This window comes from Castanea sativa, chromosome 12 (genome assembly GCF_040712315.1).
Source record: "Castanea sativa cultivar Marrone di Chiusa Pesio chromosome 12, ASM4071231v1".
NCBI lineage: Eukaryota > Viridiplantae > Streptophyta > Magnoliopsida > Fagales > Fagaceae > Castanea > Castanea sativa.
In genome coordinates, this window is record NC_134024.1 from 35214953 (window position 1) to 35272025 (window position 57073).

General features: G+C 36.5%; 3 protein-coding genes across 11 annotated transcripts in view; 2 read left to right on the forward strand and 1 right to left on the reverse strand.

Annotated features, from left to right (window-relative positions):
* Positions 1-24085: 24085 nt before the first annotated feature.
* On the forward strand, positions 24086-29348 carry LOC142619022 (pentatricopeptide repeat-containing protein At1g03100, mitochondrial). 2 transcript variants are annotated; one of them, XM_075792095.1, is made up of 3 exons: positions 24086-24219; positions 26113-26537; positions 26751-29348. In XM_075792095.1, the coding sequence occupies exon 3, from the start codon at positions 26805-26807 to the stop codon at positions 29157-29159; it is 2355 nt and encodes a 784-aa protein (XP_075648210.1). In that variant the 5' UTR covers positions 24086-24219; positions 26113-26537; positions 26751-26804; the 3' UTR covers positions 29160-29348. The 2 variants fall into 2 exon arrangements, with proteins under 2 accessions (XP_075648210.1, XP_075648211.1); XM_075792096.1 differs by having other exon boundaries at positions 26179-26537.
* A 12438-nt stretch (positions 29349-41786) lies between these two features.
* Positions 41787-44711, reverse strand: LOC142620585 (uncharacterized). Its single transcript, XM_075793941.1, has 3 exons — positions 44279-44711; positions 42538-43360; positions 41787-42420 (listed from the first exon to the last, which is right to left on the reverse strand). The coding sequence occupies exons 1-3, from the start codon at positions 44709-44711 to the stop codon at positions 41787-41789; spliced, it is 1890 nt and encodes a 629-aa protein (XP_075650056.1).
* A 5850-nt stretch (positions 44712-50561) lies between these two features.
* The window catches only part of LOC142619950 (mitochondrial ATP-independent inner membrane protease subunit 2-like), a 7004-nt gene continuing 492 nt past the window's right edge, over positions 50562-57073 (forward strand). For 2 of the 8 annotated variants that reach the window (XM_075793351.1, XM_075793353.1), the window contains exons 1-5: positions 50563-50719; positions 51388-51560; positions 54326-54509; positions 56654-56763; positions 56855-56970. In XM_075793351.1, coding sequence (XP_075649466.1) covers positions 50648-50719; positions 51388-51560; positions 54326-54509; positions 56654-56763; positions 56855-56936 — 621 coding nt within the window. In that variant the 5' untranslated portion in view covers positions 50563-50647 and the 3' untranslated portion in view covers positions 56937-56970. Of the gene's footprint in view, positions 50720-51387; positions 51561-54325; positions 54510-56653; positions 56764-56854 lie in introns of all 8 variants that reach the window. The other 6 variants (XM_075793350.1, XM_075793352.1, XM_075793349.1 and 3 more) reach the window with 5 other exon arrangements.

Consider the following 57073-nt stretch of genomic DNA (forward strand, 5'->3'; position numbering starts at 1 on the left):
AAATTAACAAGTTAAACTTTATGTTTTCAAAAAAAATGTTATTGTTGTAACTTGTAACCTTGAGAAACTAGTCTATCACTATATCACAAGTTAATAGCCTATTTCTCATTGCAGGCCAACAAAAGTATAACAACATTAAACCTAACTAGTTTATAGCATAATCCACCTTGAGAAGCTTAAATATAACCTAATTTTGTGTTGAATTGTAAGTATGCCCTCTAAACTTAGAAGGAACCCAAACACCTGCATTTTTTTAGGCTAAACAAATTCAGGTAAGCCAACTTGGATATTGACCAAAGAATAAGTCTTGTGCCACATAAAGTGGCACAACAAATGCCATAACTCACCCATGTGGCGAGTTGTGGTTGGTGGGTCCATGTGGGGACACCCTTCCACCAAGCACAACTCGCCACATGGGCAAGTTGTGGCATTTGTTGTGTCACTTTATGTGGCACTATAAGGACTCTTGACCAAATCATTTCGATGTGACATGTGGCTAATGCCACTACTCTTGAATGTACAAAACTTATTCATTATACTGTTATACATAGACTGACAAGTGCTCTTAACATTTTAAACTTTGGCATTCGTGAAGTGGCGAGATCATAGACCACTCTCAAACAATACTTGGGGAAAAGATCACCGCCTTTATGCTAGTTATAATCTAGAGAAAAACTTTGTTCCCCATTCCAATGAAGTGCTTAATGAATAGTAATAGTTATCTATATAGTTTAAACTTTAAACAATTTCTTCCATCCCAAAAAACAAAGTTAAAAGGAATTTTGTTAGTCCAAATGCTCTTACCTACCCCCTTTATATTTAACATCATTGTTAACTACAGTAGGACAATGTAGACATCCCATTTTGCGGCATTTAAATAATCATTTTTTAAAATAAAATTGGAAAAAAATGGATCATGTTACATATTTTGAAAAGTTCAAAATTGACCTAAGGCTAAAATATTACTATGTACTAGACTGTCAATCAATTGCCAACAGATGGTAGAATCAATATAGGTGGTTCTCTAGTAGATTCAAATGCGCAATAAGCTCAACCAAAGTATCGGTAATCTTACTATCTATAAGGCCCACTTGAGTCAAGAAGTTGTGGATGTACTTGGATTGAGTTAGATATGAGCCATCAAATGAAAATATAATTTCAAGGTCCAAAAAGTAGCTAAGATTTTCAAGATTTCATCTCAATTGTTGGCTGAGAAAATCATTGAGTTATTGAACGTTGCTAAGGTTATCACAAGTAATGATCATATCATCAACATAGAGAATAAGCAAAATGGTGCCTATATTGACACAATGAATGAAGGGGGTAGATTCATAGGAACTAGTAAAATAATCAAACTAAGAAACCATAGCGAACTCAACAAACCAAGCACGAGGAGCTTGCTTAAGACCATAAAATTTATGACAGGTCAATAACCTTTATTTGATGGATGAAAAAAACCAAGTGAAGGCTGCACTTTGACGTTTTCACTAAAGTCCTCAGTAAGGAAGACATATTTTACACATATCTAGAAGAGGCATCATTTTTGAAAGGCTGCAACGACCAAGAGAATGCAAACCGATGAGAGACAAGCAATCAGAGCAAAGGATTATTAATAGTCAATGTCATACACTCATACTCCCGTGTAAAAATTTTGCTATAAAACAAGTAAATGGGTTTAATTTGGCTACTAAATCACCTTTAATTTATGGTTATGTAGTGTAGGATCCAAGGACAATACATGAGGGTGCTATTGGAAAACAAATGGGTAATAATGAATTAAACAAAGGAAAACAACTTATAGGCACGAATCAATGTTGTACTTAGACAATATTTGCCCCCATCATAAGTGTTGCTAATAGATTACTACAAGCTTGTCCACACAAGATACAACTAAGATCCGTATTCTACAAGTAGCACTCTTGAAGAAATTCTGTGAATTCCTCAATAATGATGTGTCTCACTTAGAACATTTGTATGTGCTTTTGAAAGCACGAAAAACTGTCACTATTCCTAATTCATGAATACAAAACACTATTAATAGACAATGGGATATAGCACTTTAATAGGCACATTTAGAGACTCACATTGGTTGTTTCAAGCCTCAAAAATCATTTCATGGCTTTTTTTTCCAAAATAAATCATTTCTTGGTTCTTATTAGCTGTTGAAGACAACAAAAATTATATTGTGAAAAAAAAAATTAAAAAATGGTAAGGGGTCATTTGAGTGGAAAAAGTTTGGAGAGAAACTTTTCAAACCTCATATATATTTTTATTGAGTGTGAAATATAAAAATCTAACTGTTAAATTGCGTGTTTCTTATATTTTTAACATACATGTCAAATTTTGTTCAAATCAAATTTACTATTCAATCAATAAACTTATTTGTTATACATAATTTTAAACCACAAAAATTTGAAATTTAAACATTTATTGATAACATAGCAATCGATTTTTGATCTTCTTGAAATTTTGCAAGCACAGAAGATATAATAAAAGCATGTAAGTCAATAGTTATATTTTCAAAATTTAAATCCAATAAGAAATTATATGAGTAGTTTGAAGACTTTTTCTTCAAACTAGGTTGAAGATACCTTTTGAATTCAAGTGGACTTAGTTCTGTTTGAGCAGTTGTTGTTGTTGACTTGTTATTATTATTATTTTTCCCAAAACAAAGAAAGTCATTTCAACAAGTTGATAAATAAGATGTAGTAAAAAATCTTGGGGCTCAAACTTTGGAAGTGGGATAGATGAAGATTGAATTCCTTATATTCTTAATTATCAGTAATGGCATAAGGGTTTTTCGTATTATACTTTAAATTTTGTCTAGTCAATTGTATGTCAAGTGAACACTGAACAAACAGAGAGAGAGATCTGAAGGGAAAAAAAAAAGCAAGCATTTTTCTTGTGTTCTTTTTTTTTTTATGAACAAGACCACACGTGGCTATTTTATTAAGAAGTTGGAAAATCAATAGCAATAACATAATCAATATTTGATGAAGTAAAATCCATCCAAACTAAAAGAGGAAAAGAAATTCTTGCTCTTTAGGCTAAGGCATGTGCTGCAGTATTGCCTTGCCTTATAATGTGAGAGAAAGAGAAACTCCTTAAGGAGCTAGCTAAAAAAATAGTATCTCGAACTAAATGACCAAAGGATGATAACAACATGTCTCCATTGCGTAGGCCTTGATATCAATTTATGAATTGCCTTTGAAATGGGATTTGATGTAAGCCAATTTCATGGACAAAACTGACAGCACGTCTAGTTGCCATCATTTCCAGAACCCTAACAAAATGTGGTTTTTGTATTTTTTCAACCATAGCTGCAATAAATTGTCCAAGTGAGTATCGGACCACAATCCCAATCCCTGCATCATCATTTTCATTGAACATAGCACCGTCAAAATTCATCTTGATTTCACCTGGTTTAGGAGGCACCCAATTCTATTTCCTTGCATTTTTTGATCTTCGTGGGATAGCTCGACTAACGGTAAAGTCCTAGAGGAATTTTTTTGCTACTGCACTAAACTAATGGAGTTACCACCTAGATTAGGTCTAGAAACCATTGATATAGCACCCTTACGCGGAAGGACTAGTCTTACTACCAGAATATGGGTTTGGAGTTTAGGTATGGGGATGAGAAGGTGTTAGGCACCCAACCCCACTTGACCCGTGGGTTGGCTTCTAATCATTGTGTCTTATGTCTTAATCTCATTAAAGGCTCTTTCGATATTGTTATCTATACTCACACACACACACTAACATACATCTAGCAATCAACATGGCATCAATCATCCTAAAAACCCATGTAGGATTATATTTCCTTAAAGAGAATTTTATGTGGCCCACATTTGAAGATGAAACTCATGTCTTAAGTTTCCTATTTGTGAAAGTTACATGTTAGGTGTAACATCCTTTAGTAACTCTCAATTGGTATAACATCTTTGGTTAATAAAACACCACGAAGTTACAAATTTTAAGCTCCTTGATGGAAGGAGAGTTATGAAAATCTTCATCTAAAAGGGTCCCTAGTCTAGCCCATATATATAGCCTGTGTTTCCATCAAAAAGATATGTGTGAGGTAAAGGTCATAGACTAGAAGACCTTTTTATATACACTATCATTATATATAACCAGACGTGAGTCGTATATTATTTATTTGATCTTGATCAAAATTGGGAAAATGACTTCTACAACATAGTTCACTTGTAGCATCATTAGATTGAGACATAACGTAAAGTAAAAGGTTTCAGATTTTTTGAGTATCTCGTAAATAAAGAGTGAAATAATCTCTCAAAAGGTTAATAAAACGCTAATTCTTTATTTTTTTTAAGGAAAAAAAAGAGAGGATGAGAATTTTAATGGGAGTGTGAGAGAGTTTGTGTGTGTGTGTCTGTGTGTGTATATATATATATATTATAGTGAGTCTTCTTTTTTCCAAAGACTTAAACAACTATGGATGGAGGTATGTTTATTTTATTCTGCAACTCTAAATTTATCTTTCATCCCTAACATACATCTATCATGGCAACTTACATCAAGCCTAGCATACATCTATCATGCATATCATATCATCTCATCCAAGGCAGCAAACAATAAGATATCACAAAGGCAGAAACATAGACATGACAACATCAAAGAAACATGTGATTGCATTTTAGACATCAAGAACACATCATCCACCCAAGCATGTTCAACTCATCATTAAATATATATCCAATGCATGTTCATGTGGATGCATGACTTACCTTACTTACCTTACTACATCTCAACACCTATTCATTAATGAATGGACATGTGAATGTATGTACATGGTATTAAAGCAATAAAAGAAAAGAAAACTCTTATCTAGCATGTTAAAGACAATCAAATAATTAAACAGAGGAACAAAGACTCAAAAAAATAAAAGGAGCCAAAAATAGAGGCATATGACACAAGGAAATAAAGAAAGAGAAGCAGAAAAACTCGAATTAGGATTTCTAGGTTGAAGTATGTGTGCACCTACATAAGCCTGCGTGCGCATATAGAATTATGCGTACGTAGACACACCCCCAAAAACCCTAACCCAGAAACTCAGAAACACAAAAACAAGGCAAAAAGGAAAACTAAGGAAATTAACAACCTAATGTGCTTCTAATATAAAAATAAACAACCTCAACTAACAACAAAAATATCCAAAATAAACAAAACAAAATCTATTCCTAAATATGCATTGGATCTACAACAAACAAGAACACACTTAACATATCAAAACATGTTCATTGAAATATCCAAACATTCAACTCTCTAATCAAAATATGGTAAGACACAACAAATCAAAACCAAACAGAATCAAATCGTATTTCTATAAAATACACAACATATAAATCCATTAAGAACAACAAAAACAAGTTATAAAAGATCCAATTCAAGGAAAAACTATGAAGAGAGACTCACCTTGCTTATGGAAACACACTTGATTGATATTTAACCTGCCCCTCAGTGCCTACAACAAAAAGATTAAGTTGAGAGAACAAGAGAATTAAAGAACACAATAGTTTTTGATAATCACAACTCAAGAATAAGATTAGTTTTGAAAATGGTTTTGAGAAATCAAATTGCAAAAATTGTTTCTGCCTTAGAACTAACTAAAGAGAGGTTTTGAATTTGTAAAAAACGTGCGAAGGTGCTGTGTGTGTGTGTTTTAGAAAATAGAATTAGGGTTTTAGAGAAGATAGAGACTAAAAAAAAGACTCTCTCTAACTAGGGTTTTAATTGGAGGTATAAGATAAGTATTTATAAGTTAAAATTAATGTTTTCAGGCTTTTTAATAATCTTTGGACGTTCTCAAGGGTCCATGGGCCGGCCCACATCAAAGTATTATGTTTTGAGCCCTTAAAATGAAATTCTAAAATCCAGAAAATCGGATTGTCTTGTTGGCTCAATTTCAAAAGGTCATAAGTTACTCAATATAATTCCAAATTAGGTAAAATATGCGTTCAAATTGAAACCCAAGATGTCTACTTTCCAATGAAACAAACCTTACTTAAGAATCATTTGTGGATCAAAAGTTATGATCAAAACAGCGAGGAAATGTCATTTTTCAATATCGATCTCAAAGTGATTTTAGCACTTTTGAGTTGTGATTACTTTTAAATTATTGTGAACTCTTTAATTACCCTTGGTTGAAATATGTCAAGCTCATCATTGGGGTCAGGGACCAAAATTTATTAACGGGTGCAAAATGTAGTGTCTATATTGCTACTCGGTAAGGTCGGTTGATTCAATCTTGTCTTGTTTCTGTGTGTTAAAATGAACCACATAGTGGTAGCAAACAGTTCAGGTACCCTTGGTTTATGTAGACAGCAATCAACCAGATCAGTGAACAATCCCTGTGAAGCTTCAAATTCATTAACCCAATTGAACTCATCACATCAGACATGTTTAACCGACTTACAACCCCACAAAGCATGCATGATATCCTCAGGTTGTTTCCCACAATGGTTACACAATGGATCAACAAGGATTTTTCGCTTCATGAGATTGACTTTTTTTTTTTATACCAGTCAAAGGAAGTACATCTAATACAAATACAAATACAAAAAAAAAAAAAAAAAAAGGATTAAACCAGATACTGTTCATGGGCATTACAGTAGCCCTCTGAGCTACATACCGAACAAGATTAACCACTATAGGAGGCACACAAAACACGTTACAGTTTAGACCTTGAGAGATAAGAGAATTCAAATCAGCTAATCTGATGATATCAAGCCAATTTGATGCCTTTTCCTTCTTACAGACCAGAACTACATTCCTATTATCAGTCAAAAACAAAAGATGATGAAATCCATGATCCCTAGCTGTGATACCAGCAGCAACCATAGCTTCTAACAGGGCCTCCGTGGATGAAGTTGCCAAAATACTAGCTACACCAGAATAGACACAAACCCCTTTTATATTATTGGCATTATATGCAAAAGCTCTTTGATTTCTTCGACCCTTGGTAGTAGCAATCTTGATGATTAAATCCCATGGTCCTGCTGGAAATTGTTGGTGTTCTGCTATTGTTCGTGGCACAGTGGTTGTTGATGCTACATCTCTGCAGTCCTGAGTAGAATTGGAGAATGGCTTCTGTACCTGTAAGATAGTGATTGAGCCATTAGTATTACATCTAAAGGGTTAGGACAGATTCCTTGGTGGTTCACCCTGTTCCTATTGGTCCAAATGGACCATAGTGTAGTGAAAATAGCTTGAAGATAAGCCATTGACATATCATCCTTCCCTTTGTGATTAAAGATTACAGATTTTAGCCACTGATGGATGGATAAAGTGATAAAGTGAGAAGTGTGTATGGCTAGGGTTGAACCATGCCAAATGGCTCTAGCAAAAGGACACAACAGAAATACGTGAGTTGAAGATTCCTCCTCTGCATTACACATAGGGCATGAACTATTTGTAGTGATGCCTCTGATTTTTAAGGCAAGCAAGGTTGGCAGGCTGTCCTTCAGAATTTTCCTCACAAAGGTATTAATTTTTAAAGGAACCTGCACCTTCCACAAGATATTCCAAACTCCCCTCTGATCTTGCTCATTATGAGATGTACCTTCCCACTCCTTTAGTAGCAACTCATAAGCTAATTTGACTTGGTACTCCCCATTCTTAGCATGCTTCCATGGAACCTTGTCTTAAACAGAGCCAGTCTTGGATGTTGGGATTTGTAAGATTTCCATTGCTTGTTGATGAGGGTAAGTATTCCTAATCAAATCCACTTTCCAAGCCTTGGTGTTATGATCAATCAATTCTACCACTGCACGTGTAGGGAACCTCGGGTTGTTCAAATCCAAGTTGGGTGTATGGAACCAATCAGGATGATTGAGAGGGGTGTTGTATCCATATCCTACACACCATTTGCCTTCTCTCAAAACTTTACTCCCATGATTCCTAATATTTTTCCAAAACCAGGAATGACGTGGCTTATCTGAATGTTCTTGTATTGATCAAGTAGGATGATATTTGTAGGTTCTTGCCAATAGAGAATTAAGATGCTGATTGATTCTCCAGTATTGCTTAGCCAACATAGCTTGGTTCATAGGATGAAACTTCTTGAATCCAAGGCCTCCATATCTTCTTAGATGGTAGATCTTATCCCAATTGAGCATGTGAAGCTTTCTTTCTCCAAGTTCATGTCCCCACCAAAAGGCTCTAACAATGGAGTCCATTTTAGTACAAACTGATGAAAAATTACATGTTTGTATCGCATACAAAACATACGCAGCGGAAAATTAACGGATTTACTTCATTCGCAATTGATAACATGTACTATGTAAATTTTAGAATATAAGAATAAGAGAGTGTACCTTGGTGTGATAAATTTTAAAACAAAGATTAGAAGTACTCGGGAACACTTTTAATCTTCACTCTAATTCCACTAAAGCCCAAGAAGTGTGGTCTCTCAATCAGTTTCTATGAATTTGTTCAAAGGAGAATGAGAGTGTTCAGCACTCACATACACACAATTTCATGTTCATCATATTAAAATTCTGTATGTTTTTCTCCTTATAATTGATTATCTAATTGGGCTAACTTTTTGGACATTTCCAATTGGGCTCTAGTATGTGACTTGAAGTGGGACCAAAAGGGAACAAATAAGACACTAGCTCCAATGGGCCTTGGGTTTTTCTGTCAACTCTTGATAAGTAAAAAATTATCATTAATTATATTTAATACAACTATATAAATATAATTGCATTCTAGGCCTTATTAATAAATTATATCCCAAGACTTTATTGTACACGCAACCCCTTCATATAATATTTGAAGTAATACAAAGTCATAAATGTAGACTGTCACTTTGTAGATTACTACATCTTAATCCTTGAGTACCTGATTTAATCTTTTAAGTTATTCATCATATATTTATGAAATTCAATTTCATAAATATATACTTTAGTAACTATTTACTAAAGTAGTTAGGCCTAACATTCTGAATAACAAACTCATTAAACTTATCTCAAGGGAATATTTTGTATCTCCATTAAGAAACTATGAATTCCGTCTTGAGAATATATGTTTCATCAACACTAAGTGTGGTTGCCCAACATACTGAGGTTTTGACCGTAACTTTAAATTTCACTCTTGATATATCAAAGCAACCTACACTTCATGATCAGGTCCATTATTCTCTCAGGATTAAGAGTTCATGTAAATATAAGTCGTGAGATTTATTATTCAATTGAAAATCGTTAGGAGAATAATAAATATTACAACGGTCCAGTTCAATATGTCTTAACTCTTAAAACATATCAACATACTAACTAGAAGTCTCCACTTCTATGATCAAGACAAATCATCTTAGTTGATATGTTATAGTCTTTGCAGATGAAATGCCCAATTTCATCTCCGACTATGAACTACAATTCTGAATTTACAAAAAACTTGTGATTTATATCTTCTGTGACTTTTCACATAAATCACATACTATGCATCTCATCAACTATATGATAATGTCCAATATTCATGTTACAATTATTTTAAATTATAATAAAACAACTTTATTAATACAACATTAAGTCATACATAACATTATACAATAGGATTTAAGGGCACTAATCCTAACACAAACATACTTAAGCACCTTGAAGCAAGAGAATGTATACGAGGGTAAAGATTGCAGAATAGATTTAATAAGGGTAGCCCTTTCTGCCTGAGATAACAACCTTTCGTTCCATCCTTGTAGCTTAGAATTGAGTTTGTCAATAAGAAATTGAAAATCCACAATCCCATTTCCTTTCAACTTGAAATTGATTCCCAAGTATTTGCTAGGACATTGCATCAAATTAACTTGAAGATTGCCAGATTAACTGGAAGATTGCTAGCAATAGCTTCTTGAGTTTCCTTTGACATATTTGGAGAGCAAAAAAGATTAGATTTCCCCAAATTGATTTTCTTCCCAGAGATGTTAGAATATCAATCCAATATGCATTGCAAACTTCTTAAGTAGTGATTATCATTACTAAAAAACAGCAAGGAATCCTCAGCAAAAGGCAAATGAGTAAAGTAAAGACCCCTCCTACCCACTCTTACCCCTTGAATTCTCCTTGCGCTTTCAGCCTGTAATAAAGATATTGAAAGAATATTAGCACACAACAGAGATAGATAAGGGGATAAGGGATCTCTCTGTCTTAAACCTTGGGTAGGAACAAAGGTAGATGTTAAATTTCCATTCACCAAGAGGGTGTATCTGACAGAGGTTACACATTCCATAATCCATTGAACCCATTTAGTGTCAAATTTCATGACTATAAGCACTACCCTCAGAAAATTCCAATCCACTCTATTGCATGCCTTACTCATATCTATCTTTAAAGCTCTGAAACTATATTTCCTACCTTTCTTCTTTCTAAGTGTATTCATAATCTCAGGAGCTAAAAGGATATTATCAGATATATTCCTACCTTGAATAAAAGCATTTTAATAAGGGGATATAATGGAATCCATGAAGGGTTTCAATCTATTGACCAAAATATTTGAAATGACTTTGTAGAGCACATTGCATAGACTAATACGTCTGAAGAGAGACACCTCTTCGGGAATACTAATTTTGGGAATAAGGGTAATCAATGTATGATTAAGAGACCTCCCTAAGGAACCAAAATGGAAGATGGCCTGAATAGTATTGATTACATCAGGTTTGACAATATCCCAGAAGTGTTCGAAAGAAAAAAGTAGGGATTCCATCAAGGCCTGGGGCTTATGGGATCTCAATTGGAACACAGTGTCCTTTATCTCCTTATCAAAAATGGGGTTATTCAAACTACAAATTTGTTGATCAGATAAGCTAGAGAGTGGTAGACCTTGAAGCTCCTGGATTATATCATTTACACTTCTATTTGAATTGCCCTCAAAGTTCCTTTTGAAATGATTAGAAAGAATAGCTTCCACTTCCTCAAAATTATCAGTGAGGTTACCTTGCTCATCCCTAATATGAAGAATTCTATACTTGCCCCTTCTTAATTTCACTATAGTATGGAAGTACTTGGTGTTCCTAGCTAATTTTGTCTCCACGAGAAACATAATATTAGGTTTGTATTCAAGGGCCTTTTTTTGCATTAAAGAACTACAAAGGGTTTGCCCAAACCTCTGAAGTTCCAGCTGAATAGCCTCATGGTTGTTGGGGAAGTCGAGTAGGGTTAGCTTCCGAACACCCATTTGGATTCACCAAGGCAATCTCTTCAGGAGACATTTCACAAAGTATGAAGTAGGAACATGCATTAATAGAAGGGCGTGTGAAAGTATCTTCATTGGTGCATAATCCACACAAAAGCTTTTGTCTTAGATTCCTGCCCAATCTTCCCAGCTCCGAACCAATTCTTTTCTTTGATAATCCCCAGTTGTCTTCCAACCCTTCACCATAATAGAGACTTGAGATTAAACCTGGGTCAGAAGTAGCTGAATTGGGTGACTGTGGGGCTTGAATTGGCCTAGAAGCATTAGGGCCTAAGTTGGTAATATTCTCTAGTCCAGTGTCCAAACTAATAGTATGGGCTTGGGTTGTATCCCTCATAGTGTTAGCTAAAGTTTGGGCCCTAATAAGATTTTGGCCCACTAAGTGAGAGCTTCTAGTGCCTGGATTCAAGCTAGGGCCTCCAAAGTCAAATTGTAATCTGTCCCTATTCACAACATGAACCACAGATTGAACTAGAGGATTGGAAGCTTCATGAGTCTGGCTCCCTCCCTATGTACATAACCAATCAGGCTAATTCTCATTAAGCTTGTCCAAATTGAACATGGCAACAGTACCAGAATTACCATCTTTGGCAGAGGTTGAAACTGAAGTTTCCCATAGTTCCCCTATGATCAAAACACGACCTACTCCTTCAATCCACTCCCATCTAAGAGTAGAGTGTAAATGGGTAGCATTTGTATGTTGGTCAGACATAATAGGGGGATTTTGAAGGTTGGATTCCTATGCTTGTGTTACAAGTAACACATTATCTGGACTCAGAGATGGTGTATGTCACTAGTTTGGGTTTGCTCAAAAGAAGGGATTGGGGAATTGAAAGGTGTTGGTGGGATCTAATTGTTATCAAGAGATAGAGATAATATGGCTGAATTAAGAGTTGCCTGTTCAAGATTAGTTTGAGTTATAGTATTGGAAGATGGAATTGTAGTGTAGGGAAAAGTAGGTTGATTGGGGCTTGTATGTGGTTGAGACTGAGTTGGATGCTCCTTTGTCTGTTGTTGAGAGGTAGAGGGGGAATATGTGTAGGAGGTTTGGCCTGGTTTAGGGTTACTTAAGGGAGCATTGAACTGGTGTTCCTAGTCTAGGTCTCTGTACAGGGCCCTTGTAGTCCATCCTCTCTTCCTATTGAAGAAGGCCCGTAGCTCATTACTAAATTGAGGTTCCAAAGAATCAAAACCAAACTACACCTGGTGAATTCCCTAAATCCTTTGTCATTGCTTGATAAGCATTCTTTCAATCTCAACCATACTCTCACTGCATGGACCCCTAGTATGACCAATTATCCCACATCTGGTACAAAGCTTATGAACCCTTTCATACTTACATTGCACCCATGTCCTTGTTCCATCATCCAGCTTCAACATGAAACCTGCTAGCACATGCATCCAAGGATCTAACCGGACCTTTGCACGCAAGAACCTGATATTCCTTGGGATCCTATCCTCCCAATCTATGCGCTCAAAAAACCTAATCATATGTCCCATTCTCTCTGTCATTTCCGGGTATTGGTATTTTAATGGAAGCCCGTGAAATTGAACCCAAATAGAGACATAGTTAAGGTGTAATCTATTAAGAGCAGGATTGGGTCTCCATTTTTCAAGCACAAGCAAGGCACCATCCACGGCCTATGGACCTTCCTTACGCATATGCTCTAAATCATCCATTATATCAAAATATATTAAATAAAAGAAATAGTCTCGTCCTACAACCTTAACATCACCTCTGATTCTCCAGGCATCGTTGATTACCTGTTGTAAATAGTGGACTAAGAAATTTCTATAATCCAGAATAAAACCCATAGCACAATGACTCCAAAACTCTCTCTGCATGTTAACTTCATCCGAATCAGCTTCAATAACTAGGCCATGCCTTGCAAATAGAGCTTCATCATCTTCACTAGTTTGCGACAAAAGATTAGAATCATCAGTAAATGGGTCAGAGCTGATATCCGACCCACTACTTTTAGTCCCTCCAAATTCCCTTGGAAACCCACAGTCTCCCATAGTCGTTGGACCCGAATCAGGGATTGAACAAAGCAAAAAGGAAAACCAGTAGAAGAAAAGAAAAAAATGAAATAAAATTACAAGAAAAAAAATCAGTAAAGAGAAAAGTAGAGGGAAAAAGAAGTTATTAGGAAAATGATTTAAGTTTGTTTAGGCACAGACATAAGTAGAAAGGGGAACTTCGTCTAGGAGTCCTAAAAGTTAAGGCCAAAGCATTAAAAGGTAAGTGGTATAGTAACGAAAAGACATGATGGAGGCTAGAGAAATGATGTGTAGAGAAGTGAAATGATAGGGTAAAGAAATGGGTGCAAGAGGGGTAGAAAGGTGGTGTTGGCGTGGAAACCAAAAGAATTCTCCTGAAGAGAGAAGTGCTCTCCTAGTGAGATCGAAATTTGCAATTTGCAAATCCATAAGACTGACTTTAGTTGGCAAACTATTTGTGCAAGCCTCCATAAAAAATGCTTCACATTTCCAGGCACTTTTAGTTTCCAAATACCAGAACAAAACACCATGTTTGCTGCAGAACTTGAACTTAATGCCTCTCCCCTTGATGAATCCTCACACAATAGTTTATAACCCGACTTTATAGAGTAGCTTCCAATTTCGATTCCTTTCTAGCGGCCAATGCAAGTAATCTTGTTGAGACGAAATACACAACGGTATAGATTTTATGTTTCGGGCTTTAAAAGGAAGAAACTGCTCATCTATAATCCTTGTATTCCATCTGCCCAAACTGTCATCAAGCAGATGTGCTACCCGAGTCTCTCTGTCTAAAACCAAAGGTGGAGATGTCACACGTCCACCAGAATTTCTAGGTAGCCAGCAGTCTTAAAAAACCTGAATAGAACTCGATGATTTTTTAGCATCAAATATTGTACAATTTGGGAAGTATTTTGACTTAAACACGTGATAGAACATGGAATTTGTATAATGGATAAATCTCCATACTTGCTTTACCAACATTGTGTCATTGAATTTACTAAACTCCCTAAAGCCAAGGCCACCCTCTCGTTTTGGTTTACATAGAGTTTCCCAATTTTTCCAATGTATCTTCCTTCTTTCCCCTTGTTGTCTCCATTAGAATTTCCTTATCAACATTTCAATGTCCTTGCAAAGACCCACAATGAGTTTAAAACATCCCATGGCAAAGGTGGGGATAGCCTGAACTACCGCCTTCAACAACACCTCTTTTCCTACTTAAGATAGGAGTTTTTCCTTCCACCATTGTAGTTTACCCCACACTCTATCTTTAATGTAATTTAGTCCGGCTCTTCTATTTTTGCCAACCACCGCAGGAAGCCCAAAATACTTCTTGTACTGTTTTATCTCTGGTACACCAAGAAAATCCTTGATGAAATTTTTACCATCTCACTAACTGATTTTCCAAAGAAAAGAGTAGTCTTATCAAAATTAATCTTTTGTCCCAAAACTTTCTCATACACTATTAGAATTTCTTAGATTTTTTAAACTTCTCCTAAATAAGCTTGAAAAAATCGGAGGCTGTCATTACAAAAAAAAAAATGATATATTTTTGGCCCATCCCTACATAAAGAGAATATATGAATATACCCTTCTCTTACAAATGGCCTTTTCATGTGATGTACTTTTTTTAAAATAAAAAAAATATAAGCAAAAACGGAAAACCTACGGATGGGATGGGACTAAAATTTATAAAAGTGGTTTAAATTATAAAAAAGTAAAAATATGCTGAACTTTTAAAAATCTTGGACATGGCCGTGGGCCCAAAAAAAAAAGGTTGAGTTTGATATATTGAGTCTTTTGGCTAAATATTGCAAAAAATGGAGTTTTTTTGTTGTTATAGGCACTGTTCCAAGTTATTTAGGGAATTGAGGAAAGAGAGTGAATTTTGGTAACACCATTGCCGAAATTCTAACAAAAATATGAGAGAGAAAAAGAAAAAGTGTGAGAGAGAAATTTTGAATTTCGGTAATGGCATTACCGAAATTCCTTTTGCCCCAGCCCCTACCTGAGTGAGTCCAAAGTGCGTGAGTGCCGAAGCAAAAAGAAAATGTTTTATGGCAATCCCATTGCCAAAAATGGAGGGAAAAAGTAATAATAAAAAAAATTTGTGGCAATGGTATTGCCGAAATAGGGGGGGAAATTGTGGTAATGGTATTTTCGAAAATGGAGGGAAAAAGTATAAAAAAAAAAAAAAGAATTGTAAATGGTATTGCCGAAATAGGGAGAAAAAGAAAAAAAAATTTGTGGCAATGGTATTGCCAAAAATGGAGGGAAAAAGTTTTAAAAAAAATTGTGGCAATAGTATTGTCGAAAATGGAGGGAAAAAGTAAAAAAAAAAAAAAAAAAAAAAGAATTGTGGCAATGCCATGGCCGAAAATGGGGGGAAAAAAGTAAAAAAAAAAAAAAAAAAACCAATTGTGGCAATGGTATTGCTGAAATAGAGGGGGAAAAACTAAGGTACCATCTGAAACAAATTCAAGTACACTGAGTGCTTGATTCTTATTCTAAAAAAGTACATAGATTCTAAAAAGTACATAAAAGAAAGTTATAGAAGAAAAAAAATGATTGATGTGTATTGTAAATAGAAAAAAAAAACTGAGATTTTTGCAGAGATTCTTTGCAGTGGCATTGCCAAAATAGAAGGAAAAAAAAGTACGTTCACAACATTTTTATTTTTACAATATTTTTATAACAAATTATAAGTGGTTAGTTGTTGCTGGTTCAAATTTAAACCTAACGCTAAGATACTTTTTTGCCTGAATAATAACAACTAGTAACAATCTGCCACTTATAATTTGTTGCGAAGATATTGTCCAAATAAAAAAAATATATAGTAAACATATTCTTATCTTTCAGTAGTTTTTTTTACCTGGTTTGTGTATATGTCATGTTCTTTCATTTCATATTGTAAAAGTACCTGTGAAGGGTCAATCAACCAATCAATTCACCTCTTCCTTAGCTACCTGAAAAGATTCCATTCATCCTTTCCAATAAAACCATCTTCAGAGATTCTTATTCTTTTTACTTTTTATGGCTTCCCTATGACAAATGATTGTTTTTTATCTTTTTATTTCACCTCTTTCTAATAAAAGGCAAATGCCCTTCCTGAAGCCTCTTTACAAAGTTGCTCTTTTTGTCGTTTTGCAGACTGTGTTGTATTTGGTAAATTTTTATTAGTACAGTTTAAAGTACATAGATATTCTTATCCATGCATGGAAGAAATTTATGGAAGAAAAAATGATTGATGTGCATGGTGTAAACAAAAAAAAAATAAAAAAACTGATAATTTTGCAGAGATTCTTTGTAGGATTTGCAGAGATTTATAAATGATTGATGTGCACTGTAAACAAAAAAAACAAAGACACTTTGAGATTTTTTTCAGAGATGATCATTGTTGTATTTGGTCAATTTCTATTAGTATAATTTAAAATCTAAGAATTTAACGTATACCAAACTTGCATCCTATTTAAACATCACCAATATTACTTTAGTTTCCACGTTTCTTATTTTCCACTCTTTTCCCCCTAAAAATTCTATCAGCCTTCTTCTCCACTCTTATTCCCCTCATAATTTTATCAACCATTTTCAATTCATGCGTACCATACATTCTACAAACAACTATAAGGAACACCACTTGCAAATATATATCCGTCTTTATCATTGTACAAGGTGAGTTACATCTCTTTAATTAGTTACTTTTCTTTTTATATATTCATATTGATATGTTTTAGGGGCATAGCTAAGCATGAAAATTTTGTTTTTGTTAAATTATTTGTTCATGAAAATCTTGTTTTTGTATTATGTGTTTTGCAACGAGAACTAATTTGTATGATATGTTTTAAATTGTGGGTCTTGCCTAAAATTTCATATAGCAAAAATATATTTCAAAATTGACATAAATTTTCCTTAAATAAATTCTTACTTTGTTAGCCTAAAATATACATGTATGCTATAAGAAAACCCCCCCCAAAAAAAAGGTTAGTATATGACCATAAATCAAAAATCTAAGTTTTAGGTATAATAATAATAATGAAAATTATACGATATTAGAAATATTTATCTATTATCGTAATAATACATGAGAAATATAATCTGTCTTGTTTTAGAAAAACCAAAATGAAGAGCTACATAACTAGTAATTTACGTAACCATAATAGATCATTCTAAATAATTTTAACTTCTGTGATGGACAATAATAAATTATCATTGAACCAATCATCTTTAATAGAATTCTCTCAACTCTAACTATTTAAACATTGAATATTTTTAATAGATTACCTTCTTGTATTGCACATTGAATATTAATACTACTTTTATGTTTTAGTATGAATGGCAGAAAAGTTGTTTATTTTTCTTATCCATTCCGGTGGAATAATTAAATATGGCGAAAATGAGGCTTATTATGAAGGGTCACCTCCTTCTATGCTTTCATTAAGCAGGGGTGTGACATTTGAAGATATACGTGATAGAGTAGCATCCACGCTTCATATAAATAGAGAAGATTCAAAACTTACTATTTGGTATAAATTTCCTTTTCAATGTCATCCACATCTTGTGAATTACCAGCAAGTTTTGGTAGAAGATGATAATGGTGTCAATGCAATATTCGATATGTTAGGCTGCCAATGTGGTTTTGTAGGTGCAAAGTTGTACGTGGGTGTGGAGCCCATAAGAAGCCACCGAGATGTTTTTCCCATTCGATATGCCAACGAAGGACCGAGTGCATCGTTTAGTTATTCACATGGTGGGCACTTTCATGATCCATATGCCACTCATACTGGTCATTATTCTGAATATGTGGCTCATTCCCCAATCAACATTGGTGGTGCTAACTATCATGCTCCATATACCCATGTTGCAACTGAGGACCAACATGCTCCTTATCGGCCATGGATGCAAATAATCATTGTATGATGTCCAAACAATCTGCAATTTCAATAACAATAACTATGTTACAATCGATCAAGACAATAATATAACTAGTAAATTAACCATTGATACATTGTGACAACATATATTATCTGTCCATTATTATATGTGTTATGATTAGAACGGTGTGCACGTAGAACATGCGTTGGTGTGTGAGTAACGTTCGCTTGGTATCCCACCTATACACAATTAATGATTGCCACTGATTTTAGGGTTTGGAAGTATCCAGAATAAACACTATACTATACAATACTGTATAGAAATAGAAAGTAAACATTATACTTGCAACCGTATCGGTCGTCACTATTTAAAATTATTGGAATTATTGGAATTGGGGTCAGATATGGAAGATACTCCCACGCCCATAATTATAATATGAAAATAGGACCTGCAACCTCCGTGCTTTTTTTAATAGCAGCAGTACACAACTCTTTATAAAGGAAAGCAAGTGTGGCACTACCCCAGCTATATTCCCCAGTTACATCAAAGTCCTTTAATAGCTTGAGAAAGCAGCAATGTAATTTATTTTGGCTCTTATTTCCAAATAGTAAAGCCAAAACCTGGAACATGTATGCCCTAGCATACTGTTGGGTTGTTACAGCATTGGCACCCTCTAGTAGGTTTGAGAATGTATTCCTTACCCAAGTTATTTTAAGGCCACCATATGCCAATGCATTTTCAGGTGGTGTCACTCCAAGTAAATACTGACAAACTGCTCCCCATTCCAAATTAGTTGGCCCGCACACTGCATTGTCATCAATAGGCAATCCTGTGATGATTGCTATATCCTGTAGAGTGATGGACATTTCACAATTAGGTAGGTGAAATGTATGGGTTTCAGATCGCCACTGCTCCACCAAAGAAGTGATAAGACTCCAGTCAATATCTATATGTGGTAGGCGGGTAACACGGTATAGTATACATTGATGCAAATATGGGGTGATACGCTCGCCTAACTGCGGGGGGGAAGGGGGTGCAAATGGTTGGGGTCGCACTCGTAAAGTGGAAACCTGATTTTTTTTTTTTTTAAATGTACAATGCTATATTGCTAATGTTGAAATTATTTTCATGCAAATTGAATAATTGTAGATATTATTAGGATATTAATAAATTTTGATCTCGCAACATACACTGCCTTCCATTGCATCATTAGAAATGTGAAATTGTTGTTGGGTTAGCAGAGAATGATTGAATGGCCTAGGCTCCAGTTCAAATATATCTTACATTAAATGCTACAATGAGTTAAATCATATCTGAAAATGCGTTTTCACAGGATCTTTAATATATAAATACCGAGATTAAAAAATTACAATATTTGAAGGTACATTTTTTACAAACCATCTATATAAAAAATTGCAAACTAAGCAAATAATTTCCAATTAAATTAGGAGGCTAAGAAGCTTACTACAATTGCAATACAAAGTGAAGGAATGTAGGAATTATAAAGTGATACTTGCAAGAAAAGAAAGAAAGAACAAAAAAAAAACATAATTAGATAATCATAAATATCTTCTAAAAACAAAAGAACAATAAAAAAAAATAACATTAATATAACCATATATAAAGCATATAATTAATTTTTATACCAACTAAAATTTAAAGAAAAAGAAACACAAATGTACGATTTATTGTACTGAATAAAAATAAAAATAATACACATACATATCTTTATTATAAACCAACAAACATATTATGTAATATATTTTTTCCAAGTAATAGATGTAATACTTGATAATAACAAAGTAAAATTGATTATAAAAAGATCACAATAGTACAATTTATTACAATTTTTGTGGTCATATACTAATAATAGCAATAAATAATATTAAATAATTTCAAAATTAACAAAACACATACATAAATTTAATTAGAGAGTTGAGATGCTTATCACAATTGTGATACCAACTGAAAGAGTGAGAATTATAGAGTGATACTTGCAAAAAAAATAAAGCACAATTACATAATAATAAATAAACACAAAATAACAACAATACTAAAAATGTTTGTAGTCCTAACCATAAAAAAATCATTAATCTAAAATTTGAATAAAAACAACAACAACAACAACAATAATCATAATTGCTGAAGCAAAAAGCAAAAAAACTTACATTAACCAAAAAACTTACAATCCTTAGTTGTGCACGCTGAAGCAAAACAGAAGAATAACTGAACAATTGGAAGAGATGCAAAGTAGAAGTGTAAGTTTGTGAGGAGACTTCAGGAAGGAGACTTACCTCTTATTATAAAGAGGTGAAATAAAAAGACAACAATCACTTGTCACGGGGAGGCCATAAAAAGTAAAAAGAATCTCTTTAGGCCTCGTTTGGGAGGAAGGAATGGAATAGAATGGAAATGAATAAAAAGAATAATTTTAGAATATTCTTTCCTTTCCTTGTTTGGGAATTTTAATAGAGGGAATGGAAAGTCCATTCCCTTGTTTGGGAATTTAAGTGGGATGGAATGGAATGTGTAGGAAGGAACACTCATTCCTCTCTATTCCTTTAAGGTCTCGTTTGGGAGGAAGGAATGGAATAGAATGGAAATGAATGAAAAGAATAATTTTACAATATTATTCCCTTCCCTTGTTTGGGAGTTTTAATGGAGGGAATGGAAAATTCATTCTCTTGTTTGGGAGTTTAAGTGGGGGGGAATGAAATGTGTAGGAAGGAACACTCATTCCTCTCTATTCCCTTAAAACTTCAAATTTTCATTCCCCCCGAAATTAAGAGGAATGGGAGGGACTGGAATTAGATTTAATGATTTTTTTACTAAAACTCCCAAAATACCCCTATATATTCAATTATTTATTTTAAAATAGGGGTCTAATAGTAATATTGTCATTAAATGATTCCATTCCATTCCCTCCATATTACTCCCAAATAACATTACTTACATTCCATTCATTTTCATTCCTTTCCATTCCTTTATTTTTAGAACATTCAATCAAGATTACTTAATTCCATTCTATTCTATTCTTTTCCATTCCTTTTCCTTACTTAAATACATTCTATTCTATTCCATTCATTTCCATTCCCTTATAATCATTCTATTCCATTCCATTCCATTCTCTAATGAACTCCCAAACGGAGTCTAGAACTTCAAATTTTCATTCCCCCCGAAATTGGGAGGAATGGGAGGGAATAGAATTAGATTTAATGAATTTTTTACTAAAACTCCCAAAATACCCCTATATATTCAATCATTTATTTTAAAATAGCGGTCTAATAGTAATATTATCATTAAATGATTCTATTCCATTCCCTCCATATTACTCCCAAACAAGATTACTTACATTCTATTCATTTTCATTCCTTTATTTTAGAACATTCAATCAAGATTACTTAATTCCATTCCATTATTTTCCATTCATTTCCCTTACTTAAATACATTCTATTCCATTCCCTTATGATCATTCTATTCCATTCTCTAATGAACTCCCAAATGGAGCCTTAAGATGGTTTTATTGGGGAGGCCATAAAAAGTAAAAAGAATCTATGAAGATGGTTGTATTGGAAAGGATGAATGGAACAGTGCCTATAACAACAAAAAACTCAATTTTTAGCAATATTTAGCCAAAAGACTCTTGATATATATGTGTTTTTTTTTTAAGAAAATATATATACGTGTTTAAACATACATTTTTAATTTTTAATTAACATTATATATATTTTCATGTATTTAGGGGTGTGTCGGTTCGGTTTCGGTCAGTTTTCTAAGTTTTGGCCAACTGAAACCGAAATTTTCGGTTTGTGAAATTCTCAACCGAAGTAATTGGAAATCAATCGGTTTCGGTTGGATTTCGGTTTCGGTGGGTTTTTTCGGTTTCCTTATCATTTTTTTTATGACACTTATCATTTTTTTTTTCTAAGAAAGCAAAGAAAGAAAAAAAAAAACCCAAAATATAAAAAAGAGAGAAGAAATTGAAAAAATAAACAAACCCAGAATATAAACAACCAAGCACATGGGTTTTTTCAAAACCCTAACTTTATTTGCACATAAAAATTGAAAAAATAGCATTGATTCAATATTAAACAAACCCAGAATATTAAAAAGAGAGAGAAAACTATGGAGAAATTAAAGAGAGAGTGTGTGTCACTGTGACTCTGTGAAAATAAAAAGATTAGGCCGGCGTAGGGAGCCCGGCGTGTGGAGGCCGGTGTAAGAAGGCCGGCGTGTGGAGGCCGGTGCAGGAAGGTCGATGTGTGAAGGTGGCATGTGGAGGCATAGAGCGGTGAGAGGAGAGGAGGGGCTGAGGGCTGAACTCTGAAGAGTGGAGGCTTTTTTTTTTTTTTGAATATCTGAAGAGTAGAGGCTGTGAGGAAGAAAGTGGGCTATAGGTACTGGGTGGGGTTTTACCTTTTGCTTTTATAGTTAAAATAGATTTAAGTTTAATTAGGTTAATTAGATATCTAATTAGTAATTAGTTTAATTATACTTATTCTAAAAATAAAATGAATGAGTTTGGGTTTGAACTTAATAGATTAAAAGGGGAAAGGGCCGGATCTTTTTTTTTGTTTGTTTGATGTGAAAAAGGGCTAGATCTAATAAAAGAAAAAAAGAAAGGCCCAAATGGTTTTTAAAAAAAAAATGAAAAGGCAAGCCCAAATATGAAATATGTACAGAGGTGATGCCCAAATATAATATATTATATATTTTATGTAAAATATATTATAATATGTTCGGTTCGGTTTCGGTGTGTTCGGTGTATTCAAACTGGAAACCAAAACCAAACCGAAATTTTTAGTTTTTAAAAATTAAAAACCGAAACTAAACCGAACCGAAACTAAACTGAATTTTTTGCATCAATTCGGTTGGTTTCGGTCAATTTTTTCGGTTGGTCGGTTTTATGCACACTCCTACCCATAGTTTTAAAAACCGGACCGGCCCGGCCGGTCCGACCGGTTCAACCGGAAATTGGTCATAATCCGGTCCGGTTATGATAAATAACCGAAAAAGACTTAAAAACCGGAAATATTCAAAAACCGTCCGGTTCAACCGGAAGACCGAAAACCGGTGTGATTGAACCGGTTTTTCAAAATTGCTGAAACAGATCCGCTATGGAGCTTTTTTTGCAGTAAAAATCTTCTTTTTTCTCATATCTGCTAATGGTGATGACAGATTTTCGCAATAAAGTATTTTTTCTTAAGATTGGCTATGCTTGAAAGATAGAAAATGACTGAATATTCATGCTTGGCGTTGAAATTAGCATCTTGGAATAGTATCTACAGTCTACCGATCTTCAGTGAGAAAGAGAGGAATGAGAGGAACTGATGAGGTATTGCAGAGATAAACAATAGATCTAACTTCCTTTTTTTTTTAGAATAAAAAAGAGTAATATATACTCACTTTCCTTGTAACTGTGAAGAAATATTTGAAACAAATGCAAAGTGGAATAGATCTAACTTCCTAACAGATAGGGATGTGGATTCTGCGGAGGACATACTCACTGAAGACTGGAAAAATAAGGTCTCTTGATGGTAAGCAAAGTGGGGAGCGGAGACTTGCATTAGGGAAAAAAGAAGAAGAAGTAAACATGTGGCTAGGAGTTGGAGTGGGAAAGTGGATTGGTAAGAGTAATAAGTCAGTGACTTGTCTAGTCACCTGACTTTGTGTTTTTTTTTTTTTTAATTTAAATTTTCTTTAATAAATTAATAGTTAAAGTATACCTTCTTTAAAAAAAATGTTATATATTTGTATTTTTTTTAAAGGAAATATATTTATTACTATTGGTTGGTTAGTTTTAGTATATTAAAAAATTATTAATTATTTATATAATTTAAATAAATAATAATTAAATTATTTATGACGTCACCGGTTCAACCATCGGTTGGACCTCGGTCCGACCTAAAAACCGATATTTAGCCCCTCGACCGGTTTTTTCACCGTACCGGTTTTTAAAACCATGCTCCTACCCGTATTTTTTACCCAATTTCAAAAAAATACAAACGGACTATTACCAAACAGCCCTAAGTTTAGGGGTTTAGAAAACCCCCGAGACTGGAACCAGTCCGGTACCAGTACCAGTTTAACACATCAACTTGGTTCCGATACAAAGCGCACATGCTCATTACTCCGTCTCTCTCAGCTGTAAGCTCCTTCACTTCATTCTCTCTCTGCTCATTTATCATTTTGTGATTTTTTATTTTTTTTTTGGGTTTTGTTGATTTCGTGTATTTCATGTCCTAGGTTGTTGTCCTCTCCTTAGGATTGACATTTATTATAACATTTGTTTTGGTTCCTGTTGATTTTGCATTTGGGTGTTATGGGGTTTTGGTTTAAATGGCAAATGGGTTTTCTGGGAGATGTAAATTTTTTAAAGCTCTTTATGTTCCAACTTTCTTAGGTTGAACTGTTTATATCAAAGAAGTGTCAGTCAAAGAAACCTAAGATTGAAAATAGAAGATGATGGTTCTTTGGATTTTGCACGATTATGGGGTTTTGGTTTAAATGGCAAATGGGTTTTCTGAAACCTAATTTTTTTAAAGCTGTTTATGTTCCAACTTTCTTGGGTTAAAATGTTTATATCAAAGAAGTGTTAGTCTAAGAAATCTAAGATTTTATTTTTTATTTTTTGACAAGTAAGAAAGATGTATATTGAAAAAGCTACCTCATGAGAAAAAGCATGAGAAAAAAGCATAAGGCAAAACAAAGAGTACAAAAAAAGAAACTAACAGACAGAAAAAGCTAATTACAAAGGAGAGAACTAAGTCCCCAAGCCTTAGACCATTCAAAAAGAGAACCACTAAAAGAAGCAAGCAACTGGTCATTGGATTTGTCCATGTCCTCAAAAGTTCTCCAATTTCGCTCCCTCCAAATACACCACATTAGGCACAACAGAGCTAAATTCCAAATGCTAGAAGAGTGCTTTCCAAACCAATTCCAACAACCAAAAAGAGTATCTGTGACTGATCTTGGCAAGACCTAAGAAATCCCAAAAGATCTAAAAACCAAGCTCCACAATTGATAAGCTTTTTTACAATGGAGTAGCAAATGATCCACCGTCTCCCCATTACAACGACACATAATGCACCAGTCAACAAAATCAAGGCGTCTACCCTGCTAATTGTCGCCTGTAAGAATCTTATCCCAAGTTGCAATCCAAACAAAGAAAGAAACACGTTGAGGAGCCTTAACCTTCCAAATACCTTTCCAAGGAAAGATAATAGGCAAGGGACCTCGTAGCTTATTATAGAACGAGCGGATGTCAAAATCCCCATTCTTCGTCAACTTTCATCTCATATGGTCTCCATTCTCAGTTTTCGGTAATTTAGATCCCAAGGTACGAAGAAATTCATCCACAACACCCAACTCCTAATCATTTGGTTCCCTAATTAAACGAACATTCCAACTTCTCCGTGCCTCTATCCCCAACCGTTCAAGAGATGATGCCACAGATGCCTCTCTATTAGTAGCAATCCCATACACTACCGGGAAGGACAGTTGGAGTGGTAAATCCCCACACCACCGTTCTATCCAAAACTTCACTCTAAGATTGAAAATAGAAGATGCTGGTTCTTAGGATTTTTAGCTTGTAGATAAAATACTTGGCTTAGGGGATGCACAAAAGGTGAATTGTGTGCTATATGAGCGCTTTAATATCTGAGGTTTGCTTCTCAGGAGATCTAAGGGTCAAGTATGAAAGTGAGGCATCTTCTTTGAGGCTTGCCTCATTGTGTAATCCTGATAAGCTATTTAGGACTATTGTAGGGGAATTAATTTAATTGTTCAACTAAATAGAGGGTATACATTGTTATGTAATGCTTAATTTTCTGTATTTTGATTTTCATGTTACACATGCACTTGAATCCAAGACCTCACCCTCCCACTAGAACTTATAAGGGGATGGGGGTGCCAATTGAACTAGAGCTCTTTGGCTGTAAAGCTTAATTTTCTTGTTGATTATATTGCACTTGTTTTTATCTTTCTTCTTTTCAATTCTTGTTAATGTGCAATTATGGCCACATCTGCAATGTGATACAGAGTGATAAAAGAGGTCAAATTACTGACAGAGAAGTGGGTGATACCATTTGGAAGAATCTATTTCAGGGAAAGTTGATCTCTCTAGAAACAACAAAGTAAATTCAAGTAAATGAAGAGACACCAAGCGACGAGTGGGAGATGGGGAAATCAGATCTGAACATTATGCAAATCCTCTAGAAATCAGATCAAGGTGGCTAATGGGTTGCCACTTGCCAATCTGATTGTGGGATCCATGACTGATGGTGCAACATGGTGAAGAGAGAAATTTCTTTTGAAGTATCAATATATTATTTGGGTTCAGCTGTGTCGTGAAATTTATTTATTTTTGGCTGGGTGTGTATCAGACACATTGGTACCCGTATCCGACTGTTACCCGTGTCAGACACAGGCACTTTGCGAATTTTTGCTGTGTCTGTGCATCATAGGTAATGCCTTTCCCTTTCATTCTGCAATTTGAGATATCAATCTGTTCTTTTTTGTGTTTGTCATTGATTCTATACACTTGGTCACATGGCATGTCACTAGTTTTTATGTCCATGAATTACAAGTTAAAGTTGGCTATCTTTGATATTAAATGTCATATGTATGCTGCAGTTTTTTTAAGTCTGTGCATCTCATTAATGCTGTCCACGCTGCAGATATTGACCTGTTTCAGTACTAGAATCAAAGTCAGTGTTTGCTGTCTGGACAAGATGCTATCCATAAGAAAAATTAGCAATCAGATCACTGCAAGTTCTTCTGTTGTATATCTCTTACTTGCTGTGAGCAGTAGCAATGTAACTCAAGCATTCAGATGCCGACCTCAAGCTTGTTGGTGTTGCAGTTTGGCCCGCCATTTTGGTAGCTCCTATTTGACCTGCGTGGACATGCAAACTGTTGTCTTGGGATTACAGAATAAATTTTCCCATCAACCAAAGTCTTTTACAATGATGGCTGGAACAATATTGGTTCAAGCTCGAGACCCTGCTAAACTAAGTTTGGAGATACAAAATGCAATTGATGAACGTAGATTTAGTGATACATGGAAGTTATATGAACAGCACATGCAGATGGCAGGATTTCCTAGAAAATCTGTTGTGCACAAGCTCATAACCGGTTTTGCAGAAAGCCTTGATGTTCAATGGCTCGAGAAAGCTTATGGATTAGTAGAACAGGCTTTTGAGGAAGGTAAGCAGACCTTATTCGAAAAGGAGCCACTAATATATCTCTCTTTTTGTCTTGCCAAATCTGGATTACCGGTTCCTGCATCAACAATATTAAGAAAGTTGGTGGAACTGGAAGAATATCCCCCTGTTACAGCTTGGTCTGCAATTTTGGGCTACATGTCACAAACAGCTCCTGGGGCTTACCTTGCTACAGAGCTGGTTCTTGAGATAGGTTACTTGTTCCAAGATGATAGGGTAGATCCACGTAAAAAGAGCAATGCACCTTTGATTTCTATGAAACCTACTACTACTGCTGTCAACATTGCTTTGGCTGGGTGCCTTTTGTTTGGGACAACTAGGAAGGCAGAGCAGCTCCTTGACATGATACCTCGAGTTGGTGTCAAAGCCGATGCGAACTTGTTGATCACTATGGCACATATATATGAGAAAAATGGGCGAAGAGAAGAGCTAAAGAGGCTGCAAAGATATATTGATGAAGTTCATAACTTGAGTGACATTCAGTTTCGGCAGTTTTATAATTGTTTGCTTTCATGCCACTTAAAATTTGGTGATCTAGATTCTGCATCTAGCATGATTTTGGAAATGCTTCGAAAAGCAAAAGAAGCAAGAAATTCTCTTGCTGTAGCTACACTTGTATATGATGCTGCTGCAAGTGGGAAAAAATCTCTTCCTAGTTTCGCTTCAGGGCCAAGTTTGAGTCAGAGACAATTTGAGATTTTGGAGAAGAATATATTATTTCAATATGAAGAGTTCTCCAAGGACCGACATTTCTTAAAACTTGAGGCTGAAGCAAAGCGAGTGCTTGGTACTTTGTTAGCTAAGTTGCGGATGCAAGTTGAATTAATTACTACTGAACATGGAATTCTTCAACCAACTGAAATAATTTATGTGAAATTAGTTAAGGCTTTTCTAGAAGTTGGCAAGACCAAGGAGTTGGCAGAGTTTCTTATCAAGACGGAGAAGGAAGATTCCCCAGTTTCCAATGATAATTCAGTCTTGGCTCATGTTATCAACTCGTGCATCTCTCTTGGGTGGTTGGATCAGGCACATGACCTTATTGATGAGATGCGTTTGGCTGGGGTTCGAACTGGTTCTTCTGTATATTCCTCCCTCTTGAAAGCGTATTGCAAGGTAAACCGGGCAGGGGAAGTAGCTTCACTTTTACGAGATGCTCGTAAGGCTGGGATTCAACTAGATTCCAGCTGTTATGAGGCATTGATGAAATCTAGAGTGCTTCAAAAGGATACTCAGGGTGCCCTCCATCTATTCAAAGAGATGCAAGCGGCCAAAATACCACGCGCTAGTCATCAAGGTTTTGAGATGTTATTTAAGGGATGTGAAGAGGGTGGTGAGGCAGGGTTGATGGCAAAGCTTTTGCAGGAAATCAAGGAAGGGCAGAAAATTGATAGTGGAGTTCATGATTGGAACAATGTAATACACTTTTTTTGCAAGAAGAGGTTAATGCAGGATGCTGAGAAGGCTCTGAATAAGATGAGGAGTCTAGGGCATGCTCCAAATGCTCAAACATTTCATTCCATGGTTACTGGGTACGCTGCTATTGGAGGAAAATATGTGGAGGTGACAGAGTTGTGGGGTGAGATGAAGAGTCTTGCTTCTTCTACCTCAATGAAGTTTGATCAGGAACTCCTGGATTCTGTACTTTATACATTTGTCAGGGGTGGATTTTTTTTTCGAGCAAATGAAGTCGTGGAGATGATGGAAAAAGGGAACATGTTTGTTGATAAGTACAAATACCGAACTCTCTTCTTGAAGTACCATAAAACACTTTATAAGGGCAAAACTCCTAAAGTCCAGACGGAAGCCCAATTCAAAAAGAGAGAAGCAGGATTGGCTTTCAAGAAGTGGGTAGGCTTGTGCTGAGGAAATTCATGGCCTATTGCATGGCTTATTGGGCTATAATCTGATGAGATGTGACGTGATACAAATTTTCAAGCAAATCAAGATTGATGTAGCTATAGTTGGCAGCCTTGTAGGTTTATTGCCCTCCCTTTTGCATTAGCAATGGCATTTCCATCAAAATGAATGTAAATGTTATAAATGGGATCTGAAAAGAGGGGGTGGGGGGGTGGGGGTGGGGGGGGGGGTGGGGGAGGGGGAGAAAGCAAAGAGAGAAAGCAGCGGAGGAAAATTAAGTTACAGTGGAAAGCATGGTGTTGGTTGTCATTTAGAGAATTTGGAGGCAAAAAGTGGGCGCTGTCCTTTTGAAGATAAGATAGCTGATGTTACTTTTCACATCATTAGAAGAAGACATTAAAAGATTGTCCTGTTATTGGCTCAGTATTTTTGTGGGACTCAGATGTTTTCACACCTTCCTTGGTTCATGCCTTCAACCTAAATTCTCAGCTGCCTGCCTGGGATCTTGGGCAAAGGGTGAAAGCCTGATCTAGCAATATCCAGTGAGAGCGGACGGGCAATGCAGCTTGGAGGAAAAAAAATTCCAAATCTTAGCAAAAGTTACTCAAACTACTATTTCCTTTACATAAATTGAGTGAAAAAAGTAAATTTTAACTCTCTTATCATAAGAGATTGGAAGGCGTTTTTTCCCCTAACTGGCCGTTAGGATTAAATAAAGTACCTTTCGAGCACTTGACCCCTTGTTTAGGTGATAATTTAATGGTTGCTCTTTAGGCAATCCCAGGATTTGCAGCTGGTGAAACTTCTAAAAGTCTTGAAGGTGATGCAATTCATGCCTTTGTTATCCAAAGGTGAAGGATTTCCGTTGAAGTCAAGCTGTCAAAGGTATTTCAAGAAGGGCTCTTGCAATAGTGGTAGGTAGTTTCACATTGTTCTATGGGTTCTTGCAATGAAAAGTGCTTTTTTTAACCCTATTCCATTAACAGAAGATTAATATGATAAATTTCATTCTAGGATTTAGAGAAGCTGTTGATATCTTAAAATACACCCATGAATTGCTATCCAAAGACCTTTCAATAGACTCGTTCAGTCTTATAATGCATGAGATGCAAGAGAACTTATCTCTTTTGTCATCTTCTAGTCAACTTGCTTCTCAGGTATGGAATTTCTTCCTCTCATTCTCTTCAGACATATTTTGTGTGTTACTGAAGCTTTGTGTTGAACTTGGAAGGTTTTGTTCATTCTGTATATTTCCAATTTACCGTGGATGGGTTTTGTATAAAGCAAGAAACTTCATAGTTTTTTCCATGTCAACTGTTATCTTATTGATCCCTAAGAATATAAATAGTTGGGATAGACGATTTCGTTTGTGATAAATTACTAATTGTCTCAAAAGTTTATATTGTCTAGAAATGGTCAATTTAACAAATATTATAACACTTATCTTTATGTGTGGGCCCACGCTCTGTACTAAGTGGGTTCAATGCACAGAGATTTTTAACTTTTAAAATGGGTGCTAGAGTGGAGATAAGGTTCTAATTCAGGATCACCTACCCTAATTAAATAATAAATTATTGATTGTAACAAAACTTAAGTTGCCAAGAAAATGTGAATTTAATTATTTAACCAATATTTTAACAATTTAAGTGGAGACATTATGCATATGAGCTCTAATATACATTTTTAATATTGGTATGTGAAAGCTCTTGTTGTCAAGTGAAAGTGGAAGATTTGACGAGGAAACAAAAAGGATTGATGTAAAAATAAAAATAAAAATAAAAATGGCTAAGAGCTTTATAGTTCAAATCTTGGTATTTTCAACACAGACATCTCAGATTCATATCTCCCTTAACTATAAAATAAAATTATAAAAAAGTAAAATTGGTATTTGACAGCCCTTGTTGTCAAGTGGAAAATTTGATGTGAAAACAAAAAGGTTTGATATAAATATAAATAAATAAATAAAAAACCAAAAGCCTTGTAGCTCAATTCTCTGTGTTTCCAACACGGACATCCTGGATTTACATCCCCTTCCTCAACTATAAGATAAAAAAAAAAAAAAAATAAAAAGAGATTTTGGATCATTTAATTATCATATTCTTTCAGAACTTGAATTCCTTTAGGATTCAAGCAGCCATTAAGAGCATGATTGAGCGGCCTAAGAAAAGAAAAACACATTGCCTTTGTTCTCCTGTTGATGCTAGTAATTTTTCATATAAATACAAACTAGTTGTGTTTCTGCAAGCAAAGCTAAAGAAGAGTCTTTTGAGCCAACACTAAAGTAGTTAAATACAAGCAGGACGTGTAAATGAAGTGTGAACGTTCAATTATCTATGCTTTTCGTGTTGTTCCATTTTAAAATCGCAAACAATATAAAGTTCACACAAAGTTATTTCCTGGAACCTTTTCTAATAGGGTTGTGTTTAGTTCACAGTGTGTTTCAAATACTGCGTATTTTATAACTGAAATCATGACTTTTTTAATGAAATACACATACACTGCATAATTTACCCTTTTATATTTACTTAACAAGACGAGACCTTTGCCCAACAGGTACTTACAAAATGATCAGAGTAAGTAAAAAATACTATAGGAAATATCATGTGACTAGGGATGGCCATGGGTAGGGTATGGGTATACCCGATCCATACCCGACCCGAAAATCTTACCCATGGATACCCGAATATCAATATCCATACCCGAATCTTACCCGAATTATTATCCATGGATATCCATACCCTACCCGAAACCCGAAACCCTTTTTTTTTTTTTTGAAAAGAACAAAAAAATTTCTCCTTACCAACTGTGTAATTCAAAATCGCTCTTCTTTTCGGCACTGGCGAAAGTTCACAATCCGAAAACGAAATCAGTTTGCGCTTCCGAGAGCACGTTGTGACAAAATCGTTCTGGTTCAACAGCCAATAGGCTTGGGGAACTCCGATTCGGATCCGCGACGGCGAGAAGAGGTGAATCAAGCTAGAATTTGCGGCGAACTGAGCGAGAGAAGTTAGGGCGAGCGGGGAGAGAGTGACGTGGAGATCGGCGGTTAAGAAGAGCGGCGAGTTAGGGATGGAGCAGAGCAACTCGACGAGGTCTGAAGTGGCGCGGAACAAGGCGCATCGGGAAGTGAGCTCGGCTGGGTGAGCCGGCCGGCCTAGAGATAGGAGGATCGCGAGGAAGTGCTTTCTCCGACTCCGTAGCGGCGGTGGCGGTGAGGCTGAGTTCGGAAGCAGAGTCGGCGAGACGAGTTTCCATAGAGCTTCAGATCTGAGAGAGAAATCGGGGGGGGGGGGGGGGTTTAAACTTAAGAGTTAAGACAGTGAATAATGGAAGATTTTGCTTCAGTATGTTTGGAAAGAAACATTCTATTGAATTTTTAAAAAAATCTGAAATTTTTTTTTTTAAATACGGGTCGGGTATGGATATTATCCATACCCTACCCGAATAATTCGGGTAATATCCATACCCTACCCGTTAAGCTCTACCCATCAAGGACCGGGTATTACCCGGAATATTTGGATCGGGTAGGGTTGGATATCCATTACCCAATGGGTATGGCCATCCCTACGTGTGACAAGAATAGAACCTTTTTTCAGCTTTTCTTACGCAAACAATTTTTATAATTAGTCTTATTAAGAAAAAAACATTTTTTGACAATTACACACACCCAAGGGGTCTTGAACCCACAAACCTTACCCTCCATTACCTTGCTCTTACAAGGGGAGGAAATTCCATTTAAGTTAGAGCTTAAGTCCTCCCATAAATTATAATCCAGCCACCATGCAAATAAAGAAACAGGCATTACCATCACAACAAACATATATTATCCATAACATGATTTTCTTTTATGAGTGACATTATCCATAATGTGCTAAAAGTTGGAAGCAAAGAATACTTAAATCCGGAAATATTCCCTTAATTCATTGTCATCTAGCTTAAGTTTTTCCCCATCATCACAACCCTTTACTTGTAAATCTTTCAGATTAGCAGTAAGATCCTGTATGCCATTCTTTAGCTGTTCAATATCAAGATCATGGTGTTTCCTTTTTTCTTCTATTTTTCTATCAAGCTGAGCTTCCCGGTTTTAAGAAAGGAAAACATAAACCACCAAAGCATAGCACAAGCACATCACTTAATCAGGCCATATATCACAGATTGCACTAAATGCTCATTGGACATGGATCAAAATGTTGTACATATATGCCACAACATCATTGGAAAACCAAAGCAATGATACGTAACATTTAGGCAAAATTAACCAAGTTATGTTTCATTAAGCTCAACGAAAAGACCTACAAAGAAGGAATCCCCTACAACTACTTCAACCTCTGCTCCCATTCATCAAATCTCAACCTTTAATTAATAGATGGTACCACTGAAAACATTCAGCTCCAATGAATCAGTTATGTTACAGAAGTAGCATTTCATTTCACAAAGTCAATTATCACATGAGTAATGTCTATAGACAACCATTTTGACAACAAATTTCACACCAGTTGAGTTGCTAAGTTATTATTGGTTATCACATGGGTCTATCACTGACACTACTTTATTATTCACCATTAACAACTTATCATCTCATACATGTGTGAAATTTGTCGTCAATTTTATTGTGCCTCCGGACTTATCTTTATCCTATTGTAAAACAAAAGCTACGATGTTGACAACAAAGTTCAGCCGCCAATTTTAATCTCCACTTCCTAACTACAAACCATCGGCATGGAGCATACCAGGAAGATAAGAGTTAAAATTCACCTTAAGCATAGCAGCAAACAATGTATATGTTGCAAAGTATAATTCACCTTCCAAGTGAATGAGATTTTTTTGACCATTTGGTATGAAGGGCAAAAAAGGTATTTTTTTAGAGTTTTTGACCAATTGTTCATGACACTAAAAGTGTGGGGTTTGCTGCTCAGCCCAAGCTTAATGACAGTAATGAACGAAACTGAACGTCATTTGGCCTTTAAGTTCAATGAAATTTGGATGACACTGTATGCAATAGGCTCACGAGTAATAAGAATAAGGATAAAACTTAGGTACAATATTTTAGGTGTTGTTTCTTAGATTCTCTTCTTAAGATTCAGCCATATGACTACTTAACTAAAAAAATATACTTTTACCTTATAAGAAAAAATTCTAAGAAGGGAACTTAAGGAACAACACCTAAGTACTGTACTAAGTCTTGCCCTAAGAATAGTAGACTACACCGCACAATCTTGGGCCTTAAAACCTATTAACATCCAAAATTGCCACTACATGTTATTAGGGCGGGGAGGGGGGGGGTGGTGGGGGTTGGCCCATTAAATTGGCAAGCTACACAAGGCTGCTTGAGCAGCCTTTGAAGCAAGGCACTCTAATAAAGGGCTTAAGCCCCCTTTTGATGTGTGATTCACAGAGTAGAGCAGGTTAGGCTTCTTAATTCTCACCAATGACACATGGGGGCCTTCTCAAAATCTACAAAGTCTAGGACCTTATTATTGTGTCAAAATGATGTGAAAATAGTGATTTAAAAAGTGTAGTGAAAATATGTGTGTTAATATCCATTTTTTGGCAAAAGGGCCCAATGGCAGAAGAAGCCCAACAATAGGAAAAATGTGAAGAAAAAAACAGCAAAGTAAAAACCATTGAGCCCGAATGGTAGGAATAATGGTCTACGAGCCCACAAAATAACAAAGTGGCTCCAAAGAAAGCAAACGGGCCAAGGAAGCCCCAAAGAATGAAGTATTAAGCCTATGAAAATCATGAGAAATAGAATGAAAGCAAAAAGGGGCCGGAGGAGCCCAAAGAAAGGAATTGGTGAATGACATTGGTTCGAAGGACAATAAACCCAAAGGAAAAGAATGTGGCAATTGAGCCAGGAAAGCCTAAAGGATTTAGTAAAAGCCCATGAGAATGTAAAAAGTAGGAAATAATAAAATGGGCCGAGGATGCCCAAAGAATGAAACGGGCCGACGATGCCCAAGGAATAAAATGGACTAGGAAAGCCTGAGATATTGCGTGAACTGGCCCAGCAAGAATGTTGGGCAGTAAAAACTAAACGGAGGAGTAACACATGAAACTGGGATGGCAGGTACTTCAGCCCGTAGGCCTAAAGGTAGTATAGTAAACAAGGTTAAACGATATCATGGCAGAAACAATGCAGTGGCGTGGCAGGATCACTAGCCAGCCCACGGACAAGGAATGAAAGGAAACATAGACCGAATTAAAGAAGAGAAAGCCCACACCTAAGCAATGTCTAGCCCAAAGAAGAAATGAGATACAAAGAATGAAGATCCAAGAGCTCATCCACGCCACAAGAGTTAAACAAGCCCCGGAGTGTGCAGTAGAGTCAGAAAAACTTGTAGGCAATGGCAAACGCCAGAGCAACAATGGACTCATGTGGGAGTGAAGCACACACACAAGGCTCAGGCACCATCTACTTGTATCCAGCCAATGCAGGGGAGGTGGGTCATGGGTTAGAGATACGAGAGGGTGTAGTTTGGTGATAGGGAGAATGGGGAGCCCATTTTGGGGTTCTTGTTGTAGCTCTTTTAGGAGAAATGTCCTGTTGGGATGACATTCCACCTACAAGAGGCAACCATAAGCTAGAATCTAGGTGCATGCTATAGAGGTTGGTAGGAGAAAAGCCCAACCCTTATCCAAATGGGAGTGCTAAGGGAAGTAAAAAACAAAACAAAACAACTTTTGTCTGGGAATGAGGCATGACACAGCCAACACAGTGTAGTGGCGGCGGTTGGGCAGCCGACAAACTAATGGGTAGTTCAGGAAGGACACCTACAACAGGTTAAAAGTAGTTAAGGGTAAACATTATAAATCTTGTTATGGTAGGCAGTATAAAAGGCCATAGATGTGCATAATAAACAACAACACGAAACAAAATTGAGGGATAAGGAACACCAATAGAAAAGAAGGAAGACAAGAAAAACAAGTAAGAAAACAAAGAAAACAAGGAAATCGAGAGGAAAATATGAGTGATAAGAGTAAGAACATGCATCATTAGGCCACCCACTTTTCTCCCTCTCAAAAACCCATTCTCTAGTAAGTCAAGAATCTAAGATCAAGCCACTTAGGTCCATTTTCCAAAGTGAGTAATCTCTACAGCAGGATTCCCCTCTCAGGTTACCCACATTGAAGGCTGATTCCATTCTTGGACTTGAATTTTCCAAAGGGTCAAGCCCATTCCTTTAGCAGGCTAATCTTCTTTTCTTTTGCCGTGGTTTACTAAAAACCGGAATGACTTCTTTTTGCTATTTATTTATTCCTGCTATAATCACACTATTATACTTCTCCTTTGTAAAACTGTTCAAGTATTATTGTTGTCAGTAGGAATATTTTAGTTAAAGTATTTTAGCTATCCTACTGTATTGTGTTTTTCCTGCGATAATGTTTTGTAACAGTATTTTCTGCCATGGGTCCACAACATGTTCAAGATTCCTACCAGGGCTCTGACTTGGGCATAAGCTGGCCTAGGGCGTGTTTCAATTATGCCAGTTTTGACTCTCCAACCCTAGAATCATAGGGTCATAGTACGGCAGGAGCGATCCAGCCTAAGACACAAAATGGCCCACCACAACGTGTTTAAAGTACTGATAATGCAAAAAAATGTGTTTGGTACCATCTTTCAAATAATATATTTAAATATATATATATATATATATATATATAATTGTGTGTTTGGTATCTGTATGTGTAAGAACACGGATTCTGACGGCCCAAGCCCACTTAAAATAGTGAGATTGGAATTCCTAAACCTGGTCCAAATTAATAGATATTTGTATAGAGAGTGGAATGAACAAGTTTGGGCTTTGCACTAGGACAAAGATAGAGGAAGAAAAGACTAGGGGCCTAAGGTTGGAATATATGAATGGATCTTACAAGCTTACTTGAGGACAATATTCTTGTTTGTTACAAATACTGTTAACTCTCTCTTAGCTACTATTCTATATGTGATCTCTCTTTTTTCAGTTCTCTCTCTGGATCCCCTTCTATCTGAGAGTCTCTTGCCTTCATATACTCCATGACCTCTTGCATCCTAGCCCTCTATCTTTAATTTTTCCAAACCTCCTTAGGACACTTGTCCCATTAGACTTTTATAGTGAAGGTGGTGGAAGGAGTTGCTGAGCTGTGGATCCACTATTTAGGTTACTTCCTCATTAATGCAGCTGATAAAGATGTTGCTAACCATTTAATGTGGAGGAACATGTGAGACTTTTACAAGAAACTTCCTACAAGGATCCCATTCAACCCCTGAGGCACCCATCTACACCCATTACATCCCCCATGGGTGCTCTGTCACTTCCCATTCTATCCTCGGACCACCTCACTTCTCAGGTCGTGGATGCTCCTTCAAGAGGAACAATTGAAGGCTACAACGGTGCTTCCCATCTTCGGTCCTCAGGTCCCCACAATATCCCCCTAAAACTTTGCTATTTCCACTGAGGTAAAAAGTAAGGTTTTAGTGGTACTCCCACAATCCATATGTGCCAGACGTGTTCCCATGCGGTAACGTCTCTTCATCTGTCATCAGCACACTCCTAACGCTTTGGTATTCACGATCTCACATTTATGGTGTTAAGCGGCTGCTTGTCTCCCCACATTCTACGATACAATGATAATCCTACAGTCCTAGTTTACTCTCATTTATGAACGGGAACTTTACCGCTCATTTTTCACCTTTATGTAAGGAGAGGTTGGAGGTACCTTTGTCCCATTTATTCACTTTGTAATTCTTCGTTGAAACAGCAGTCCAAGGAGAGATTCTTCCATTGCGAGTAGGTGCGTCCAGATTCTTTTATATATTTTTTGTTTAGATTACTTATTACCTTCACTATAAATTACCATGAGTAGATTTGCTAAGCTAATAGATACTCCCGAAAGCATGGCTGCCTTTAGGACCAAATATAGGATCCCAGATGGTGTTGAACTCCAACACTGTGAGTTAGGAGAGTGGTTAGTTAAGAATAGAGACCCAGGATCAATGGTAATTCCGATGATCGCCTTCATAGAAGGTGGGATGAAAATCCCCTTGGATAGGGTCACAAGGGATTTTCTTATAAACTATAGGTTGACCCCTACCCAATGTACCCCAAACGTCTTTAGAGTCCTCAATAGTGTAGATATGATAAATCGAAAAATGGGGACCAACCTCACATGGCATGACGTAAATTGGGTGTACAATTGTCAGAGAAGGGAAAGAGGGAAAGGGACCAACTATTACATCAAATGTAGGATTCTTTCTGTTAGGTTAATTTCATGCATGCCAAAATCAAATAAGGGTATGGACGAGGATTTTCTCATCGTCTCGGGAGACTAGCATGATGGATTGCACTGTCCCACCAAAGAGGGGGAACCAAGTAGGGTTCCCACAGACACTAGACGCACATAGGATTTTTATAAGAACCTTTCCATAACTTATGTTGTATGTTTTCTAGTAGAAGAACATCACACCGCCCCGAGCTAGCACCTCGTGAACTTTCCCTACCTAAATCGAATCCTCAGATCAGAGATCTCTCTTCATAAGGATGGTCAGCTTTGAGCAGTGCACGTGATGCTCGGGTTCAACCTTATCTCTAAACGCTTCCAAAGTCTCAAGAACGTAATCAAAACTAAGGACCCCAGACTAGCTTTGATTGACGTTGTAGTCCCCAGCTTCTTGACAATAGGACCTCCTCCTAATGAAACTCAGGACGCTCAACTTTTAGCCCCGCTCGTAACCAAAATACTGTACTCCTAGGAGCAATCCCTACCTTCGGACGAAAAAGCTAAAAAGCCCACTCCTGAACCTATCCAAGAAGTAACAGACAAAGATTTCGAGGTATTTTACCAACAAGACGCACCTAGTACCTTACACCACCCTTCACGTCCTGTCCAAGCTAGCTCCAGCCAAGAAGAAGCTAATATTCCAGAAGGGATGGTGGTCGAAGAAAAAACCCCAGACCTCATGGCCTTACTTAAGGCACACGTTGGGGTTCTAGTGATGCTAGTGGTGCCTCAACCACCAACTCCTGTTCCTGGGCACGCATCCTCTAGTGATGACACAAAGAAAAAGAGGAAGAAGGGCCAAGGAGGCAAAGGCCCTAAAGGTACTGAGGAAGGAGAAATCACTTGCTCCTCTCAGCAGCCCCCAACCAAAGAGGCCCAAACAACCAGGGCCCAACAGAAGAAGGGTACCTCCTCTGGTACCTCAAAAGAAACCGAAGGGGAGCAACCACCCAAACCCTCCGCCTAGAGACCTTCCTTTACGATGAGTTTGGGGGGTCCTGTCATGGACGACACCATTCTAAGAGACCACTAAAAGGGCAGGTCAGGCCTCGTGGCGAAGTGTCTAGAGAAAGCTCTCTACCTACCCGAGGACATGCAGTAGCTCAGGTTCTTCAGAAAATGTGAGGTCTTCTTGCCTCTGAAGAGAGACCTTGCTAAGGCATATTATCACTTCCCTCTTTCATGAACTAAAATAATACATATGTGAATATTAACTTGTATCAATCTTACAATCTGTACAAGCAGCCCTTATAGCCGAGGAATGAGTAGACCACGCCCTTGATCAGGCTTGTAAGGCTAAAGGCAAGTTGGATGCAGCTGAAAAGGCCAATGTTGAGGCTGATTAAAAACTCAAAGAGACCTTCGCCCAACTAACCAAGGTAGAGAAGTCTCTGAAAAATGCTGAACCTGCCTTGTCCAGCTTCGAAAAACAAGCCGCAGAGTCTCTAGAGGCTCAAAAGAAGGCTAAAAACAAGTTGGCCTTAACCATGGTAGAGCTCAAGCAACTACAAAAGCAGCTAGTGGCGAAAGATACTGAGATGACTAAGGCCGAGCAGGCGGCCTATGATGCGGGTATGACCAAGACTGCCCAGAGTCTAACTGCCCAACTCAGGGACATCGCTTAGGCCTTTTACCTTGAGGTATGGGGTTAGACCCTCAACGCAGCTAGGGTTGATACTGAATCAGAGCTTAGGGCTCTTGATAAAGTATACTATCCCCCAGCCTTGCGCCTGCCCCCTAACTCCCCTCAGCCTCTAGTGGACCCTGGCTCTGCCCCCACCTCCTCCTCGGCCCAGCCTACCATTACTCCATCTAACACATTAGCTACAAAGAAAGGGCAAGAATAGCCAGCCCTAGTGAAGAGGAGGTGGCTGAAGTGGCTCAGCTGAAGAGGAAGAAAAAGGAGAAGGAGCAAGAAAAGAAGGGAGGAAAAGAGAAAGAAACATCAACGTAACTTAGCTCTAGGCTTAAAGGCAACCAATCGAATGTGTAAATAAGCTTAAGTTTAGTTGACGCCCCCCATTCCTTCTTATGTAATCCAATTCTCAAACTTCAATGAAAAAGGTAAAACTTTATTTTATGATCTTTCATTTATCTAAGCTTTACTTGTCTGATTGTATTTTCGGCTTTTTTTTTTTTGTATCCTTTATAACATTTTAACCCTTGATTAACTAAATCAACTCCCCTTACCTTACTATTTACTCTAGCACGAAGTTTAAGAAAGTTACTAGACTGACCCTTATGGCAATGTTTTAACACTTAATAGAAATTACAAACAACACTTACCTTAAGTTGGACTTGGAATCCCAAAAAGCTCATCTGCATTGTGCCTGTAACCTGAGGAAACAAGTAAGCTCCATAACTTTACTATATACTTAGACAACTTCACACACAGGTTAATTTACTTGAGGTTTGTGACCCAAGGAGTCGAACAAGACTGAGATTCTGTTTAACCCTTAAAAACTTTTCATATACAAGTTAACTTACCCAAAAGTATCTCATGGATATACTTGCATATGCTTTAAGTGATGCTCATGGGCATTTCTGCAATTAGGTTATTATGACAAGAGTCTTAGTCATCCACTGCAAATAGACCAAGCACTAATTTACTCAAGGTATGGGGTCCGAGGGACCAGATACAACCGATGTTCTGTTTAGTACTTAGCACAGTAGGAAAGCATTAATTTACCCAAGATACGTGGTCCGAGGAACCAGGCATAACTAAGGTTCTGTTTAGTGCTAAGAAATAGAAAAATATTAATTTACCTAAGGTACGTGGTCCGAGGAACCAGATGTAACCAAGGTTCTGTTTAGTGCTAAGAAATAGAAAATCATTAATTTACCCAAGGTACGTGGTCCTAGGAACCAGACGTGACCAATGTTCTATTTAACACTCAGAAAGATAGGTAGACATTAATATACCCAAGGTACATGATTCGAGGAACCAGGCGTGACCAAGGTTCTGTTTAACATTTAGAAACTTAGGTAGACATTAATTTACCCAAGGTATATGGTCCAAGGAACCAGGCGTAACCAAGGTTCTGTTTAACACCTAGAAACTTTCACACCAAGTAGTTAGGAATTGAGCTACGACTACAATAATACGGAAATAAACTAGTATTGAATAAAGAGAACATCATATTAATAATAATAACGACGCAAATCATTTACATTCCAAGGACATGGAACCACATTCTTGTCCAAATTTTCCAAATAATAAGTCCCAATCCGTGCCAGTGACGTTATGCAGTATATGCCTTCCCAATTAGGGCCTAAATCTCCCTAGGATGGGTTCCCAACCATTCCCACGACCTTTCTTAGGACTAAGTCCCACAGGGCCAGTGGCCTTAGCCTTACTCCCATATCATATCCCTACTTGAACCTTTGCTGGTAATGAGCCATCTTCACAATGGCTACCTCTCTCATTTCCTCGACCACATCCAAGCTGTCTAAGAGCAAATAGTTATTTTTGTCAATGCTGAACTGATTAGTTCTTATGGTTGGGAACCCTAATTTTAAAGGATTTACTGCTTTTTTCCCATAGGTCATTGAAAAAGAAGTCTCTCCAGTTAATCTTCGGGGCATGGTACGATAAGTCCACAGCATGTGGGGTAACTTATCCACCCACTTTCCCTTTGCATCGTCCAAAATTTTCTCTAATCCAGACAGTATGACATTATTAGTAGTCTCAGCCTGACCGTTCCCTTGAGGATAAGCAGGAGTAGAATACTTGTTTCTGATCCTCAACTCCCCACAATATTTTCGGAAAGCTTTACTATCAAACTGAAGACCATTGTCTGAAATCAATGTGTGTGGAACTCCAAATCTGGTGATGATATTCCTCAATATAAACCTCTTAGCATCCACATCCCAGATGTTAGCTAATGTCTCAGCTTCTACCCATTTGGTAAAATAGTCTGTCCTAACGAGGAGCCACCTTCCGTTTCCTATAGCTCGGGGAAATGGTCTCACTATATCCAAGCCCCACTGAGCAAAAGGCCGAGGGCTAGATAGAGGATTCAGGGCTCCCCCAAGTTGATGAATATTCGAAGCCTATCTCTGTCACTGGTCACATTTCCTCGCATATTCCTAAGAAGTTTTCTGCATGCTCGACCACCAATACCCTTGAGTGAGGGCTCTATGGGCCAACGATCTCCCACTAGTGTGACTTCCACAAATTCCCTCATGTAGCTCTTCTAACAAGGGTTTCATCGCCTCCAGATGTACACACAGCAGATATGGTCCTGAATAGGATCGTTTGTACAACTTCTGCCCCTCGGATAACCAGTAGCGTGGGGCTTTCCTTCGTATCTTCTCTGCCTCACCCTTATCCTCAGTTAACAGTTCTTGTTTCAAGAAAATAACTAAGGGGTCTATCCAACTTAGCCCGACTTGAATATTGTGCACACCCACTAATGGCTTTTTCACAAGACTAGAACTGGCCATATCTTCAACAATAACGACCCGGGGCAAATTTGACCCCAGAGACATTGCCAGTATGACCAAAGAATCTATATGAGAGTTCTGTCCCCTCAGGATTTGCTTTAACGTGAAGCTCTCGAAATGAACCTGAGCTTGTCTAACTTTAGTAAGATATCCTTGCATTCGTTCATCGCGAGCTTCAAACTCCCCATTGACTTGTCCCACCACTAACCTTGAATATAACTCTACAACTTCTCCTCTCAACTGATCAACCATTGCCATTCCAGCCAACAGAGCTTTATACTCAGCTTCGTTATTTGTAGCCACAAAACCCAAATGCAGTGATTTCTCCATCACTAGCTTCTCGGGCATTATCAGCATAATTCCTACTCCTAACCCTTTTCGGTTAGCTGCTCCATCAGTGTACACCTCCCAAGTGGCTATGCCCGAGGCTGAGACCATCATTACACCAGCCTTCCCATTCTCTTCCTCGGCCACACTCTCTGTAAAATCTGCAACAGAATCTGCCAAAACTTACCCTTTTATAGTAGTACAAGGCATATATCTGCTATCATAGGCACCCAGCATAGTTCCCCATTTAGCGATCCTACCCGTGTAATCTGATCTTCGCAGGAGTGTTGCAATGGAAGTTAAGTGAGCACCATCACAGTGTGGGCTTGAAAATAATGAGGAAGCTTCCTTGTAGTGTGTACAATGGTCAACACTACCTTCTCAAGGGGTAGACAACGTGTCTCAACTACCTGCAGGGACTTACTATCATAGTAAACAGGTCTTTGCACTCCACTCTCGTTCCGAACTAGAACTAGACTAACAACATAATCTGTGACTGCCAAGTACGCATATAGTACTTCCTCTTTCTCAGGTCTAGAGAGGATTGGGGGCGTGACAAATATTGCTTGAGCTCCTCAAAGGCTGACCCCAAAAGAACACTTAGACGCATTTAAGCGCAACTCATGTTCCCTCAACACTAAGAACAACTCCCCCAAATCTGCTAAATGCTCTACAACTTGCTTGCTCTTTATCACCATATCATCAATGTATGCCTTCACGCTCCTTTCCATATGTGACTCAAACATCCGTGTCACCATTCTTTGATATGTGGATCCACCATTTTTAAGACCAAAAGGCATCACAAGATAATGGTAATTTCTAGTGGGAGCGTGGAAAGTAGTTTTTTCCTGATTGGATATTGCTAAAGGTATCTGATGATACCCTTGGAAGACATTTAAGAAACTCATCTGAGGATGTCCAATTGTTGCATCCATCAATTGATCAATCCAAAGAGTAGAGAAAGGGTCCTTTGGACAAATTTTATTCAAATCTGTGAAGTCCACGCACACACGCCACTTCTCGTTTTTCTTCTTAATCGCCACGGTATTAGCCAATCACTTGGGGTAGAGGATTTCCTTGATTGCCCCTACTCATGGCATCGTTCCCCATGCTCTGGTGAGGTGACCCTTGCCCATGCTTGTACTTGCCCTTTTCTAGCTTATCCTGACGAGAGGAGGCTGAGAAGGACTCATTGGATGGAGTTCTTGACCTGTGGCGATACGAGTGGTCCCTAATTCCCCTTGATCCATCACTTGATGGGGGTGATGGACTCCTTCTGTCACGCTCCCTTCGCCGTAGTTTCCTACGCAGGTGATCTATCTCACGCTGCAACTTTCGCGTCTCATGGTCGTGTGAGAACTGGCTCCCCGACCTTGAATGACTCCGCTCAGTGCGCTTCGTATGGTATGACTCTACCACAACACTTGGTGTGTGGTTCCTGCCTCTCCTCTGTTCTAGGCTAACAAATGGGTTCTCCCTTTGTGAAGCAACAGATTCATCTCTAAACTGCTCCAGGGTGGCCATGACTTATCAGACAAAGCTTCAAACTTCCCATAGACAGTGCCAATTGTAAGAGCACGGAATCTGGCGGCCCAAGCCCACTTAGAATAGTGAGATTGGAATTCCTAAACTTGGTCCAAATCAATAGATATTTGTATAGAGAATGAGATGAACAAGTTTAGGCTTCATCCTAGGACAAAGATAGAGGAAGAAAAGACAAGGGGCCTAAGGTTTGAATATATGAATGGATCTTTACAAGTTTACCCGAGGACAATGTTCTTGTTTGTTGCAAATACTGTTCACTCTCTCTCAGCTACTATTCTATCTGTGATCTCTCTTTTTTAATTCTCTCTCTGGATCCCCTTCTATTTGAGAGTCTCTTTCCTTTATATACTTCATGGCCACTTTCATCCTAGCCCTCCATCTTTAATTTTCTCAAACCTCCTTAGGACACTTGTCTTATTAGACTTATGGTGAAGGTGGTGGAAGGAGCTGCTGAGTTGTGGATCCACTGTTTAGGTCACTTTCTCATTAATGCAGTTGATAAAACTATTGTCAACCATTTAATACGGAGGAACATATGAGACTTTTACAAGAAACTTCCTACAAAGATCCCATTTAACCCCTGAAGCACTCATTTGCACCCATTACATCCCCCACGGGTGCTCTGTCACTTCCCATTCTATCCTCGGACCACCTCACTCCTGGGGCTGTGGATGCTCCTTCCAAAGAAACAATTGAAGGCTACAACTGTGCTTCCCATCTTCGGTCCTTAGGCCCCCACAGTATGTGTGTGTGTGTGTGTGTGTTTTTTTTTTTTTAAGAAGTGATGAAAAGAATAGTATTTTATTTAAGGAGATAGAAAAGGAAAGAAAGAAAAAGAAGAAGAAGAGAGAATGACAAAGTGGTGGGCCTATGGGAGAAAGAGAAAGAAAAAAAAAAGAGTTTGGCCTTGTTAATAAGCTCTAAGATTTTCAACATATTTACAAAAATATCATTCAACAACTTTACTTGAAAATTAAAAAATGGTATGAATGAGTTTTCAAAATACATGTTTTAACAGCCTAAATTAAGAATGGTAACTCAAACACTCTTGATAAAAAACTCCTGTCGAACACACTTTTCTTTTTGGGGCCTGTAGTTTTTAGTGTTTAAACATTGAAAACTATTGTTTGAGCCTGCATACCAAGCAGGCATCCTTCTAGTATCAACAAAGAACTTAGACCCGTTACCCAAGCACATGGGTTACTCATTCATCATATTTTATTGAGTAATGCTATGTCTAAATCTTTAGGTCCACTGTTTTTGTGTCTTTTTTCATCAATTTTCCATTGTTGACAAAATTAAGCAGATTAAATATATGGATTCATAATAGGACAAGGCTCAAGAAAGAGAAGAAAAGTTCATGGTTGACACCTTCATATAATACCCTTTGTACCAGTCTAACAATTCGAATAGAGTGATGAGAGGTTTGTCCAGATTAATTTGGACACACAATGTTGCAAAACCACCTCTAGTCTCTGAAGCTGTAAATAAGTCTATGCGGAGCACATGCCCGATCACACTCCCTATCTCTTTTAGAACTGATGCTTCATAAAATTCTATTGGCAGTTCAGGGAGTCTAACCCACACTGCAACAGATGATAACTTGGCTTTAGAGGCTTTGAAATACGGAACCCATGGCATGATGGCAAGGTAATGCCCCCCAATGAACCACGGACCCCCTCTAAGCACAAAATCATAGTCCTCATTATTATTGAATTTGATTAAGAAGAAATTTCACCCCAAATTTACACCGTCCATCTTCACCTTTGGTTTCCATAACGCATTGATTTTGAAAGTGAGATAGTTAAAACTCACTGATCTACCAAACACTTTCACTATCAATGCCTTGGACCATGGCACCCTGATGTGAGCTTTAGTTTCTTTAGAGAGTTGCACTTCAGCCATACCCTCCAGCAGAAGCTCCAATTCGGTGTCTGGCTCATATTCTTCCTCCCAATTTTTATCAAATCTGAAAGCTTGTTCATAAGCTCCAGGGATGTCTCCCACGAGACTATCTTTATAGCTCACAATTTTCCTTTGCTGCGAGAAGCTACTAGCTCCTTTGCTTTCTTTAAATTTCTTAACACTGCGATGTAGCTTGTCTTTTTCTTCACTGCTATGCTGGGATGGCATAGAGAGTTTGACTTCCATGGCGTTTTCTCGTTGGGATGGCGTTTTCTACTTTTTGACGCTTTCAAAACAGAATCAAGACTCTAGATGTGTGTGGGCTAGGGACAAGATTTACTCAGCTCCATACATTGTTTCTATATGCGGATTAACCAAGGTTCCTCCAAAACTTCCATTCTTGTCAAATGGAATAGGCCACCAGCTAGTTGGTATAAACTAAATATCGATGGTGTGTCAATTGGAAATCCTGGTAAGGCAGGTGGTGGAGGAGTGATCAGGGACTGTCATGGAGATTGGGCGAAGGGGTACTCAAGATCTATTGGAAATACCATGAGTGTGTTGGCTGAGTGGTGGGCATTGCGTGATGGTTTAATTTTAGCTATTCAATTGGGCATAAACCAGCTTGAGGTGGAACTTGATGCCAAGGTGATTGTGGAGTTGCTCAATGGTGCTAAATGTCCTAACTGCACTTACACTCCTCTGCTGAATGATTGCAAGTCCCTCACAGGCAAGTTGGTGCAGGTCCGGGTGAAGCATACATATAGAGAGGCAAATCAATGGGCAGATTTTTTGGCCAAAAGGGGTTCCTCCATGATGGAAAATTTTGTAGTTTTTGATTCTCCCCCTTCTACTGATCTGATTGTGTTATTAGAATCAGATAAAAATGGGTTGTACTATTATAGGCGTGTTGCCAATACTCTGGCCTCTGTGTAATTCTTTTGCTGGTTGTTAATATATCCATCCTTCTAACCAGTAAAAAAAAAAAATTCATGGTTCAAACTACAGCCCAAACTGCTAAAAAATATGGAAAGTTGCATTTGCCTCGTATGTTTCCTGCCTCTCAAGGACACTTTTTAAGTTCCATGGGCAGAGTCAGCGGTGCAAAAGTTCCAACTTCCCTCGTAACTTCCATGGGCTTTAAAATTTTCTACCACTTATTCCATAACATTTGTATGTACCGTGTTTGTTAAATTTGTGTTTAAATGCTCAACCTCTCCTCTTATATACAAGAAATAGAGTACATAACTGAAGGTAAAAACAAAGTATCCACAGCAGATTAGATGTCCTGTTGTGTAGAGTTCTACCCGAATTTTCTTGGGGACTTCAAATAGTCATTTTGGTGAGAAAAAGCTTATAAAGTCTCTTATTAGCTGTTGGTTAACCAAATACAAAACAAAAATGTTATAACCACAATATTTTCATAACAATTTCATAACAAGTTCTAAGTGGTAATCTTCTAAAAAAAAGTAATAATAATCTAAGTGACAAGATATTATTGACTATTACTTGTAGGCAAAAACATAATTTTAGTTGTGAATCTAGATTATAATCAATAACAACTTGATACCTAAAATTTACTACAAAATTATTATGAAAATATTTTGCCCAAACAGTGAATCTAAATTTATGCAAAGAGATATCACAAAACAAGGAATCAATCAGTTTGTCCTTTCCTTAAATGGTAGCGAGATACTTGATTTTTTTTTAGAGAGTTTTAACCTATGACGTCTGTTCCTAATGATAATTTTTTATTATCAGACTAAGACACTTATCAGTTTTTGTTATAAGCGGAGATTAAATCTCATACCTCTTATTCAATTATCAAATATTTTACTTATTAAATTAAATAGAACCCACAAACGAAATATGAGGCACTTGATGTACATGGGTTGTTTGTTCAGTGTATATTTGACAAAAATTAAAAAGCCAGCTTATTTTTACTATTATTCATTGGCCCCACTACACTTTTTGTACTATTCATGAATCCTGCTGAATTATTTCTGCTAACTTTTACTTTTTATCAATAGTACTTCTAGCAAAAAAATTTTAATTTTAACAAAATAAGCGGATCCTAAATAGACTGAAGTGACACGTATTTGTAATAAATGTTACTAATAAAAGTGCTGGTTTTAAAGTCAGACACGTGGAGCTAATGAAGGCCTTTGGCCACGCGTACATAAGCCTATATTCGGAAAAAACTGAACTTTCACGTTGGTTTATTATACTTGCTTCTTCTCTCTCTCTCTTTTTGGCTGAATGATAAATTATACTGCTTTGGTGTTATATTAATCAAAATTCAACATTATGGATCAAATATGGGTACCAAAAATCTAGTTCTATTACGTAATATATCACTTACATTAAGATATATTCTCCTATGAGTTGAGTACCGACCCAAAAGAATTTTATGTAATTTTTTTTTTGAAAATAACTTTATTAGCATATAATTCAGAGTAAATTATAACTTATCCACATTTAATTTGACCAAAATTTAAGTTGCTTAAATTTAATTTGAAACTTAACATTTTGCCTATATAAAGTCTTTCTTTTTAAGGCTTTCATAACCCATATATCCACTTGTTGTTAAAATAACAATTTTTATACTAAAACAATACATAAATTGAATCAAACACTCACCTTAAACAAAATCTTTCACGAGAGCTCACTCCTTCGATATAAATTCTACTTGCTTTGGTATTATATTAATCATATTTCGACATTATTGTTACCAAAAGAAATCTAATTCTATTACTGTTGTTACTTACATTGGATATATTCTCCTATGAGTGTGTTCGGGCCCAAAAGAATTTTATTTAATTTATTCATTTAAAAAAAAATATTTTATTAGCATATTATTTAAAAAGAAAAAACGTTTACTGTGGTTCACTTATAAAATTTACTGAACATACATAAAATGGAAAAAAAAATTTGTAGAATATTTAGTTTGTGGTTACGTAAGGTGGTTTTAAATCGTATCTTTTCAAAGCGTAATTTTTTAAACATTTTGTCAAGTAATTTTATTTATTTCAAGCAGGGTCATTTAAAAAAAAATTTGAAAAGTTGAAAAATAAGATATACCGAAAGGTAAAACACTCACATAGTGAGTGTATAATAAAAGATTTACACAGTTTTATCTAAAGATCCATATAAGTAGTGTTTAAATATGTAAATTTACAAGTTTGTTATAATAATCGTATAATTTATACTAATTATTTTTGAAAAAAAAAATAACCGTGTAATTGACACTATTTTCATATACGTTAGTTTTATTTGTTCTTTTTTCTTTTTTTTTCCCGTATTCCAAAGATGAAGGAAAAAAATGGATTATGGTTGTTATGTGTGAAGAAAGTGAAACATTAAAAAATAATATTTTAATGAAATGTAGTTTAAAATAGATAAATTGATGTGAGGTGTTTTAAAAAGTAAGAAAGTAAAATAGAAAAAGTAGATTCTTATACTAACATAAATAGAAAATTTTGCATGAATTTATGCGAATGTTAGGCAATAACTGTAGTTAACAAAATGATTAATATCGCTCATATTTAAATTTGAATGACTAATAGTACTTACAAGATAAAATTAAAGAACCGATTGTACTTACAAGATAAATTTCACATACCAATAACACAATTTGGCCTTAAATTTTGTTTAGCGAATTGTATGTCACGCAAGAGAGTTAAAAAAAAAAAAAAAATCATTGATGAAAGGCATTTTCTTTCCTTCTTAAGCCAAACAAATTTGAGACTATTTTATCATTAATATAAAAAATAAATAAAAAAACTTATGGATAAGAATAGGACTAAATTAAGAAAGAGTAAAATATATGCTGAAATTATAAAAATAGTGGAAATGGGTGTGATCGAAAAAAAAAAAAAATCCGAGAAATTTAAAGGGTTTTAGAAATCCCCTCAAAGCTGAAACCAGTACCGATACAACTACTTAAGAAAATATAGTATTATAAACTAAAACCACAACAACATTAAACACAACTGAAAGGTCTCTCTGCGATGGTTTCCCTATCAACTTGGTTCCGATACATAGCTCACAAGCTCGAGTACTCCGTCTCTCTTAGCTGGAAGGTCCTTCACTTCTCACACACACTCTCTGCCCATTTATCATTTTTATGTTATGTAATACTCATGGGTTTTGTTGATTTTTTCTGTATTTCATATCCTAGATTGTTGTCCTCTCCTTGTAATTGACATTTTTTTTCCCTGTTGATTTTGCATCTGGGTTTTTTTGATCATGGGGTTTTGGTCTAAATGGCAAATGGGTTTTCTGGGATATGCTTGAATAATCAATTTTTAAGCTTTTTTTCTTTATGTGCCAGCTTTCTTAGGTTGTTAAAATGTTTATATAAAAGAAGTGTTAGTCTAATAAATCTAAGATGAAAAATAGAAGGGGATGGCTCTTAGGATTTTTAGCTTATAGATGAAATAGTTGCCTTAGGAGTTTAGGGGATGCACAAAAAAGACGAATTGTGTGTTTGAGGTGTACTTCTTAGGAGATCTAAGGCTCAAGTCTGAAAGTGTGGCATCTTCTTTTTGTTTGAGGCTTGCCTCATTGTGTAATCCTGAAAAGCATAAGCTTTTTAGGATTATTGTAGGGGAATAGTTGTTTCAACTGAATAGAGGTTATACATGATTAAGTAATGCTTAATTTTCTTTTTGGATATACTGCACTTGTTTTACCTTCTTTTTTTTTTTTTCTACTGCAAAATTATGATCACATCTGCAATGTGGTACAGAGCTATAAAAGAGGTCAAATTACTGACAGAGAAATGGGTGACGCTGTTTGGAAGAATCTATTTCAGGGAAAGTTGACATACTTGCACTGGAATAAGGGAGAGGAAATGGCCCCTACTATAGGTCATCAAGGGGGAACTCTTCTGGTCCGGAAATTACCAGCTGCAGATCCCACGTAATTTACTCTTCTTTTACTCAAGTGATCTCTTTTTTCTGTTCCTTTTGCAGCTTAAATTTCCTAGCTCTGGCGTTGACATATTTGGACCATTCTGGTGATCAAGTATATATATTTTTCTTCTGAATATACTTTACAAAATTTAAATTCTGTGTCATGACTTATAATATTATCCTAAGTTTAATGAGTTTTTGATCCCATAGATGACCTTCATAGTAGGCATTTCATATGTTTGCCATTTGTGGGGGTTTAAAATGTGGATTTGTGAATGTGATTTCATAATGTCTGAATGTAAATGGTTCATAACGTAGTAAATGACAAGTATTAAGTTTCTTTTTTCTTTGTCCTATATTGACTGTCAATTCATAAAGTTAAAGCAATTAAGTTTTCCAATTTCTCTAGTTACCCTTCAAATAAATTTAAAATCATAAAATAAAGCAACTGAAATCTAGTTGGCTCTAATTCGTGAGAGAAATTTATCTTGTATATAATAGTTTTGATTGGAACAATTATAGTGGGATTTTGTTTGGGGTGGAATTAGGAAGGAGAAAAAGGTACACTTGGTGGATTGGCAAACAGCATGCATGTCGATAGGTAAAAGAGGATTGGATATTTGTAAGTTAACTGCATTTAATCAGGTGTTATAGGGGAGGTGGTGATGGAGATTCACTAAGGAGAATGAACATTCTTGGAAAAGGAGTTTAGAAGGCCATTCGAGTGAGTGGAATTCTTGTGCAGATTGATTGGGTTTTGGGTTGGAGATGGCAGAAAAATCAGATTTTGGCATGATGCTTGGTATGCAGACTCTAACCTGGCATCTTTATTTCCGGAATTATATCAGATTGTTTCACATAAAAATGCTAATGTAAATGAGTATGTGGAGGTGATAGATGGCAGAGTTCATTGGAATGTAACTCTTGTCAGGTCTGCTTAGGATTGGATACTAGTGTCATTTTATACTCTTTTGAGATGCTATAGTCTACTTGGATTAATGTGAATTCAGAGCATCAGGTGGTTAGGAAATTAAATAAAGATGTGTGTTTTAGCTTTCATTTGTACTATGAAGCATTAAGAGGGAGTGTTGTTTCAGATTTCCATTGCCAGGAAATTTGGAGGGCAAAGGCTCCCCTGAGGGTGGCTTTCTTCATATAGATGGCTTCATTGGGAATGATTCTTACAATAGACAACCTCGTGAGAAGTGGCATGCTTGTAGTAAATCGATTTGTAATGTGAAAACATGATGGGGAAGCATGTTAATCATTTGCTTTTGCATTGTACAATAGTGAAGGAGTTATGGAATTTATTTTTTGTTATTTTTGGTGTAAAGTGGGTGATGCCTAAAGCAGTGAGAGGGGTTCTTTGTTGCTGGTGCCGAACTAGGGTCTAGAATATAGCTCCATTGTGTTTGATGTGGCAGATATGGAGAAGAGGATTAGAAAGACATTTGAAAGGCTATATTTGAATACTAAGAGGTTGATATCTCAATTTCTTGGGACCCTTTCTATTGGATACCCTTGGATGGGTGTAGACCATTGAATATGTGTGATTTTAGATTCTTTGTACCCTTAGTTGTTGGAATATTTAGGGGTATACGATTGGTATATTCCATTTTATCCCTATTGTTCTTTTTTGTAATCTTTAATTTCAATACAATTGAGTACTTATCAAAAAATTTATTGTAAAACACTATTACATAGATGGCGTGGTCAACATTATTAGAGCCTCCTCAAATATTTTGCTCTCCAAACTTGACACACAATTTGGGTTGGGGTATGTTGTTTTTTGATTCTAGCTCTTTCATTTTGTTTTGTGTCCTGCAAATGATAAGTTGACAATGGAGGTGCTCATTGTTTGTGCTTCCCTCTGTGGGAGGATAGTCAATGTGGAGATGGTATATGTATTCCTAATTGTAAACCACATTGAACTAGATCATATATTTCTGGGGACTTGTTAGCTGTCGCCCGTAAGTATGAGTGAAAGGAGACCTACTTCTCTTTTGCAAGCAGTTTTTTGGAAAATTCAAGAGATACAATTCTGGAATTCTTTTAAAAGTTTTAGTAAAATATATGGGGAAAGAGACAGAAATTTCATCATAGTTATAGGGAGAGTTAGGAATTGAATAAGTGTGTGAAACCTTACCTTTTTTAGGATGATACTTTTTGGATTTATCTCGTTAAGAGAACCTTTGTTTGTCACTCAGAAGATTCATACTGAGAAACAGTTGGCACACCCACTATTTTGTTGAATTAGCTTGTAGATGAAACCCCAGCATGTAAGACTTATAACGAACTTCAGAAAGTCAATTGGCTTCTCAATCTGAAATGGAGAAGAGTTTTCCTAATAGAGATCTAACCCAGGTTCAGACGCCCTTTTTCAGATTGCTTGAGAAAGTATGATTATGTTGTAATGACTCTATTTAGCAAATGCTATGTGTTTTACAGATTAATGTGGATTTGGTTAAGTTCGTAACTTTTCATATGTTGGTAAGAAAGTTGGATTCTTGTTGTTGAGTCCAATAGTTTTCGTGATGAATCTTCCTTGTTGTACATGATATGATTTTTATTAACAAATATGCTTGTAAGCATGACCTAGGAAACATAAAATGTAGAAGCCAAGAAATAATAGCTTTCATTTCGGTTCCATAATGCTGCCATCCTTTGTTCATATGCTTTAGTAATGTTTTGATATCACATTTGTTGTGTAGTATCTTGATATCTCTTGTTTGACTCACAACTTGATTTACAGAATGCATGTTTCTTTGACAGGCGTGTTTTTGTTGGAGATGTGGTGGTGGTGAAGGACCCCCAGAAATCAGATGACTATCTAGTCAGGAGATTGGCTGCTATTGAAGGGTACGAAATGATCTCTAAGGATGAAAAAGAGGAGCCTTTTATTCTTGACAAGGATGAGTGCTGGGTCTTGGCTGACAATGAGAACTTAAAGCCCAAGGTAATATAACTTTCTTATCCAATAATCATTCAGCCAAATTGTTTGGTTTGTCTAATAGATTACCCCACTTCTTTCTACATAGTATGCATTTTGGAAAAGCAAATCAGCTGAGAGAAATTACTGTGCTCCCAAGCGATAAGTAAAGTATTAATAGATATTTCCACAAATCCAATTTCAGTGTTTCTTCTTTTGAATTAGCAATGAACTCTAGCTCAATAGCACCTCAAGGGTTCAAGTGATAGCCCAATGGTAATGGCATCCTTTTGTGGTGCCCCATGTCTATGGTTTTAAACCCCCCCCTCCCCCTTACTTACTATCTTACTATCTTCAAAATGAAAAAGAAAATTGCACCTTCTCCCATGTGGAGGGTGAAATTGTGTATAACTTACCAATAAAAAATAAGTTGAGTATATTACACCAACCTCTCCCTTGAGATTTCACAACACGACACTCCCTCCAATCTATTGAGGAAATGACAGTCAAACCCTAAAACCAATATTTGACCTAACTTTGTTAAATAGGCATTCCATTTTTCTTTTTGGATTAACCTATCATTTGTTAAATATAACATTCCATTTTTACTTAAATACACTTTTCCTATAAAAAAAATATAACATTCCTATTTTACCCTTAAGTTATTGATGAAATCACTATTTGACACTTTTTTTTTTTTGGTGCATCCCACAATGAATTCACTACTTTACCCCTATAAAGATACCAAAATCCCATATTTCCCTTAAGTTATCAGTAAAATCCCTAGATTGTCCTTTTCAAATTTTCTTTTTCCTCATCCACTCTCTCCTCCCAGATGCCATTTCCATCTTTTCCTTCCTTCAATTGAAGAATGACCACATGTTGCAGCTTAGAGGTTTGATTCAAATATGTAGACCAATTACGAGAAGGCTCTTTCTCAAGCATGTTTTGATTGAGTTCTTGGGCCACTGGCTGAGGCTAAGACCATGGTGGTCCTTGCTTCCGGCATTTGCTTCTTGGGAGCAACGGCCATGAACTTGGTGTTTGTGTTGGTGGTTTGTTTTGGGATTGAAATTTGAAGGAAGGCCTGCACGGATAGAGGGAAATTTTGGTTGGGAGAGAAAAATCAGGGAAAGATTCAATTGTAATTGCAAGAAAAAATTTCTCTTTTAAAGGGAAACAAAAAATAAAATATCTCGAGTGGTCGGAGGTTTTGAAGAGTCAAGGACTCATTGGCCATGATATGAGGTGATTCCCAATGCATAATCCATTACCTTTCTCTAATTGAAGCCTGTTTTCACAAGTCTTCCATAACTAATTTCCAAGTCAACTACTGTGTTAATTAGAGAAACTATATATCATATAGTGAATACAGAAGTAAAAGATGTTTTGAATTGAGTAATAGATTTTTGGTTATGATCATTGTCTTTGCTTATGATCAAGAATGTTGGGATGGATTTTGTCTTGCTGTTGTCTTTGCTCTCACACCTCATTCTGGTTCATTTTGCCGGAGAAGAAAATAAATCCCCTTTCTATCTCTTTTGTTAACGACATTAGAGAAGAGAACATGGACCCAAATTTATTTATATTCAGTTGCTCAATTTCTTGGCTAGCAAACAGGGAATAAAAATGAAAGAAAGAAATAATGATAAATAAAAGATAGTAAATTTCAGTTACCCCAAATTTTAATAAATGTAGGAATCTTTTTACTTATTAAAAAAAATGTAGGAATCTTTTAATATATGCTCTATTCTGTTAGAGTTCGTAAGAACGTTAGAGGGCAAGGACTAATCTGTTACGTTTATGACCTGTACTTAATAAAATACAAAAATTATAGTATATTTACTTTGTTGTATTCTTCTGGTCTCAATACAACAAGATTTTTTTGTAAATGACAGCACCCTCTAGTTTTAGGAGTTCCCACTTCTGGATCCAGTCCAGCGTTACCCATCTAGCATCATGCTAAACTTGTAAACGCAGTTATTCCTTTTTCTTTAATTTCTTCATTTTTTTTTTTAATAATTCTTTTCCTGTGTGAGAATTGTGTGCCATAGAGTGGTGAGGATAAATTATTATATAAAGCATATGTTGATGATTGATTCTTGAAATACCTTGGCATGAATGGATAATTTGTTTCTTTCCTTTTTGTCTTCTCTTTTATCCTCTAATAGCAGGAAGCCAAGGACAGTCGAACATTTGGTCCAGTTCCCATGACAGATATTGTTGGTAGAGTAATATATTGCCTGCGAACAGCTGTGGATCATGGCCCTGTGCAGAACAGGTGAGCTACACCTCAAGTTCATTTTACTTTACCCATTTTTTTCTTATGGTGGAAAATGTTCCGGTGACACAGAAATTTTTGTGTTCCTCAGTCATTTCAGTATGAAAAAGGATTCACCAGTGTTAGAAGTTGAACTTGATGTTGATGAGATGGCAAAAAATCACAAAGCCTAAATGTGCCCACAGAAAGCACTGACTTGGTTTGTATGTATTGCTCTTTCCTCCCCATTTTCCTATTGGATTACTTTTCATCCATTTTGTTTGAACTACAAAGGAAAAATAAAAGAGGGGATTTTAAACGTTCATCGAAT

Excerpts from the sequence above, each read along its gene's own strand:
- LOC142619022 (XM_075792095.1), top strand. The coding sequence starts at position 26,805 with ATGCTATCCATAAGAAAAATTAGCAATCAGATCACTGCAAGTTCTTCT.
- LOC142620585 (XM_075793941.1), bottom strand. The coding sequence starts at position 44,711 with ATGGCCACCCTGGAGCAGTTTAGAGATGAATCTGTTGCTTCACAAAGG. Across the intron at positions 43,361-44,278 it reads CATGGGGAACGATGCCATGA|ATTCTGTTGCAGATTTTACA; the intron begins GTAGGGGCAATC and ends AAGTTTTGGCAG. Across the intron at positions 42,421-42,537 it reads CATAGAGCCCTCACTCAAGG|CCCTCGGCCTTTTGCTCAGT; the intron begins GTATTGGTGGTC and ends TCCTCTATCTAG.